We start from the raw sequence: 59268 nt of genomic DNA, 5'->3' as shown, positions 1-59268 counted from the left end.
GAAATGTGCAGATGCTGGAAATTCAAGCAACACACACACAAAAATGCTGGTGAACTCAGCGGGCCAGGCAGCATCTATAGGAAGAGGTACGGTCGGGACCCGTCCCGGCCCGAAATGTCGACTGTACCTCTTCCTATAGATGCTACCTGACCTGCTGCGTTCGCCAGAATTTTTTGAGTATGTCACCAAGATACTTGACCGTAATTTGATAATTTTTGCTTTTGCATAACATATTTTCAAAATTATATTAATGTTGTATAAAAGAACATTCCAGCTGCAGGGTAACAAAGGCTATGCGTGCATGAGCACTTCGGTTACAGCGCGGCTTACAGTCTATAGGCTCTGGCTGTCCACGCCAGCTATGACTCTCATCGAAAAATTCCAGCACATGCTCTTTCTTAAAGTTGACATGTTCCAGCATATCAGCCTGTTTTGCGCTGTCCTCGTCTTCGTCAAGTTCCCTTTCGCACTAAATAACTTAGCCTCTCCCTGGTGAATACTGAAGCAAAGTATTCATTAAGGGCCTTCACTGCATCCTGGGACTCCAAGCTCATGTTTCCTCTTTTATTCCTGATCAATCCAATCCTCACTCCTGTTCATCAGATACATGTAGAATGCATTGTGGCTTTTCTGAATCCGACTTGCCAAAGCCTTCTCGTGTCCTCTTCTAGCTCTCCTAAATCCGTTCTTAAGCATCTTCCTGGCTTTTTTGTAACTCTCCAGCGCCTTGTCCAATGCTGGAGGAACTCATCTGAGGAGAGGAATGAATATTTGACGTTTCGGGCCGTGGCTCTTCACCAGGACTGTTCAGTCTGGCGAACTGACCTCCACCTTCCTCAGTCGGTCAGTCAGTCAGTCAGGGGTGCCGTCCCGAATCCGGGGTTGGCGGCTATGCACCTCCACCTTGCTGAGACCAGGCACCTTTCAGACACCTCCTCTTACTTAATTCATTCAATGTCCACCCTGTCTAATCCTTGCTGAGTACTCTCAAGATTTTCTCTTTTTGATTTAGATTTCTAGCATCTGCTGTCTTTCACTTGCAGTTTGAAAAAAACACCCTCTTCCCCTTCTGGTGGCAACTTTGGAATCCCCCTCCTTCTTCTATCTTTTATCATCACCCATTCAGGATCCCCTCTTGCCTCTCCTCCTTCCCTTTGTCCCATGGTCCGCTCTCCTCCCCTATCAGATTCCTTCTTCTTCAGCCTCGTCCACATATTTAACCTCCCAGCTTCTCACTTCGCCACCCACCTACCTTACTCCCTACTTGGTCTCACTTCGTAATCCTTTACCACTCCCACTTTCTCAGTACGGCTTCTGCCCCCTTTCTTTCCAGTCCTGATGAAGGGTTTCAGCCTGAACCGTCAACTGCTTACTCCTCTCCATGGATAGTGCTTGACCTGCTGAGTTCAGCCAGCATTTTGTGTGTTAGTCAACATTTGCTTGCTATGTTTTCTGTCGGGTGACAGGGAATGCGGGCGACGCCCTCACCTTTAAGAGGCCGGTCGGAGGCGGGAGTTACCTGTGGAAAGGTGCGCAGGGAAGCAGGAAGTGGCTGCTGGGGATTTCAGCAACTCTCTAAGGCACGGGGGATGTCAGCCTCCGCGGTTTTTATCCTTGACCTTAAAGGCAAGGTAAGTTCTTTTATGGTCACTTCCCACTGGAATCTCCAAAAATTCTGGACAAGAGGGAAGGATTTACCTTCCCCGGGCCGGTTGACGAGGTACAGGTCATCCAGGTCCACGCCTTGCATTGTAAGTGATCGCTAGTCGATGCTGCATTTCCTGTTTCACTTAACTGGGTTTTAGTCCCGGTACTGGAATTTTCATAAGAATGGGAACTTTTCAACTTTCCAAAACTGTGCTTTGTTCTTTCAAGTACAAAGTCAAGACGCGTTGAAACCTATGCCAAGGCCTTCGATGTGGAGTTCCTTTTGTTTTAAGCGTGCTGCTAATTAAAGCTGAGTAGAAGAAATTAGTTCAATCTGATTTAATGCCAGCCTTGCATTTGAGGGTTAGTTGTGACCGTGGCGACGTGTCTGTCCTGGTAGCTAAATGGAGGCCCAAGATGCAGATGCTGGAATCTGGAGCAAATAAAACACAAAACTGACTTTCCATTTCCCTGACCTGCTGAGTTCCTCTAGTAGTTACACACAAAAGGCTGGAGCAACTCACCAGGTCCAGCAGCATCTCGGGTTGCAATCAGCAAACCAGAAGCAAAAACACTACTGGTGGAAAATGAGATTGTGCAGATGTCGGAAACCCACCCAGAGCTACACAAACAAACTGTTGAAGGAGCTCAACAGGTCAGGCAACTTCTGAGGGATAAACAGACGTTTTGGGCTGAGACCCTTCATCAGGATGGGAGAGGAAAGGGGAAGAAGTACGAACTGGTGGGTGAAGTGAGAAGCTGGGAGATGATAAGTGCTTCGAATAAGTAAAGGGCTAAAGAGGAAGGAATTTGATAGAGGACCATCAGAGAAAGGGAAGGAGGGGAGCACCAGTGAGAGATGAAGAGAAGGGGTAAGAGGGGAGCCAGAATGGGGATTGAAAAAGAGAGAGGAGTGGGAGTGGGCAGAAATCAATGATGAAGGGTCTCAGCCTGAATTGCTGATCATTTATTCACCTCCATAGATGCTTCCTGATCTGCGTTTCTCCAGCATTCTGTGTGAGATGCTCAAGATTTCAGCATCTGCAGAATATGTTGTATTCCTGCAAAGGTTTGATTTTCTTTTTTCTTCTGGCTTTTAGATTTCCACTGTAAATTGCTACAAGTATTGAAGGAGTTAGATTCATAGGACACCACAGTACAGAAGCAGGATCTTCAGCCCTTCTAGTTGGCCTGGTCCTCTGCCTAACTCTATCTACCTGCACCAGACCATATCCCACCAAAGGCCTCACGTACATGTAGCTAACCAAACTTCTCTTCAATGTTACAATTGAACTTAGATCTCCCAATTTCACCAGCAGCTCGTTCTATACTCATAGCACCCTCTGAGTGAAGAGATTGCTCTTCAGGTTCCCCTTAAATATTTCACCTTTCACCCTAAACCTATAGCCTCTACTAGTAGAACCGGAGGGGATAAAGCCTGCAAGTACTCACCTGAGCTATTCCCATCATAATTGTGTATAACACCATAAGATCCGCCCTCATTCTCCAGCACTCCAGGGGATGAAGTCCTAACCTATATATAACTCAGTCCTCAAGTCCCAGCGACATTCATGTAAATTTTCTCTGCACTCTTTCAATCTTATTGATATCTTTCCTGCAGGTAGATGACCAGAAATGCACACAATACTCCAAATTTGCCCTCACTATTGTCTTCTACAACTTCAACAAAACATCCCAATGCCTGTACTCATTGCCCTGATTTGTGAATTTCCTTATGCCGAAAGCTTTCTTTATGAATCTATCTATGTATGTCACCAAGTGGATGGAGTCGTAAAGAGAGGTGTTGGCACATTGACGGGAATGGAGGAGTTTGAATGGTCAGGTTGGATTCATTGGGCCAAAGACATGAGATTCTGCAGATCTGAAGTTTTGAACCCACATAAAACACTGGAGGATCTCAACAGATCGGGCAGCTTCTATGGAGGCAAGTGAACAGTCGATGGTTCAGGCCAAGGCACATCATCAGGATGGGAAAGGAAGATGACAAGAACCAGGATAATGTTGGAGAAGAAGGAACACAACCTGGCAGGTGATAGGTGAATTCAGGTGATGGAAAACGTAGGTGGGGTAGGGGGTATTATGAGAGAAGCTAAGAGGTGACAGATGGAATAGGGAAAGGGCTGAAGAAGGAATCTGTTAAGAGAAGACAGTAGGCAATGGATAAAGCAAAGGAGGTGGGGAACCAGAGGGAGGAGATGGGCAAGTTATGAGGCTGGCAGAATGAAAGAGAAAGGGTAAGAAGGCCTTCAGAGTGAGGGAAAACAAAGGGTGAGGGGAGTAGGACAAATGGGAGTGGTTGATGGATGTTGGAAAATCGATGTGCTGCCATTTGGTTTCAGACTCCCGGGACAATATTGAGGGTTTGCTCTTCCAACATATATCTGGCCTCATCGTGGCTGTAGAGGAGGCCATGGGCAGATGTGCAGGTGAGGGAATATGAATGGAATTGAAATGGGTAGCCAATGGGAGTTCCTGCATTTTGAAATGTTGAAATGTAAAGAAAGATTTCCTTTATTTGTTGCATGTACAGTACTTCGAAACATACCAATGAAAAGCCAATCAACACAGTCCAAGGATGTGCAGGGGGCAGTCTGCAAGTGTTGGCATGCTTCTGGTGCCAACATAGCGTGCCCGCACCTCACTAATCCTAACCATAAGTCTTTGGAATGGGGGAGGAAACCAGAGCACCTGGAGGAAAACCACACAGTCACGGGGAGAGTGTACATGCTCCTTATAGACAGCAACAGGAACTGAACGCAGATCGCTGCCCTTGTAAAGCATTGCACTAACTGCTACACAACCGTACCACTTATGTTCTATGTTCTGCTTGAAAATAAGGCAGAAAAGTGTTTGATAGATCAGGAGCTGAGGGCAAGTGGGAACTCAGAGAGGAGGGGTAGAGGACTGGGTAGATCGTCCACCATCATGTTGAGTTGTGGGGCAGATTTGAAGAGCTGGGAGATTGTTTCCTGCTCCTGTCTCTCTATGCTCTTTGAGCATTTGATTCACCAGAGTTTAGAAGAATGCGGGGGGTGGGGTGAATCTCATTGAAATCCCCCAAATATTGAAAAAGTAGACATGTAGAGGATGCTTCCAATAGTGGATGAGTTTAGGACCAGAGGACACAGCCTCAAAATTGAAGGACATCGCTTTAGAACAGAGATGAGGAGGAATTTCCTTAAGCAGAGGGTAGTGAATCTGTGGAAATCATTGCCACAAATGGCTGTGAAGACCAGGTCATGGGGTGTATTTAAAGCAGATTTATAGGCTTTTGATTAGTAAGGATATTTTAATTATTTGAGAGATACAGCACAGTAACAGGCCCTTCCAGCCCACAAGCCCATGTGATCCACCAACTTCCTAGCCCAAATGTCTTTGGAAAATGGAGGGAAACTGGAGATGAGGAGAGAGCAGGAGAATAGGGTTGAGACGGACAGTAAATCAGCCATGGTCAAATGGGCCGTTTGGCCTAATTCTGATCCTTTGACTTATTGTCTCTTGTTTATGTGTGACAACTGAAACCGCAGGTAAATTGTATAAGGGATTTGGATTCGTTGGACTGTAATAAGATTGCTCAAAGAAAGCTGACCTCTAATTTGTATATGTTGAAGCATTTCATAGAACGTGACAACACATAAAAGGCTGAAGGAAGAACTCCGTGGGTAAGGCAGCATCTGTGGAGGCAGAAGGGTGGTTGGCGTTTTGGGTTGAGACCTTGTGTCAGTGTAAGCAGTTTGCAATGAAACAGACTGAAGGACTTGCATCAAGTCCTAATGCAGGGTCTTGACCTGAATCCACAATCATCCCTCTGCCTCCACAGATGCTGCATGGCTTTCTGAGTGCCTTCAGTAGTTTGTTTTTTGCTCCAGATTTCAGTAATGACAGTAGGTTCCTCAGTTTCCACCAACATCGTAAAGACTTGCAGGTTGGTAGGTTAATTTGCAGCTGCAAATTTCACCTATTGTGTAGGCGAGTGCTAGAATCTGGTAGAAATGGATAAGTGGCTAGCGTAACACTTTTCAATCCCAGTGACTGGGGTTCAGTTCCCACCACTGTCTGTAGGGAATTTGTATGTTCCCTCCGTGACCATGTGGGTTTCCTCCGGGTGCTCTGGTTTCCTCCCACATTCCAAAAGATGTGTGTTAGGATTAGCGAGTTGTGGGCATGCTATGTTGGCACCAGAAGTGTGCCAACACTTGCGGGCTGCCCCCAGCACATGCTTGGACTGTGCTGGTTGTTGGGGCAGATGATGCATTTCACTGTACGTTTTGAAGAACGTGGGGAGAATGCTTTAATTTTGGAGGTTAAACTTCAAGGCAAAGTACAAGTTTAATGGCAGGATCCTTAGCGGTGTGGAGGAACAGAAGGATCTTGGGATCCCTGTTAATCACTCAAAGATGCAGTGCAAGTTAGTTAGGTGGCTAAGAATGCATATGGTGTGCTACTCTTCACTAGTCTGGGGATTGAATTCAAGAGCTGTGAGATAATGTTGCAGCTCTATAAAACTGATTAGACCACACTTGAACTATTGCATTCCGTTCTGGTCATCTCATTATAGGAAGGATGTGGAAGCTTTGGAGAGGGTGTGGAGCAGATTTACCAGAACTAGAAAGCATGTCTTATAAGCAGAGGGAGAGCGAGTTCAGGCTTTTCTCTTTGAAGCAAAGGAGGGTGAGAAGTGACTTGTTAGAGGTGTAAAAGAGTATGGGGAAGCAGAAATAGAGTGGACTTTTTCCCCAGAGCTGAAATGGCTAATGAAAGGGGCATCATTTTAAGATAATCAGAAGAAAGTATAGTGGGGATGTCACAAGCAAGTTTTTTACATAGAGTGGTAGGTGCGAGGGGTAATGGTAGAGGCATATACATTGGGGACATTTAAGAGAGTCTTGGATAGGCACATGGATGAAATAAAAATGGAGGACTATGCGGGTGGGAAGTGTTAAATTGATTATGGAGTAGAGCAGATTAAAAGTTCAGCACAACATTGTGTGGGGAAGAGCTATACTGTTCTATGTTATAATATAAACGAATTCATATAGGATTTCTGGAGGAGAATAACCAGTCAACATTTTGGTCTGAGACCTTTCATCAGAACTGGAAAGAAAGGGATAGAAGCTGCTTGAAGTGCTGAGTTCCACTGGCATTTTGTGTGCATCGCTCCAGTTTTCCAGCATCTGCAGGATCTATTGAAGTCGTGTAGGATTAGTGTAAGTGGTCGTTTGATCTTTGGTACAGTCTCAGTGGGCTAAAGGGCCTGTGGCTACACTGTATGTCCCTGTGACTCTGTGGAACATACATATGCCCTTTGAGCCTTGGAGAATTTATGCAGATGAAGAGTTTTAAGGTGAATAATCCAAGTTCCATTAGAACTTGAAAGGTCAAAAAGAACTGCTGCTAGTTTAATTTGCAACCAGGTAACAGTCAATGTCTTGCAGCAAAGATTAATCTCTGGGTTTAATTGAAGTTCCAGGACTCAGAAGTGAAGAGTTCAGGTTTTAAAGGAAATGTGTATTGTCACTAAAATCCAATTTTCTTTAGTTCTAAAAACACAACTGGTTTTATCTGAATGGCCGATTTGCATATCACAACCCCTCACAAACAGCAGTGATATTGCTGGTTATTGGTGTTTTTCATGTGTTCCTAATGTTGGATTAAATGACAAATAGTGGACAGGGCGCTGGGGAGAACTTCCACACTCTCCTCCAAAATAAGGCAAATGAGAAGGATGGCACCCTTCATTTCCCCCGCCCGCCCCCCCCATGCACTGTCACTTTATGCTTACACTCCACACCTCGTACCTACACTGACACAGTCACTGTGTTTCCATATTCCCTGCTGCTACCTGAAGAGTTGCTCTTGCCAAGAGTCACTTTATCATATTATCATTTCCTTATGTTCAGGTATCCCTGCGCCTAGTGTCACTTTCTACAATCAGTCTACGTACTGTCTAGAAGCTAATCTTGTGCATATTCTTAAGATTATGCCACAATCAACAGTTACTTCCACATTGTGTTTTATAGGATTGCTTTTATTTATATTTATTGTGTTCTTTATCTTGTGTGTGTTTTTTATATGCTGTATTGGATCTGGAGTAACAATCATTATGTTCTTCTTTACACTTGAGTGCTGAAGAATGACAATAAGCAATTTTGATTCTTGACACTACTATTTGTGTCTTTTAACCTCCTGTTACAGCTCCTAATATGTCGAAATTACAAAGGCGATGTGGACATGTCAGAGATCGAGCACTTCATCCCCATTCTAACACAGAGGGAAGATGAAGGAACTCTCTCCCCACTTGTATCTCACGGCAAAGTTCACTTCTTGTGGATTAAACACCGAAACCTGTACTGTATCCTTTCTGTGTGACAGATTACATTGCAGTGTCTCCACCCAGTGGGTAAAAATGATGATTCACAAAGCCTGGGTGTTGAAACCCACACCTTAACTGCTGACGGGTCTGGTATTGGGCATACTGAATGAGAGTTTTAAAAAAACTTTTGCCACTTACACTGCTCAGTTGACTGAGCGGTTGGTACCCTGAGCTCTTTCCATGATCTGCACCCAGGGCTGGGGACTCAAGAACCAGAGGGCATTGGTTTAAGATGAGAGCGGAGAGATTTAGTTGGAACCTGAGGAGCAACTTTTTCACCCAGACAGCAGTCGGTATATGCCTGAAGAAGGGGCTGAGGCAGGTATATGATCAACATTTAAAAGGAACTTGGACAGGTACATGGATAGGAAGGGTTTCGAGGGATATGGGCCAAATGCAGGCAAACGTAGTGACCTCACTCATTGGTGAGTCCTGGGGCCGATACCAAAAATCAAAGCCCAAAGGTTGATCGGGGGTCTGTAAAACCACCGGGGAAGTCGAAGCCCAGTGCCTGCGAATCCACAAGTCCGCGGGAGGCCAAGGACAGCCTGTCCTGGGGGTTGGAGGACTGTATGTGAGCTTGAGTGGGTGGATGGGAGGGAGGAAATAGACTTGTTTTGCTCCATGTTAACTCTTTGCTCTGTGAATCTAATTTATCCTTCAAGGACAACCAGTTCTCTCTCGACTGCTCAGTGGAAAAGCTTTCTGATGGCATTAAGAACATGGAACAGTTCAGCATAGTATGGTCCTTCAGGCCACAATGTCATGCCAGCCAACATAAAACCACTCCACAATCATTCTAGCCTTTCCTTCCGACAGAGAGAGAGATTTGTATTCATGTTGGTGGGACACAAGGTATTCAGCTAGACAGGCTCAACAGGTTGATATTTCGTTCATTAGGCTAAGGAGAATGGGAGGGGGCTATCTCCAGATTTTAGAATGACTCACACAAAATGCTGGAGAAACTCAGCAGGTCAGACTCTCTCTCTGCGATCTCTCCAGATTTTATCACAGGTTTTGATGATCTGCAGGGTCTGTTCCTCCATATCTTGTAGTTCCAATATGGGTGTTTACCCCACCACCCGCCCTCATTCAACTCTCTCTCTTACCTCACCCTCCAGGTAGATCAGCTCCGAATGAGGCCTCCACACTGTGTCTCAACCGACACTACTGAGGCTCGCTCTTTCAGATTAGAGGTTCATATATTTGCCAGATGTACATGGAAATGTATAGTGAAATGTGTCATTAATGTTAACCACAGCTGGGGGCATCCTGAGAGTTGTCACCACACATTCTGGCACCAACACAACATGCCCCCCATTTTCAGCCAAACAACACAAGCAGCAACAACAACACAAAAATAGCAACAAACAAATGACAATAGACAAACAAGCTCCTTTTCTCCATCCCACCCAACCACACACGTAGAACATAGAACAGTATATCAGCACAGTAGCGTAGTGGTTAGCACAACACTTTACAGTACAGGCAACCCAGATTCAATTCCTGCAGCAGCCTGTAAGGAGTTTGTACTTTCTCCCTGAGACCATGTTGGTTTCCTCTGGGTGCTCTGGTTTCCTCCTACAGTTTAAAGACATGCTAAAGGCATCCATTAGTCTTGCTAGACCATGGATCTGTGCCTGGGAAGTCTTCACTCTCCAGGGCGCGGGCCTGGGCAAGGTTGTATGGAAGACCAGCAGTTGCCCATGCTGCAAGTCTCCCCTCTCCACGACACCGATGTTGTCCAAGGGAAGGGCAGGGACCAATACAGCTTGGCACCAGACATACTAGTTAGTAGGCTAATTGGTCATTGTAAATGGTCCCGTGATTAGGCTAGGATTAAATTGGGCATTGCTGGGTGACACAAAGGGCGAGAAGGATCTACTCTGGACTTTACTCTTTAACTCAGGGGTCCCCAACCTTCTTTGTACTGCGGACCGGTTTAATATTGACAATATTCTTGCGGACTGGCCATGGAGGGGAGGGTTGCCAACGGATAAGAGTAGCAGTCAAATACGTTGTGTTTACCCCAAGAAAGACTACAATGACCATGAAGCCTTGTGCGGGCACCAGTGCGCATGCGTGTACGTGCCAATTTTTTCCTGAAAATCGTTTTTGGCGATTCTGTTTCGGGGGGGGGGGGGTTAATCACGACCGGAATATAGTTGATATGTGGCTAATACACTCAATTTCGTTTCTAAAAGGGCTTCTCTAACGAATTTAATATTAAACACACAGCGCATATTTTCCTCGCGTGAATATAGTGATAAGTCAATTATCAGGGGAGGACAGGGGAGCTTGAAGTAAGTGTTGAAAGAACTTCCAGTAGAAGTGCTAGAGGCGGGTTCGATATTATCATTTAAAGGAAAATTGGATAGGTATATGGACAGGAAAGGAATGGAGGGTTATGGGCTGAGTGCAGGTCGGTGGGACTAGGTGAGAGTAGCGTTCGGCATGGACTTGAAGGGCCGAGATGGCCTGTTTCCGTGCTGTAATTGTTATATGGTTATATAAGTCACTTATAAGTCAATAGCATCATAACATTTTAAGTAACGTTTGGATATTAAACACACAGCACATATTTTCCCCGTATGAACATATAAAATCATTGCAACACACCAATATCGCTGTATCAGTGGAAGCCCTGGGCTGAATACTTGTTCCCTGCAACATCGAGGGGTGATGGGAGACAGCGATACTCGAAGGAGGTTCCTTATGTCCAGTCTATTCTGCAATTTAGTTTTCGTTGCGTTCATTGCAGAAAACCCCGCTTTACAGAGATATGTTGGAAATGGAAGCAACGTTTTCAGTGCTTTCGTGGCTATCTCAGGATATTTAGACTTTGATCCAGGATGCCGGCAGAGATGTTATGTCAAGCATCTTTTCAGCCCACCGTCATTTGCAAGCTCGAGGAGTTGATCTCCTTCCCACGCTGACACGGATGACGCGCGGGTAATGACCTCGCATGTGTAATGGCTCAACAGTGGGCGTGACAGGGAATGAGGAAAGGTGCAGCTGACTCATCGCCAAATCATAACGTTTCCTCGCGGCCCGGTAGAACATGCTTTGCGGCCCTGTACCGGTCCGCATCCCGGTGGTTGGGGACCACTGCTTTAACTTACTCCAAGATTAATCTAACCCTTCCCTCCTACATAGGCCTCCGTTTTTCTATCATCCATGTGCTGATCTACGAGTTTCTTAAATGCCCCAATGTATCAGCATCTACTACCACCCCTGTCAGGGTATTCCCTGCATTTACCACTCCCTATGTAAAGAATTTACCTCTGACATACCCCTCTCTTACCTTCAATTACATTTTTTAAAAAAGATTAGCTCTGTTTGTCACATGTATGTCGAAACATACAGTGAAATACATAATTTGCGTCAAATAAGCAAAGATAGTGCCGGAGACAGCCCACAAGTGTCACCACATGTTCCGGCACCAGCACAGCATGCCCACAGTGATCAGCAGAGCAACACAGAACACAATGAGCAACAAGACACCAGAAGGAAAACAAGCTCCTTTCCTCCCTCACACATACACAGTCCTTGAATCCCAAGACAGGTTGTCTTCTTGGGCCTTCAGCTTCCAGTGGACTCAGAAACGCAGATAGTGTACCTTCGACGACCCCAGTGGACTTGGGATTTTGCAGACCCAGTGCTCTGGCCAACTCCAGTCTCCAGGCCTTGGTCATCGGGCTCCAACTTCTGGACTACTGATTGACCTTTGGGCTCCAATCTGCCCAATCACGACACCCACTCTATTGTCTCCTACCTTCCCACTTAACTTCATTTTAAAACGCATTTGATTTCCACTCGATCATGGATGCTCCTTGATGTGATGAGTATTTCAAAAACTTTCTGTTTCAGTAAGTTCCAGATGCCGACTCTGTCAGCAAGGAGTCTGATTATCGTGTGGTTGCCATTATAGTGGTATTAGAGTGGGGTTTCTGTGCAGTTGTATTTGATGGGAATGGAGCTGTGACCATGCCTCAGAAGACATGAGATGGCCGATGCTAGAGTCTGGGGCAACAAAGGTAGTGATGAAGGCACTCGGTGAAAGGGAGTGCTGTCCCTTTCCTTCCACTGATGCTGCTGACCTGCTGATGTTCCACCATTCTGATCAAGCCCACAACCACCAAAGCAAAAGTCCATCCTTTACACAAATCTAAAGAGTTGAGTGAGCTAGTGCTTTTCTCTCCGGAGTGAAGAAGGATGAGAGGTGACTTGATGAGGTGTTTAAGATGATGAGGTTTAGGTTGAATGGACAGCCAGTTCAAAACTGTCTAGTACGAGGGGGCATGGTGTTAAGGTGAATGGAGGAAAGTATGGCGGGGGGGGTGCGATGTCAGAGGTAGGTTTTGGTGGATGTGTGGAATGAATGAAGAGGTGGTGGTAGAGGTAGATACATTAGGGGCATTAAAGAGACCCTTAGATAGGCACACAGATGACAGAAAAACATGGAGGGCTACGTGGGCTGGAAGGGTTGGACCGATCTTTGCGTAGATTAAAGGTTTGGCACAACATTGTGGATTGAAGGGCCTGTGTTGTGCTGTACAATATCAAACTAGGCAACATGAACATCAATTAGTAATTCCTCTCCCTCCCTCCTCCCTTTACCCATTCTCCATTCTAGCTCTCCTCTTCTCACCTGCCCATCACCTCCCCCTGATGCTCCTCCTCCTCCCCTTTCTCCCATGGCCTACTCCGCTCTCCTATCAAGTTCCTCCTTCAGACCTTTACCTTTTCCACCTATCACCTCTCAGCTTCTTGCTTTTACTCTCTCCCCTACCCACCCAGCTTCCCCTCCACCTGGTCTCACCTATCACATGCCACCTGCTTCTCCTCCCCATCTTTCCAGTCCTGATGAAGGGTCTCAGCCCAAACTGTTGACTGTTTATTCATCTCCATTGATGCTGCTGAGTTCCTCTGGCAAGTTGTGTGTTGCACTGCTTTACTTTTATGTAATGGTGACCATTTCAGCACGGGCTCTGTTTCACTCGAGAGCATTAAACAGGTTAACAATTTCAACTGATTTTCAAATTGATGATCCAAGATAGTCAAACAAACAGCAGAAGCAAGAAGGTCGACAAGGAGTTAATGATGGAATTGACTTCATCGGTTTTGCCACTTTGGGAACTTACGTGATAAGTTGAAAACTGTTGAGTCATTTTCCTTTAACCTGGAGTTCAGTGGTTGCAATGACAAAGAAAAATGCAAATGCCTCTCTCGTGTATGCGTTCCTGTATAAAATCATCCAGGTAAGAGTTCCTATTCAGTTCCTGTTTAACTAGATGATTCCAGTTGATAATTTTTGCTTTGTGTCTGCTCCTTTAACAAGCAGGCAGCTCCCTCGGACCCTACCTGGGCCACCGTCCCTCCTGAACAGATTCAGATTCAAATTTATTTATCACATGTACATCAAACATACAGTGAAATGCATTGTTTGTGTTAACGACCTACACAACCTGGGCGTGCGCTGGGGGCAGCCCACAAGTCTTGGCACACATTCCGGCACCATAGTGCTCGCCAGATCAAAGCAGAACACAGCAAAACCAAACAACAATCCCCTTTCCTCCCTCCCGCCACACACACGGACAAGCCTTCAGCCTCCGGTCTCCAGGCCTTCGACACTCGGACTTGGTGCTCTGATCTTTGGTATCAGGTCTTGGACAGGGCAGTGATGGGACCCTGATCTCCAGGCTCAGACTCCGAGTTCACCAACTGACCAGCCTTTATGTCTCCTGCTTGCATGGGCATCTGGTCCTAGGGCCCACTGAGCTGGGAGAGCCTGACATCACCCATTCACATTGCTGGATTTCTAATGTGGAGGTCTGACCTCTAACTCCTCCACATCCCTGTCCCTGGACCGTAATCCAACCTCTAACTTCCCCACATCACTGTTCCTAAACCGTATCCTGATTTCTAACTCCCCGCTCTGTCCCTAAAATCCATTCTTACAAATTAAAAAAAAAGAATCAACCAAGTCAGAGCCACAAACTCGATGGAGACCTTAGCTTGGGGTCATTTTGAAACCCTGCGTATGGTCATAGACACAAACAGTTGTGGGCAGCTTAGGCCCTATTCAACCCAACCATAGCTACCTGGGATCTGACCCGTTGCATGACTTGTGGTGCGCACACACATGAAACACAACTCAGTTGGGCACCTCTAACAATTTACAAAACGCCAATCTGGTCTGAGGACCTGTAATTGGTTTTCAATCCCATCCAACACACAGACTGGGCTCCCCTGGTCTTGGGTTGGGTAGGCAAGTCCAGATCTAGATGCCCTAAATTGTAAATATTGGTATGACTTCAGTCGTGTACTCTCCACATCATACACTCATGAGATGGTGGATGAGTTAATCAGAGAGGCTGACCATCATGAGTGGCCATTGTCATTACTGTCACAGTAGTAGTCAAGGTCATTGTCATGTGCAATGAAAAACTTGCTTGTAGCAACTTCACAGGCGCAGGTTCAGACAACACACAGAATATAAATTGTGCAGAACAGTGAGAAGAAAAAAAACTGCCCAAGACATTAGTGCAAAGGAACACAATCATAGATGAGACAATGGTAGTGCAAGAGGTAGTGTTTCCTTTTGCTCTCTCTTTACACTACATATTTTTTAATACTTTTACTGTAATTTATGGTAATTTTTATGTTTCATTATAATGTCAACAGCTTTCATGTTATACAGTCCTGTGCAAAAGTCTTACGCACATATCTATAGCTAAGACTTTTACACAGGACTGTATTTGTCAACGTGGAGTGGAGGGCGAGTTTGTAAATCTGGCAGGAGCAAAGGATGTAGGGAATGGCGAGGGTGCGGCACAGTGGGAGGGGTGTGGGACAGATGGCAGAGGAGTTCCAGGGGCGGGGGTCACTCAGGTGCAGACACACCCAGCCTTGAGACACCAGGCAAGGTTACTTAATTCCAAACAATTGGTTTATTGATCATCTCAGAATGTCTCTTTGGCACTACCTGCTCCCTCTCCTCTCACTCCCACCTTTCCCAACCATGATTCCCTTCTCCCTGCTCCCTTCCCACTCTCAATCCACAACAAAGACCCACATCAGAATCAGGTTTATCATCACTCACACATGTCATGGAATTTGTTTTATTTTTTGTGACAGCAGTATAGTGCAATACATAAAATTACTATAGCACTGTGTACATGCCTTAGGCTAGCTATAGCTTTATATAGGTGCCTAAGGTTTTTACTCAGTACCGCATGTCAGTAATAATAATTCTGATTCTGGTAGTTCAACGTCACTTTCAGAAATTGGTGTTCCCCTGGAATCTCACACCTTGCTTCCTCCCCAGGTCTTCACAGAATACTTCAAGGAGCTGGAGGAGGAGAGTATCCGGGACAACTTTGTGATCATCTATGAGCTCCTGGACGAAGTGATGGACTTTGGGTTCCCCCAGACCACCGAAAGTAAAATTCTACAGGAGTGAGTATCAGCAGTCACATCATCCCCAGCTCCAGCTTAGCCAGAGGGTGGTGAATTTGTGGAATTTATTACCACAGGCAGCTGCAGAGGCCAGGTTGTTGGGTGCCTTGAGACTGAGACTGATAGGTTCTTGAGTGGACACGACATCAAAAGGAGAAGGACGGGGAGTTGGGCTGAGGAGGGGAGAAAAAAAACGATCAACCATGATTGAATGGCAGAACAGATTTGATAGGCCAAATAGCCTAATTCTGTCCCTATGTCTTATGGTCTCATGATCCCTCATTGATTAAACACCAGAGGTGGAGAAGTTGGACACTGGGCCACATGTCAGTTCAAAAAACTAAACCCTGATGACTCCTCTGTACCTAATTCCAAGCACCTTAAAACTGTGCCCTCTCACACAAGCCAATTCAGCCCTGGGAAAAAGCCTCTGACTATCCACACATTCAATGCCTCTCATCATCTTATACACCTCTATCAGGTCACCTCTCATCTCCATCGCTCCAAGGAGAAAAGGCTGAGTTCACTCAACCTATTCTCATAAGACATTCTCCCCTATCCAGACAACATCCTTGTAAATCTCCTCTGCACCCTTTCTATGGTTTCCACATCCTTCCTGTAGAGAGGTGACCAGAACTGAGCACAGCACTCCAAGTGGGGTCTGACCAGGGTCCTGTATAGCTGTAACGTTACCTCTCGGCTCTTGAGCTCAGTTTCACAGTTGATGAAGGCCAGTGCACCCTATGCTTTCCTAACCACAGAGTCAACCTGCACAGCAGCTTTGAGCGTCCTGTGGACTCGGCCCCAAGATCCCTCTGATCCTCCACACTGCCTAGAGTCTTACCATTAATACTATATTCTGCCATCATATTTGACCTACCAAAATGAACCACCTCACACTTATTTGGGTTGAACTCCATCTGCCACTTCTCAGCCAAGTTTTGCATCCTATCGGTGTCCCACTGTAAACACAAAATACTCTGCAGATGCTGGGGTCAAAGCAACACTCACAACACGCTGGAGGAACTCAGCAGGTCGGGCAGCATCCATGGAAACGATCAGTCAATGTTTCGGGCCAGAACCCTTCGTCAGGACTGAAGAGGGAAGGGGCATGTAGAGCCTTGGCTGAGGCAGCGTGTTGTATGCTTGAGCAAGGCACTTAACCACACATTGCTCTGCAGTCCATAGTCTCACTAGACTAATGGATGCCTATTCCAGAATCTAATTTATTGCTGCAGGTGACTGTGGAGGCTAAGTCATTGGGTATATTTCAAGTTGAGGTTGATAGGTTCTTGATTAGTAAGGGTGTGAAAGGTTATGGGGAGAAGGAAGGAGAATGGAACTGAGAGGGGTTATAATTCAACCATGATGGAATGGTGAAGCAGACCCAATTGGCTAAATGGCTTAATTCTGCTCCTGTGTCTTATTGTCTTATAATTCGTGTATCGTGTGCAATAGGTTGCAAGGAGCAAAGGATATTCTCCAAGTGTCGTTACGCTGTGAACGGAATATCAAAATGTCTTGTATTTTCTCTTTCTGAACTAAATCCCACTCCCAGCTCCCCCTCCACCAATCTTTGTGCCATCTGTAAACTTGGCCACAAAGCCATCAATTCAGTCATTGACATATGATGTGAAAAGAAGCAGTCCCAACACAGACCCTTGCAGAACACCACGAATCACTGGCAGCGAACCAGAAAAGGCCCCCTTTTTGCCCACTTTTTGCCTCCTGCCAGCCAGCCAATCTTCCATCCGTGCTAGTATCTTTCCTGCAATACCATGGGCTCTTATCTTGTTTCGATACCTCATGTGCAGCATCTTGTCAATGGCCTTCTGAGAACACAAGGAAACAACATCCATTGCCTTTCCTTTGTCTATCCTGCCTGTTATTTCCTCAAAGAATTCCAACAGATTTGTTAGGCAAGATTTGCCCTGAAGGAAACCACGATGACTGGCCTATTTTATCATGTGCCTCCAAGTACCCTGAACCGGAGGAAAGAGTGGGTTTATGAGGTGTGTGGAGAGAGCGAGAGAGTAGGTTTCTGGGGCGTGCGTGGGGGAGAGAGTAGGTTCCCAATGTATGTGGGGAGAGGGAGAAAGTGGGTTTCTGGGGTGTGTGGGGATGAGGAGAGGATTTCTGGAGATTGTGGGGAGGGAGTGTGTGTTTCTGGGGTATTTATTTACTTATTGCCCCAGATACAGCATGGAATAGGCCCCTTCCAGCCCTTCAAGCCACACTGCCCACCATCCCCCAGTCTAACCCGAGCCTAATCACAGGACAATTTACAACGACCAATTAAACTACTAAACATCTTAGGACTGTGGGAGAAACCCCATGCATTCCACAGGGAGGGCCTACAAGCTCTTTACAGAGGATGTCGAGATTGAACTCTGAACTCTGACACCCCGAGGTATAATAGTGTGAGCTAACCGCTCCGTTACTATGGAGCCCAAACAGGTTGCACCGAGATATGAACTCTGACCACTGGATTCAGAGTCCAGAGTGCTCGTCATCGCTCTGTAGAACCGTTTGGGGTGAGGGTGAATTTCTGAGGAATGTAGGAAGAATGAGTGGGTTTTTGAGGTGTGTGGGAAGAAGGAAGGAGGATATTGGGAGGGTACATGGGGGGGAGTGAGAGAGGCAGGGTTTTGTGGGAATGTATGGCAAGAAAGAGGTGAGTTTTAGATGTTGGAGGGGGAGGCAAAGGCATATGCCCATGGAGACCGATGAGGTACCTGCTTTGAACTCATGACGAGCCTGCCTCTGACTGAGGTGCTGCCCTCTGCTTCCTGGGTTTTGTTCTGACCGAGCACGAGCCAGGCCTGAGCACTCCCTGTTCCCTGGACAGGTACATCACTCAGCAGAGCCAAAAACTGGAACTGGCTGCCCCACGGCCACCGGCCACCGTCACCAATGCTGTGTCCTGGAGATCAGAAGGCATCAAGTACAAGAAGAACGAGGTCTTCATTGATGTCATCGAAGGTGTCAACGTGTTGGTGAGTGTAGAGCTTTGAGATCTCTGCCTAGTGGTACACCAATCATTCTCGGGTCCACACTATCCTTCAGATCAAGGTTGGGGCGTGGTTTCTGTTAAAATCAGTAGGACCTCAGGTCCATATTGGCTCTAACAAGGTCATAGGTACATCGACAGAGGATAACTTGCAGAACTTGGAGAATAGGAGTGACGGAATCAGAATTGGGTTTATTATCACTCAGTGGCACTTTATTAGGTACCTCCTGTTCATGGTCTTCTGCTGCTGTAGCTCATCCACTTCAACACGTGCGTTCAGAGATGCTCTTCTGCACTCTACTGTTGTAGCGTGCAATTATTTGGGCTCCTGTCGCTTTCCTGTCAGCTTGAACCAGTCTGGCCATTCTCCTTTAACCACTCGTACTATTCTCTGTAAACTCTAGAGACTGCTGTGCGTGAAAATCCCAGGAGGTCAGCAGTTTCTGAGATACTCAACAACAGCCATTGTCCAGCGTCAACCATCATTCCATTGTCAAAGTCACTTGGATCACATTTCCTCCCCATTCTGAAGTTTGGTCTGAACAAGAACTGAATCTCTTGACCATGTCTGCATGCTTTTATGCAGTGAGCTGCTGCAATGTGATTGGCTGATTAGATATTTGCATTAATAAGCAGATGTACTTAATCAAAGTTCAAAGTACATTTATTATTGAAGTATGATTCCTACATATAATCTTGAGATGTGTCTCCTTGCAGGCAGCCACAAAACAAAGAAACCCAATAGAACCCATTTTAAAAAAGTGACTGTCAAAACACCCAATGTGCAGAAAAGAAAACAAGTCGTGCAAACAATAAAAGTAAGCAAATCACATTCAGAACTGAAGTTCCTGTAGGTCAGTCTACAGCCATGAAGCCAATCTAGGAGCCCGTTAGTTGCAGGCCACAGTCTCAGGTCAGCACAGAGATGAGTAAACTTGGCGGGACAGCGAGCTGACCACCAGCCCGGCCCTCTTCTTTTCAATTCCTTAAAATTAAAATCTTTTTAAAATAAAGTGGCCACTGAGTGTATGTCATGGAACTTGTTGTTTTGCAAGCAGCATTACAGCGAAAGAAAGACTATAAATGACAATAAGACCACGCTGTATATAAATAAATATATACAATAAATCGTGCAAAAAGAGAGCAAAATAATGAAGTAATTTTCATGGGCTGTTCAGAAATCTGATGGCAAAGGGGAAGAACCTGTTCATCAGTGTGCATCTTCAGATTCCTATATCTCCCCCTGATGGTAGCAATGAGAAGAAGGTATCGATGGCAAAGGTCCTTCATGGTGGATGCCACCATCTTGAGGCATTGCGTATTGAAGTTATCCTCTGGTGGAGAGACCAGTGCCCATGATGGAACTGTTTGGGTTTACAACCCTCTGCAGCTTTTTCTGATCCTGTGCATTGGCCCCTCCACACCAGGGTGGTGATGCAACCAGACAGGATAGTTCTTCTAGGAGATCACAGGGGCCTGATGGACTCTTATACTGTAGGAACATTTGTGAAAATTGATAATTGGTTTATTTTTGCCACAGTGAATAGCTTTGTGTGCCATCAAGACAGATTACTTCATACATACGTACACTGAGGGAGGTTCTTTAAGGTTGTTATAGCCAGGGGGTTGTTGTGGGAATAAACATTAATTGCTCCCCATAGTGCACATCTCAAATAGCCTTTGACAACCAAATCCAGCTCCTGGCCTTCACGCGTGGGTTACCTACTGAGTCCAGCGGAACCATTTCTACTGACAGGAGAAGGGGCAAAGGTGGGCTAGTGACACCTTAAAACCAGTTGCTTCAAGCAAATGGGTTTTGTCAGCTCATCTCGGAGAGGGAAAACTCTGATCTCAAACCTCTGCTGCCTTGCAGCTACTGTATACTCACTCTTGAGGAAGGCTTCGGGAATAAACCCTGAGAAAAAATCTGGAGCTGCAGTGCCGAAGGCCTACGTTGTGTTCATCACTGATTGATAACTCCTACAATACCACTGGTGTCATACTGTATTGGTCTGTATCGTTTCTTTGGATTCATCAGCTGCTTGGAGAGGGGGAGCCTGCTGCACGGGCAACAGCTTGGTCTCCATATCGTACTGCCCCGGCTTGTGTACTGCCTTGCATATTATGTAGACAGCTGAGATGCAACACCCATGGGTGACCCTGAACAATGGCGGTCCTCAAATATTGAGGGAGTACAAAAAGAAAACAGTAACAGAATCCAGATTATAGTGTTACAGTTAAAGTTGGAAGCGCAGAACAGACAAATAACATACAAGAGGTCCATTCAAGCATCTTTTAGCAGTGGGATAGAAGTTGTTCTTGAGCCTGATGGTATGTTCTTGAACTTTTGTATCCCCTGCCTGATGGGAGAGGGTAGAAGAGAGAAGGAACAGCATGGGAGAGGTACCTCAAGAAGGTGGTATCCTCATTAAGGATCCTAACCATTTGGGACATACCCTCTTCTCGTTACTACTGTCAGGAAGGAGGTACAGGAGCCTGAAGACCCAATTCAACATTTCAGGAACAGCTTCCCCTCCGCCATCATATTTCTGAACAGTCTACGAATAGTACCTTGTTGTTCCTTTTATTTTTCAAAGGTTTCAAAGATACAATTTAATGTCAGAGAAATGTATACAATAATACATCCTTTTTCTTCGCAAACATCCACAAAAACAGAAGAGTGCTCCAAAGAATGAATGACAGTTAAATGTTAGAACCCCAAAGTCCGCTCCAGCTGCCCTCCCTCCCACAGATAAGCAGCAGCAAGCAACAATCCCTCCCCCCCACCGACAAAAAAAAAGGCATTGACACCCACCACTGAGCACCCAAGGGTGAGCAAAGCAACAGCAAGGACACACACTTGCAGTACTTCAAAGACTACTTGTTCTCCTGGTATTCAACTTACCACAGGCTCTCTCTCTCCCTAATGAAAGAGAAAAAGGTGTCTCCGTTTCACAGCAAGAGGGGAGACATAACAAACAACTCACTGGTTTACGATGTTAAAAGTCCATTGCGTCACTTTTTCCGAGCTCTGAGCCCAAAGATCTCAGGTCTCTGGGCATACAGCCTTAGACCTTCCATCTCCCACGAGACACCAATCTGCCCTGAAACCGACCATCGATCCGCCCGTCTCCAGAGCCATGAGATCTCGAACCTTCAAAGGCGAGCTGAGCTCTTAGGCCAAGCCCTTGGCGTGCTGAATAACGGCCAGTTGTGAAACCCTGAGAGCTGGACCCCTTCCCACAAAGAACCGTAGTCAGCATGTTTCTCCATGTCAGGGTCTTCAAAAGAACCCTGAAGGGGAAAAATAGAGATATTAAAGATGGAAATCGAGCTGTTTCTGAAGAAGCAAGCAAAGGAGTTGCTGTTAGGCACCATTAATCCTCCTAAGCTAATTTTTGCACTATCTTGTATTATTTTATGTTTGGACTATACTGCTGCTGCAAAACAACAATTTTTACATCATACAAGACAGAGATCATAAACCTGATTCTGATTTCCAGGTGAATCTGATCTCAAACATCGCTGCCATGCAATTACTGTATAGCCACTCATGGGGAAGTCTTTGGGAGTAAACCCCGAGGGGGGAAATCTGGAGCTGAAGTCCCTAAAGCAGCCCTATGTTGCGTTCAACGTGACGGGCAACTCCTGTAACGCCGCTGCTGCCAACCTGTATCAGTCTCTGCCTTTCCTTTGGATTCTGCTGCCCACGTGAGCTCCCCTGTGTGGAGAGAGGGAGCCCGCGTGGGCAGCAGCTTGCCCACCATGTCGTACTGCTCGCAGATAAACAGAGGGCATCAAATGTGATCTGGGTATCGGAGGCAGGACCAGTATTTATTGATCATCCTGAATTGCCCTTTGGAAGATGGGTTAATGGGTTACCTTGAACCACAGCTGTCCTTCGTGGAAGGCACGCCCACCGTTTGTAGGCCAGAACTCCGGCCACTGATGCTGTAGAAGTTTTAATGTAAGATGCTGAGTCTGGTGGGGAACCTGCAGGTGCCAGTGGTTCGAATAGTGGTGTCCTTTTCCACTGGGGTGGCAGAGATTGAGATTTTGGGAGATGCTCTTGAAGAAATGGAGAGAGAATGCCAGGTGTAGGTGACAATCCCAGAGGCCTGTAGCAGCGGGTACCTAGGCAAAGAGTGAGTGAACTGGTTTTGATCTTATTGTTGATGTGAAGAGGGATCTTGCGTTCCAATTCCCATGAAAGTGGCCACCCACGTAAATCAAGAGGGTGTTAAGGAAGTTGTATAGCATCCTCATCTTTATTAGTCAAGGCCCTAAGCTCAAGACTCAGGAAGTTATGTTACAACTTCATAAAACTCTGATGAGGTTGCATTTGGAGTATTGCGTTCAGTTCCAATTGCCTCGTTAAGGAAGGATGTGGATACTTTGGAGAGGAGGCAGAAGGTGTTCAGCAGATTGCTGCCTGGATTAGAGGTCAGATGCTAAAAGGAGAGGTCAGGCAAATTGGATTGTTTTCTCTGGAGGAGCAGGGGCTAAGGGAAGATCTGACAGAGGTTTATTAAACTGCAGGAGGCATAGAGAAAATAGTCACCTGGTATCTTTCTCCCTGGGTAGAGATTTTGAATTGTAGAGGGCATAGCTCTCAAGCGAGAGGAGGAAAGTTTAAAGGAGATGTGTTTTTTTTTTTTACACAGACAGTGGGGTGTGTCTACAATGCACTATCAGGGGTGGTGGTGGAGGCAGATTCGACAGAGGTGTTTAAGAGACTCTTGGGTACATGAATGTGCGGGGAATGGAAGACATGGACATTGTGTAGGGAGAAATGATGAATGTAATTGGCCATCATTAGCCTAATTAGTTCAGGACAACATGGTAGGCCAAAGTCCTTTTTCCTGCACTGTACATTCTCTGTTCTAGTCATTTCGTCTGTCCTGGCGATAGTCCCCCGTGGGTTCAGTTCATTGCTCCTTGTTCTTGGACAGGTCAGTGCGAACGGGAATGTTCTACAGAGCGAGATAGTCGGCAGCGTGAAACTGAGGGTCTTCCTCTCGGGAATGCCAGAACTCCGGCTGGGCCTGAACGACAAGGTCCTCTTCGAACTAACTGGGCGTGAGTAGTACAGCAGTTTCCAGACACCGACGTTGTCAGGGCTGAGTGCTTGCTAAGCTGAATTGTCCATTGTTTTTCCTACTTCAACACATTAATAGTCAGCATCAGAAACAACCGTTTCACGAATGATATATTTGAAATATTCAAAATCAAAATGGGTCTCAAAAATAATTGTTTATGGTCTATTACCTAAAGTAGATTTTTGCAAACATCACTGAAAACTTTTTATACTCATGGACTGAGTTTCAGTTGTGGTGACATTGTTAATGGAACTTAGAACAGTACAGCACAGGAACAGACCTTTGGCCCGAGATACTGTGCCAAACTTACTAAACTAGTAATTAAATACCAAACTACATTAATCCCATCTACAAACACAATGTCCTTATCCCTCCATTCTCTGCTTATTCAGGTGCCTATTTAAGAGCCTCTTAAATGCTACTATTGTATCTACCTCCACCAGCATCCTTCGTAATTTATTCCAGACACCCAACTTAAACAAAATCTTGCCCCATACGTTTTACTCCCTCTCACCTTAAATGCTTGCCCTGTGGTATTAAACATTTCTACCCTGGGGAAAAAAGAAACTGGCTGTCTATCTGTGCCCCTTGTAAGTTTGTAGACCTGTATTAGGTCTCCCCTTAGTACTTGTTTATTATTGCCACATGTACCAAGCAGATAGATACTTTATTGATCCCAAAGGAAATTACAGTGTCACAGTAGCATTATAAGTTCACAGATATACAAATATTAGAGTAGAAGTAAGAAAGAATAAAAAATAAGCTAGCCCAAACAGTCTAACGGGGGTGGGGGGGGGGTCATCACTTCCCCTGCTATAGGTTGACTCATTATAGAACCTAGTGGCCAAGGGTAAGAGTGACCTCATATAGCGCTCTTCGGAGCAGCACAGTTGTCTTAGTCCGTTACTAAAAGTGCTCCTCTGTTCAGCCAAGGTGGCATGCGGAGGGTGGGAAGCATTGTCCCGAATTGCCAGGATTTTCCACAGGGTCCCTTGTTCTATCACAGCTTCCAGTGTTTGTTCAGGTCAACTGCTAAAACAGAGCCAGCCTTTCTAATCAGTTTATTGAGCCTGTTGGCATCGCCCGTGTTGATGCCAATACCCCAGCACACCACCACATAGAAGATGGTACTGGGAGAACACGTGAAGGAGAGACTTGTGTACTCCAGAGGACTTCAGTCTCCTCGGGAAGTAGAGGCGACTCTGGTCCTTCCTGTGTTGGAGCCTGTCATCGGATACACCCCCAGGCAAGATTAGCTTTATTTGTCACACGTACATTAGGATGTACAGTGAAATGTGTCATTTGCATCAAATTAAATTAAATCAGCAAGGATAGTGGTGGGCAGCTGCAAGTGTTGCCATAGTTCCAACGCCAACATAACAAGCAGACAATTTACTGATCCTAACCTGTACGTGCTTGGATTGTGAGAGTAAGCCAGAAACCCGCACTTTGCTGGGCCTGGCTCTGACCAGTGGCTCTCACTCAAGGCAAAGGTGCATTGGTACTAACTGTGGGATAGGGGAGCCACAAATACACTCTGATCTCAGCAGCTGAGTGCCCACCTTTTTTCCTCCGTAACCTTTAACCCTCCCCTTACCAATCAAGAACCTCTCAATCTTTGCCTGAAGTACATCCAATGACTTGGCCTCCAACAGATTTCACAGAGTTTCCACCAACTGGCTGAAGGAATTCCTCCTGGTCTCAGTTCTCTGTATTCTGCGGCTGTGCCCTCTAGTCCTAGGTGCTCCTGCAGATGGTAATGTTCTCTGCATGTCCAGTCTATCCAGGCCTTCCAGTATCCAGTAAGCTTCCAGGAGATCCCCACCACCATCCTACAGGCTCAGAGACATCAAACTTAATATTCATCCTTCGGTTAACATAATCAAAGGAACATTGAGCTGATGATAATAATTGATTCTAAAGCTTGCTGTACTCTCCATTGTATTTCCCACTCTATACAAATTGGTTGTTTTGTTCTACACTTTGAAAGAATCTGATTTGCCCCAAGTCGTTCTGGGACATCTTGTGAAAAGTACAATAATAATCTCAGATTTGCTTTAATTTAGGAGGCAAAAATAAATCGGTGGAACTGGAGGATGTGAAGTTTCATCAATGTGTGAGGCTCTCTCGCTTTGAAAATGACCGAACAATCTCCTTCGTCCCACCGGACGGCGATTTTGAACTAATGTCTTATCGACTGAACATTCAAGTGAGTAAAGGAACTTAGAATTTAGAACACTACTGGCCCATGATGTTGTGCCAACCTTTTAGCCTCCTCCAATATCAATGATTAGCAATCAAATCTAAAATCTGGGAGGACTTTACCCTGTTTTGTTTTCATGAACTCTTCCAGGTTAAAGACCCAGATGTCCTTGGGTCAATGGAGTGACTTTGTGCCCAACTGTAGTCTCCTGCTGTCAGCCAAGATTGAAGGGCAGATATCAGGATGCATTAAAAGTCGGTCATGTTTGCTGCTGTATGCACAAGTACAAGGTGCAATGAAAACCTTGTTTACAGCAGCATCACATAAGCACCATATTAGTAGCTGTCACAAGCTAAAGGTATCAATGGAACGTAAATTATACACAATTATTACAAGAAAGAACACAATTAGAACAAAATAAAAGTAGATTTTGGTGCAAAATGATCAAAGTGGTCATAGAGTTGCTAATCTCTAGTTATTAGAGTTTTGCCTGTTGGTTCAGAACTGAATGGTTGAAGGGAAGAGGCTGTTCTTGAACCTGGTGGTGTGGGACTTCAGGTTGCTGTACCTCCTGCCTGATTTGAGCTGTGTGAAGATGGCGTGGCCTGGTGGTGAGGAAGGTGTGTCGGGTAGGTTTTACTTACACGGAGTAATGGGTACCTAGGGTGTGCTGCCAGAGGTTGCAATAGAAAAGGAAAGTAATAAAAATTGTGTGTTATAGTTACAGAGAAAGATTGGAATTGGTTTATTAATGTCATTCACCGAGGTACAGTGAAAAGCTAGCTGTGCATACTGCTCAAACAAATTAATTCATTACAGCAGTGCATTGAGATAGAAAAGGTAAAATAAAACAACAACAGAGTCTAGAACAGGGTGTAACAGCTACAGAGAAGGTGCAGTGCAGGTAGACAGTAATGTGCAAGGTCATAATGAGGCAGATCGTGAGGTCAAGAGGGGTCATGGTTGAGTTGCGATTTGACTTTCTTCTCCAGCAAGTCTTTAGTCCATGGAAACCCTGTTGCCCATAGGATTCACTCTCATCTTAAAAAATAAGGAGCTGATCTTCACAGAAAATGGCGCCCAATCGTTACATAGCCACACTCTCCAGACCGAGTGACTCTCACCCCTTCACAGTCTGATGGAAGCTGTTCATTCTCCAGACCGAGTGGCCCTCACACCCCTTCACAGTCTGACGGAAGCTGTTCACTCTCCAGACCGAGTGACTCTCACTCCTTCACAGTCTGATGGAAGCTGTTCATTCTCCAGACTGAGTGACTCTCACCCCTTCACAGTCTGATGGAAGCTGTTCATTCTCCAGACCGAGTGGCCCTCACACCCCTTCACAGTCTGATGGAAGCTGTTCACTCTCCAGACTGAGTGACCCTCACCCCTTCACAGTCTGATGGAAGCTGTTCATTCTCCAGACCGAGTGACTCTCATTCCTTCACAGTCTGATGGAAGCTGTTCATTCTCCAGACTGAGTGACTCTCCACTCCTCTTCACAGTCCGATGGAAGCTGTTCACTCTCCAGACTGAGTGACCCTCACCTCTTCACAGTCTGATGGAAGCTGTTCATTCTTCTCAACGTAATGTCCACAGAAGAAGGAAATTCTGATTCAGATTCGCTTACGTCATCAACTAACACACACGATGGCGCCAATGTAGCGTACCCAAAATGCTCAACAGAACAACACAGAACACAGCAAGCAACAAAACAACAAAACCAGCCCCATTCCACTGTCCCACCCACCCACATCCATGTCGTTGATTTTTGAACATGGAGTGGAGGCCTGACCACTAACGCCCCACGTTGCTGTCTCCAAAACCATCTGTACAAACCTTAATTAAAAAAAAAGCCATGTCTGAGTCACAACCTTGTTGGAGACCACAGCTTAAAATCAAAGTCAAAAAGTAAATTTATTATCAGAAAACACACATGTTGCCATTTACCACGCAGAGATGCTTTTTCTTGCAGGCATTTACAGGAAAATAAACATATTTGGAATTTATGAAAAAGTAAACATAAATAAAGGCTGACAAACAACCAATGTGGAAAAGATGACAAATCATGCAAATAAGTTATTGTCAATAACTAAATAAAAAATACTGAGAACATGAATTCTGAGTCTGTAGTGTGTAGATTTAGTTTAACATTGAGGTGAGTGAAGTTATCCACTGTGGTTCAAGAGCCCAGTGGTTGATGGGTAATAACTGTTCCTGAACCTGGTGGTTTGGATCTAAGGCTCCCGCACCTCATGCTCAATGGGTGAGGTGGGAAAATAGCACGGCCTAGATGGTGGTTTGTGGGGCGTCCTTGGTGATGGACTGGGCTGTGCCCACCACTTTCAGTAGATCCTTCCATGGACATTGGTGTTCCCATGCCAGATCATAATGCAACCAGTCAGGATACTCTCCACTGTGCACTTATAAAGGAGAGAAGCTGTGATGTTCAGCACCATCTTCACCAGAGATGTTAACAAGGCAATGGACATCACATGGTGGTGTGATGGATTGAGACTGAGTCTCCCAAGATCATGAAAGAGGTGTTCGCAGCTCCACTTGGGATAACCCGACAATCCTGCCGGCCTTCCCAGAATCTAAACAGTCATTCAGACACTGTAGAGAAGAAACTTACTGAAGGACTTTGTGTTTGATTTTAGGTGAAGCCTCTGATTTGGATTGAATCGGTTATCGAGAAATTTTCACATAGTCGGGTTGAATACATGATCAAGGTAAATTCCATTTTGTGCATGATCAAGAAACAGAATTAAATCTCATCTCTTTGTTTTTTGAAGGTAGAGGAGTTATTTCAGCAATTAATTTCCCCTTAAGACTAAAACATAGGAGCAGAATTAGGCCATTTGGTTCATTGTGTCTGCTCCGCCATTCAATCATGACTGATTTAATATCCCTCTCAACCCCATTCTCCTACCTTTTCCCCATAACCTTTGACACCCTTACTAATCAAGATCCTATTAGCCTTTGCTTTCCTATAGTGGGTGACTCTAGGACCAGATAGAAAGATGTCCTTTTAGAACGAAGATGAGGAATTCCTTGAGCCAGAGGTTGGTGTATCTGTGGAATTCATTGCTACAGACGGCTGTGGAGGCCAGATCATTGGGTATATTTAAAGTGGAGATTGATAGGTTGAATAGTAAGGGCGTCAAAGATTCATTTTGAGTTAACGCATGGCCCATGGCCTCTCCAGTGGTTCTAGCACTTAAAAATTTTTTAATTACTGTATTTCCCTCAAAACCAAGGAAGGTCACATGGGCTGGACAAGATTGGAAAGACCAACCTCACTCCTTTATTTTAACATAGAACAGTACAGTGTAGGAACAGGCCACTCAGCCTACGATACTCTTGCCGAACACCATGTCAAATTAAACTAAATCTCTCTATCTGCACATAAAATACATCCCTCCATTCCCTGTATATCTGTGTGATCTGCTCCCTCCATCCTCTGTATATCCGTGTCACCTACTCCCTCCATTCCCTGCATACGTGTGATCTACTACCCCCATTCCCTCCATATCCATGTGATCTACTACCTATATCCATGTGATCTACTCCCTCCATATCCATGTGATTGACATCCCTCCTTTCCCTGCATATCCTTGTGATCTTCTCCCTCCATGTCCGTGTGATCTGCTCCCTTCGTTCCCTGCATATCTGTGTGATCTGTTCCCTTCATTCCCTGCATATCCGTGTGAGCTGCTCCCTCCATTCCGTGCATATCTGTGCGATCTGCTCTCTCCATTCCCTGCGTATCCTTATGATCTGCTCCCTCCATTCCCTGCATATCTGTGTGATCTGCTCTCTCCATTCCGTGTATATCCGTGTGATCTGCTCCCTCCATTCCCTGCATATCCGTGTGATCTGCTCCCTCCATTCTGTGCATATCCATGTGATCTGCTCCCTCCATATCCACGTGATCTTCTCCCTCCATATCCTTGTAATTTGCTCCCTCCATATCCTTGTGATGTGCTCCCTCCATTCCCTACATATCCATGTGATCTTCTCCCTCCATTCCCTGCATATCCTTGTAATCTTCTCCCTCCATTCCCTGCATATCCTTGTAATCTGCTCCCTCCATTCCCTGCATATCTGTGCGATCTGCTCCCTCCGTTCCCTGCGTATCCGTGTGATCTGCTCTCTCCATTCCGTGCATATCCGTGTGATCTGCTCCCTCCATTCCGTGTGATCTGCTCCCTCCATTCCGTGCATATCCGTGTGATCTGCTCCCTCCATTCCCTGCATATCCGTGTGATCTGCTCCCTCCATTCCCTGCATATCCGTGTGATCTGCTCTCTCCATTCCCTGCATATCCGTGTGTCTAACAGCTTCTTAGATGCCACTATCATTCAGCATCAGCCACCATCCCCAATTTGAACTTTCCAATGCGTAGTTGTATTTATTACATAATTGCTGACATACATGTAATTGGTGATTACAGTACAGTTGCTTCTGTATTTTTGTAGTTTTCAGTAGCAGGTGTCACGGCACTTTACTCAGGCTATTTTGTAGGTTAATTGTTATCACTGCAATTGTGTTATCTCTACTCTGAGTATGAGACAACTACGGCTGCTCTGTCCTTTGTCTTTTCTTCATTCTCTCAGCTCCTCTTTTGCTTGTTCTTTGTTCTTGTAGCACTTAATAAAATTGCTTAGCAGTAAGTTTTTTTTTGACTCATTCTTGACTTCCAAAAATCCTTTGGATTGCTGAAGTATCAGGATCCGACACAGTCTTCTTCCCAGGGGTGGGGAATCAAGAACTAGGTGGTATGTGTTTAAGGTTTGGGGGGAGAGTTTTAATAGAAACCGAGGGGCAACTTTTTACACAAAGTGAGGTATGTATGTGGATTAATGCACAACTTTTAAAAGACATTGGAACCGGTACATTGGATTGGAAATGTTTAGAGGATATGGGCCAAATGGGACTAGCTTGGATCTTGGTTGGCATGGACCATTTGGACTGAGGGCCTGTTTCTATACTGAATGATACTATGTACTGGAAAAGTCAGAAGCTCCACACTTTCCAGGCTGATCATGATGAGGTCGCTTCAGTGAGATATTGAAGCAGTCACTGTAAGGCTCATGAAGTTCAGGACAGGCAGGATGGTTCAGAATCAGGTTTATTATCACTGACATTTGAGGTGATTTTTTTTGCTTTATGCAGGACATAAAACTACTGTAAGTTATAAGAAATATAGCTTTAAAAATGGTACAAAAAGGAGGAGGTCTGTGGTAGGAGGGCAAATGTTAATATTTTTTCCTCCCAACAGGCCAAAAGTCAGTTCAAGAAGCAGTCTGTCGCCAACAATGTGGAAATCATTATCCCTGTGCCAAGTGATGCTGACACGCCCAAGTTCAAGACCAGCGTGGGGAGCGCCAAGTGGGTTCCCGAAAATAACACAGTGGTGTGGACCATCAAATGCTTGCCCGTGAGTGAGAGCTGTTTTATTCCTTGCACCAGCTGGAACGAGGTTAGGTGGGTCAGCAGCGGGTGAGATCCAAATCTCAGTCAGAAAGTCATCTGTTAGAATCCCACTCCTGCTCACCTAGTGTACGGCATTCAATCCTGGTCATCATGTTACAGAGAAGATGTATAGGCTTTGGAGAGGGTGTAGAAGAGGCTAGACAAACTACAGCTGTTCTCTTTTGAGTGGTAGAGGCTGAGGGGAGATGTGAAGTTCATAAGTTTATGAGAGGCAGAGGGTTTCCTTTCCTCAGGGTCAAAATGTTTCACAGTAACAGCCATACAACTTAAGATGAGGGGGTAAGTTCCACGGTGATTTACAGGGCAAGTTTATTTACAGAGTGGTGGGTATCCTTTGGTGCTACATAAATGCAAGTGGAATATCAATGAGCCTAGACAGAAAGACTGAAAAGAGGCCAAAGAAGGGAGGGCAAGGAAAAATGTACTGATTTGTGGAGCCAATCCTGAAAATCGAAGCTTGAAGGTTGACAGGAGGTCTGGAAGCCAAAGCCCAACTGAAGGCCCAGAGTCCTGTTCTGGAGAAGGTGTATGCGTGTGCGTGCGTATATATGTGTATAATAATGAGTTTACTTTGAACCAGCCAGCATCCAAATGTGTGGCTACTCTCGTGGGCTCTCTCCAGCGCACCCCTAGCTTGTGTTGTTTATTAATGCAAGATGCATTTCACTATATGGTTTGATGGACAGATGATAAATAAATTAATCTGAGCTTGTTAACCATTACATTTTATAAATTGACTTTTGTTTTAACTTCTCTATCTGTATCTCCCCCTGGATAGGGAGGAAAAGAATACCTGATGCGGGCCCACTTTGGCCTGCCGAGCGTGGAGAATGAGAACAATGAAGGCAGGCCACCGATCACCGTGAAATTCGAGATCCCTTACTTCACCGTCTCAGGGGTACAGGTCAGTGCTGGTGTATCTGTGGTGTCCAGTGTGGAGGTCGAAACTTGTCCCTCCAAACCATCAGCTAATTTGGATTGCTAGATGTTCACCAGGACAAAAATAGGCAGGTAGCTCAAAACTGAAAAGTTAGTTTTGGCAGAAACACAGTGCAAGAGAGACACAAGTGAATATTAAAATGAACATGAATTATACTAGGAGTATTGTGTTAATTTCTGGTCAATTCATTATAAGAAAAATATGGAAGCTGTAGAGAGGATGCAGAGGAGATTTACCAGGATGCTGCCTGAAGTAGTGACCATGTCTTATGAGGGTAGTTTGAGCAAAGGAGGATGAGAGGTGACTTGATAGAGGTTTATGAGATATAGGAGGCATTCTGTAGTCGATGGGCAGAAATGGCTAACACAAGGGGGCATAATTTTAAGATTGATTGGTGGAAAGTATGGGGGGATATCAAATGATCACACTCAAAATGTGGAGGAACACAGTAGATCATACAGCGTCTAAAAATGACATTCATTCTAAGCAAGATGTTCAAAGGCAGCTTTTTTCAGAGAGTAGTGGTAGGTACAGAGAATGCACTGCCAGGGGTGGTGATAGAGGCTAATTCATAAGGGGCACTTAAACTCTCAGATAGGCATGTGGATGAAAGAAAACTAGAGGGCTATGCGGGAGTGAAGGGTTAGGTTGAACTTGCCGTAGGTTATTGTGCTGTACTGTCCTATGTTCTATCAACTCAAGGCTGACCAGGTTAAACAGAGCAGGACAGAAGCCAATCAATACTGGTCCAAGTGAGGTTTGGATTTGGAGACAGTTGTGTGCAGGTTTTAGTCACGCTGTTGACGGAAAGATGTCACTAAACTGGAACGAGTGCAAAGAAGGTTTATTGGAAGGTTGCCAGGACTTGAGGGTCTGAGTTGTATGGAAGGGTTGGGCAGTCTAGGAATTTATAGGGGGGATGTCAGAGCTAAATTTTTTTTTATACACAGTGGAGGATGTGTCAGGGTTGGTGGTAGAGGCAGATCCATTAGTAGCTCTCCATTTCTCAATATCCATGTGCCTATCTATATGGAAGGGAAGGTTAAGATTGATATTAGAATAGGTTAAAAGGCCAGCACGATGTTGTGGGCTGAAGGGCCTGAAATGTACTGTAATGTTTTGTCTTTTATGTTCAACGTCTTGTATTCTGATGCCTCTCTGACAGGTCCGGTGAGTAACACTTGGTTTGTTTCCCCATGTTGTAGGTGAGGTACATGAAGATTATTGAGAAGAGTGGCTACCAGGCACTCCCCTGGGTCAGATACATCACCCAGAGTGGAGGTTAGTGCAGCCGTGGCAGGGGTGGGGAAGGATAAAATGTGACAATGTGTTGCTTGTCAAAGAGGGGTCTTTGTACTGTCCAAATGTGTGGGAATTGGTCTGAATTTTGATTCTCCAGCAGGAACACCCTCTCCCACAGAGGAGCTCCACCCTCCCCCAGCCCTTCTCCCCACCTCCACTCATCTGGTCCAAGCCAGCCCAGAACCTGGTGGCATCAAATGGACAAGTGCCTGGCGAGGTGGCTCTCTCCCTAACAGCTGGAAAAGCCCATCTCCAACCTGGCCAGCTGTGGAAGTTGTAATAGTGTTTAAATATCTCTGTTATTAAGAATGTTTTCAAATCTCTTTCACATTCACATATAAAAAAAACCCTAGTTTTAAATGAACTGAAAAGATCTGAAAACACACATAAATTATTGATGTTAAACAATTTTTAAGAGGAAGATATGTGTCGGTCAGCCACCCTATGACCACCACCAATAGAGATTCTTTGTACTGCATTTCCTGTCATTTGCTGTTCCTTGATCTGTGATGGAACCTCCACAGTGTGAGAGAAAAGGAACTTTTGAAGTAATTCAGCCGACATCTGGTTATACATCTCCCCTTCTGATGTCAATGGAGTCGGAATCCCAAAGGTGCTTGGGTGTGTTTCCCAAAGGGGCTTCTTGGCTGCAAATGCCTATTGTTGAGTGAATAAATTGGCTTATTACTGTCACATGTATCAAGTCACATTGAAAATCTTTGTTTTGCATACCGTCCATGCAGGTCATTTAGTTGCAACAGTGCATTGACGCAGCACAAGGGAAGATCATAAGAGTGTTACAGTTGCAGAGAAAGTTCAACACATTTCACTGTATATTGCGTTGTACATGTGACAAATAAAACTAATCTTCCTCTTTATGAGTGTAGGTAGACAATGAGGTGAAAGGTCATAATGAGGTAGACTGTGAGGTCAAAAGTCCATCTTAACGTACTAGGGGACTGCTCAATAGTTTTATAACAGCTAGTAGAAGTTGTCTTTGAATAATGCTTCATGAATTGATGCTCGGCTATTTAACAATAGTGGACAACATTAAACTGGCTCCTCTCAATGCACAAGCAAGCACAAGGGGCATTGAATTATAGTGGGTTTTGTTTAAAAATCACACCACACCAACAATTGCTAAGCCCATATCAGAATCGCAACATTGATAGCTGTCTACTATGGAGAACTTGCTCCTCCAATGTCCATAATGATAATTCTTCACCAAAAAACATGCTTAATGCAACTCACTGAAACTATGAAATTGAAGCATAAACTGCTGTTCCACAGTGAAAAATTTCAAACATAAATCATCCTACCACATAACATAGTTTGCTAAACTTTTAACCCTTCACCTCACTGGTTTCAATCACCTCCATCACCTAATATTGACCGCCTGGGTTCTGTACTCAGTTGTGAAACAAGACAATTAACAAATTGGTAAACTCATTGATTATTATCACAGGTACCAAGGTTCAGTGAAAACTTTGCTTTATTTATTTATTTCGGAATTCTTCCCTTCTTCCCTTTCAGCCACACCGCCCAGCAATCCCACCACCTCGATTAACCCCAACCTAATCACAGGACAATTGCCAATGACCGATTAACCTACTCAGTATGTCTTTGGACTGTGGGAGGAAACCAGGACACTGGGGAAGAACTGATGCATTCCATGGGGAGTACGTACAGTCTCCTTACAGAACGGCGCCAGAATTGAACCTCACACTCTGGAACGCCCTGAGCTGTAAAAGCAGCTTTTGCATGCTGTCCAGACCCATCGTTTTATCTCATCAGTGCATCGAGGTGGTACAAGGGAAAACAACAGAATACAAAGTGCTACAGTTAAGAGAGAAAGTACATTGCAGGCAGATAATAAGGTGCAGAGTCATAAGAAGTTAGACTTTTGACCTCAGAGTCTATCTGAACATACCAGGAGTGTTCAGTAGTTTTGTAACAGCAAGGTAGAAGCTGTCTTTGAATAATTCTTCATGTGTTGACTCTGGGCTATTTAACAATGGTGGACAATATCAAGGTGGCTTTCCTCTACACCCAAGTAAGCAGAAGGGGCATTGAATACCAGGCTGAAGATTCAGGTTCCATCAAAGCAGATCTTTAACACCACCCTGGCTGTCCACAGGGATCAAACTTGTAGTGCAGCAGCCTGAAATGTCCAGTGCTTTGCCTCACAGTGAGATCGGTGTGAAAGAGGGTTGGTGGTTCACAAGGGGTTAAACCTCCCTTGTAAAACTGAGATTGTTTGGATTATTTTGTAAATACAGTTGCTCTCTAAACTTAGTGATTATTTTAAAAAAAGTCAAAGACTGATCTCAAATTTTACAAACTGTTTGAATGGATTCCTCTCTGAAAACAGATACTAGTTTAACTCCGTGTCTTATTTTACAGATTACCAACTGCGGACACACTAAAAGTTTTGATGGATTCAGGAAACTTCTAATTTTCCTCTCTCATTGGTTTGAATTGGGCTACGTATTACAGTACTGTTGTGACGAATGCCTTAAACATCTTGTTAACTTTTGTTCTGTTCAGCTAACTGTGCAATAATTAAGGACAGACACCTACAGTTTCAGAAGTCTATCAGCACACGGTCCTCCAAAATAAACCCCAGGAGAGAATATATCCTTGGAAGACCATGATTCAGCATCATTTGAGCAATCTTTTAGTTCTGCACCTGAGAGGGACCCTTAAGCCCTTAAGTTCAAAGTAAATTTATTATCAAAGTACACATAGGTCGCCAAATACTTACAGGCATTCATTGTAGAACAAAAAAATACAATAGTATGAATGACAAAAAGATACACAAAGACTGAAAAACAACCAATGTGCAAAATAAGACAAAAAAAGAATAAATAAAAAGTAAATAAATAATACTGAGAACATGAGTTGTAGAGTGCTTGAAAGTGAGTCTGGAGGTTGTGCAATGAGTTTAGTGTTGAGGTGAGTGAAGTTATCCACACCATTTAAGAATAGTTGGAGGGCAAATGAGTTAAGAGTATCTACTACAGAATTATCACCTGCCTGATTTATACTCTCGTTGTACACCTTCACTCCATATCTTCTCACCCCTGCCTAATGCTATCTGGAAAGTGACAAAGGATTCCAAGAATCCACAGTCTTTCTAAGTGGGAATTGCAGATTTCCACCATTTTACTCCTGTGTTAACTCTAACCCAAAAATGATGGGTTCAATAACCCAGAGCTGGTGGTCAAGTCCCAGCCTAGTCTGAGAATTGGACTTCACTTTGATGGTTTCAGGAAGAGCGGCCATATATCGCATTACTCACCGGCCTCCCCCAAAGTCCTTACCTACATCTGGCTATAAACCGTCAATGATCACTGCCACTGCGGGGTCTAGCATGTTGAATGACCTTCTCATCTGGAAATCCAAAATCATTGTTACAAATTCTCAGCAGAGGAGGAGGGGAGAAACAGAGTTAAAGTCAGGACATTGCATCAGAACAAAACTCAGACACTTGGTGGTGGAGGCAGGCACTATGTGGAGGGATTGCCAGCAACGACAGTGTTTCTAAATCCACAGACTAGCCATGCAGGCTCAGGGACACAGGACAGCTGCTTCATCTCACAGTTGTAATAGGAACAAGTGCCTTTCAGATTTATATATTAATCAGATAAACATCGAAACATACAGTGAAATGCATAGTTTGCAGTAACAACCGACACAATTTGAGATGTGGCAGGGGCAGCCCACAAGTGTCACCACACACTCTGCCGTCAACATAGTGCACCCACTGTGCTCAGAAGAACAGAGAACACAACAAAACAGAACATACCAAGTGCCGAAGCAACAACAGCAAAACAAGCCGATTTCCTTCCTCCCTTCCTCCCTTCCTCCCACCCACCCAGACACACGGGTCTGCAGTTTTCAGCCATTGGGTTATGACTTCCAGACGCCCAGTCAACCTCCAGGCCTTGATCCTTGACATGACCCTTGGTGTAGCCGACAGCAGTGCACCAAACTCTAGAATTGAACTCCAAGTTCATTGCCAGCCTCACAGTCCAATTACTTTGCCATGCTGCAGAATGTTCAGTTGATCTTGGTGGTAAGTTCATGAGCTTGAACTCTGTTGAATCTCTGTCTGTTCATCGAGAGAGAGATTTTTAGTGCAGGATCCTTTCAACAACCTTGCATCCCCCCATTCACTCCAAGCAAAAAAAGCTGCCAATGAAATTAATCAAGGGAATGGAAAGTAGGGATAGGATGAACAGAATGGCTTATTTTCAATGGTTCTGTGAAGTTTTGGGGCCCAGTACATCTATGAATAAGAAACTTCCCTCTGGTGCTCTTATTTCTTCCCTTTCTCCCATGGTCCACTCTACTTTACCTATTCCATCATTCCCCTCCCTGCTTCTCACTTCATCTCCCTGACTGACCCACCTTCCCCCTCACCTATCACCTGTCAGCTTCTTACTCCTGCCCCTCCCCACACCTTATTCTCATTTTGCCCCCTTCCTTTCCAATCCTGATGAAGGGCCTCTGCCTGAAACGTCTATCATTTATCCCCTCCATAGATGCAGCTTGATCTGCTGAAGTTGTTCGGTAAATTGGAATTTCAAGTTTATATAATAGACAATCAAAGCATCAAATTATCTGTGGGAAGATGAATTTTTGCATTCTCTCCTGTCAGATCTCAGTCAGGTACCCTCTCAGTGAAAGAGGCAAGCTCTTGTTTCTACATGACAATGTTGTTGATGAGAGACAAAGCTAGGATTTAGATGAAGGAGGAACAGAGAGAGAAGAGGGTGCGAAATAATTCAAGAAGAAAATAATGCTGCAATGTTCAGTGCAAATATTGTGGGCTGAAACGCCTGGTTCTGTGAACATGGATACCAGCAGCAGTTGGTCATGGTCCCTTGAATATTTTGGTGAAATCATGGTTGATACCCTCTTGATCTAGAGTCAAACATGGAGAAAGGAGTAATATCCATAATATACTTTGTCCATAAGTGGATATTTCTTGCCTCGCAATTCCCATCCCAACACTGATACAGCTTGGTCAGTGCGCTCTTGATGGTGCTCGGGTAGAATGGGGGCAGGGATCTCAGCTCAATCTCCTCGGGAAGCGGAGACGATGATGTTCTTTGTTGACAAAAGAGGTGGTGTTGATTCACCAGATGAGATCGTCGGTGATGTGTGCCCCAAGAAACTTGGTGCTCCTGATTCCTTCCGCAATTGCTGAGCAGTCGGGAGTGGTGGACCTGCCCCTTCCTCTCAACCATCCACATAATCCAGAGATCGCTACTATTAACGTTGTGCATTTTAATTTCTGACCCAACTCCCTCTACTCAGTCTGCGGATCCTTAGCGTTTGTTCTGCCTCCGTCGTTTGCACCGACATGGACCGAAATCCACATCAACAATTTGCTGAAACCACTCTGGGAATCCCATGACCCCGGCACCCACAGAAACACGTCACACTCGACTCGAGTGATCCGGCTCCTCCTCCCGCTCGCAGTTTCTTCGGCTCCGGTCAGGTCAGCGGCCATGAGCCTGCAGGCACTGCGCTACCGGCGGGGCAGCCTGAGCGTCCTGGACCAGCTGCTGCTACCGCAGCGCAGCGAGTACCGGCCGATCGGCGGTGTCCGCGCCGGCTGGGAGGCCATCCGGGAGATGAGGGTACGGACTCGGGGAGGGCAGGGCAGGGGAGGTACAAGGCGAGGGGAAGAGGGTGCGTGTGTGAGGGGGGAGGTACTGTGTGAGTGGAGGGAGAGGCAGAGGAGGGGGGGAGGAAGGAAGTGGGGAGAGAGAGGGAAGAGTGAAATGGAGAAGAAAGGGGACATGGCGGGAAGGGGAAACTAGAAACTTGGGGTCTCGGAGGTGGAGGAGAGGGCATTAAGAAGAGGGGAAAGCAGCCCTCACAACACGCTGGAGGAACTCAGCAGGTCGGGCAGCGTCCGTGGAAACGATCAGTCAACGTTTCGGGCCGGAACCCTTCATCAGGACTGTAGAGGGAGGGGCCAGAGGCCCTATAAAGAAGGTGGGGGGAGGGTGGGAAGGAGAAGGCTGGTAGGTTCCAGGTGAAAAACCAGTAAGGGGAAAGATAAAGGGGTGGGGGAGGGGAACAGGGAGGGGATAGGCAGGAAAGGTGAAGAAGGAATAGGGGAAAACACAATGGGTAGTAGAAGGAGGTGGAACCATGAGGGAGGTGATAGGCAGCTGGAGGAGGGGGCAGAGTGAAATAGGGATAGAGGAAGGGAGGGGGAGGGAATTACTGGAAGTTGGAGAATTCTATGTTCATACCAAGGGGCTGGAGACTACCTAGACGGTATATGAGATGTTGCTCCTCCAACCTGAGTTTAGCCTCATCATGGCAGTAGAGGAGGCCATGTATGGACATATCTGAATGGGGGTGTGAGGCAGAGTTGAAGTGGGTGGCTACTGGGAGATCCTGTCTGTTTTGGCGGACGGAGTGGAGGTGCTTGACGAAGTGGTCCCCCAATCTGCGTCGGGTTTCACCGATGTAGAGGAGGCCGCACCGGATGCAAAAGATGACCCCAACAGACTCACAAGTGAATATACCTCATATACCATCTAGGTAGTCTCCAGCCCCTTGGTATGAACATGGAATTCTCCAACTTTCAGTAATTCCCTCCCCCTCCCTTCCCCTATCCCTATTTCACTCTGCTCCCTCTCCCAGCTACCTATCACCTCCCTCATGGTTCTGCCTCCTTCTACTATCCATTGTGTTTTCCCCTATTCCTTCTTCACCTTTCCTGCCTATCACCTCCCTGCCTCCCCTCCCCCCCCCTTTATCTTGCCCCTTACTGGTTTTTCACCTGGAACCTACCAGCCTTCTCCTTCCCACCTTCTTTATAGGGCCTCTGCCCCTTCCCTCTACAGTCCTGACAAAGGGTTCCGGCCTGAAACGTTGACTGATCGTTTCCACGGATGCTGCCCGACCTGCTGAGTTCCTCCAGCGTGTTGTGAGTGTTGCTTTGACCCCAGCATCTGCAGAGTATTTTGTGTTTAAGAAGAGGGGAAAGATGGAGAGGAGAACTGGAAGGGGAGAAGTAGGGTGGAAAGGAGGGAAAACGTGGAAGGTTAGAGTAGGAAGGGTAAGGGATAATGTTCTACGAGCTACAGACTGGCTTTCAAAGACTCTTTACAACTCGTTCTCAGTATTTTTTTTGCAGAGTTTGTCTTCTTTTGAACATTGATTGTCAGTCTTTATCTATTTATGTACAGTTCTTCATAAAATTCGGTTGTATTTTTTCTTCCCATAAATTCCTGCAAGAACATATTCTACTTTGAAGTTTGAAAATCTCCCACTCAGTGCTTGCAGTTTTTTGGTGTTGGGGTTTCACATCTTCAGGACACCACTGTGTGATTCATTAGAGAGGGGCCATCTTGTAACCACCGATGACCTTGCTCTCCTAGGCAACTCCCTGTTCACTCCCTCTGTGTTGTACTCTGTGTAACCTTTGAACTCTTTGCAGGTACGGGGTGCTCCAGCAATTGCCATCGTTGGGTGTTTGAGTCTGGCCGTAGAGCTTCATGGGAGAAAGGACCTCGACAAGGAATCCATCGCAACCTTTGCTCTGGAGTCGCTGGACTATCTTGTAACTGCCAGGCCCACGGCTGTCAATATGGCAAGGGCAGCCCAGCACCTAGCTGAATTTATATCACAAGAGGTCAAGCGGACAGACTCCACTCTGGAGAACTTCAAAGAAAAGTGAGCTCCAGCCAGTGGCTAACTCCTCCCTTGTGTGTACTGTAGGCACAACTTCATCGAAGGATTATGGAGATGTCGAGGTTAAATAACTGGATTAGCTACTAAAAGCACTGGAATAGTAACTGTTTTTCTTTTCACAGACACTGCGCAGTAGTGTAGACAACACAGCGCTTTACAGTGCAGGCGATCCGGGTTCGTTCCCCGCCACTGCTTGTAAGGAGTTTGTGCGTTCTCCCCATGACCGCATGGGTTTCCTCTGGGTGCTCCGGTTTCCTCCCACAGCCCATTGTCCTACCTGTTGTTAGGTTAATTGGTCATTGTAAATTGTCCCGTGATTAGGCTAGGATTAAATCGAGTGATTGCTGGGCAGCGTAGCTTGAAGGGCTGGAAGGGCCTTTTCCATACTGTATCTCAATAAATAAATAAAATACATGCCAAATGTTGGAATTCAATTATTATTTCCAGCTGTATCCTTGCCCAAATTCCTGATCTCAGAAATAATCTCTGTAAGACCAATCTAACTGTTCCCTCCAACCTAACCCTTCATTTTTCTATCAATCATGTGCCTATCTAAGAATTTCTTAAGTGTCCCCATTGTATCTGCCTCTACTACTCCTGAAAGCGCATTCAACTCTCTGTCAAAGAATTAACTTCTCACATCCTCCCAATACTTCCCTCCAATCACCTTAAAATTATGCCCCTCGTATTAGCCATTTCCACCCTGGAGAAAAGTCTCTGGTTGTCCACTTGATCTATCCCTTTTATCATCTTGTACACCTCTATCAAGTTGCATGATTTGTCCTTTTTAGCACATTTGTTGTTTGTCAGTCGTTGTTTAGGTTTTCCATAAATTCTGCTGTATTTCTCTGTTTTCCTGTAAATGTTTGCAAGAAAATGAATCTCGATGTATAATGACCTATATGTATTTTGATAATGAATTTACTTTGAATTTTGTGGGCAAAGAGCCTTTTTCTGTGCTGTACTGTTCTATGTTCTGAAGCATCTTTTTTCCAATCAAACAGTCTGATTTGCAGAATCGAGTCCATGATGGAGAAGGACATTCGTGATAACCACAGTATTGGATCCCACGGTGCTGAACACATCTTGTCCAAGGTGGAAACGGACAAGGTGACGATCCTCACGCACTGTAACACCGGCTCCCTGGCAACTGCAGGATATGGCACCGCACTGGGTAGGATCCCATGAAATCACAGCACTGATTGGCTCCTCTGCCATTCGCTCCTCTGATTAACTTCAACTTCACCCCTTACTTTCTCCTTTAATAGATTCAAAGATTCTGCAGATGGTGGAAATCCAGAGAAACAAGTACAAAATGCTAGAAGAACTCAGCAGGTCAGGCAACATCTATGGGGGGGCGGGGGAAGTGAATAAACAATTGATGTTTCTGGAATATTAGCTTTATTAATATTATTAGGGCGAATGTCAGCTTTATTTCAAAGATAAAGATTAGCCTTATTTCTCACATGTACATCAAAACACAGAGTGAAATGGGATGTTTGCATCAACGACCAACAGAATCCAAGGATGTGCTGGGTGAAGCCCATGTGTCACTGTGATTCTGGTGCCAACATAGTATGCCCACGACTTACTAATCCTTTCTTCCGTTCTTTTCAAATCTTTTTATTGTTATATTATACAGGAAAAATAACATGAGTACATAGAAGTAACAACACTTACAATGCCTCAAAAAAAAATTATCTTAAAGATTGAAAAAAAATTTTGTGATATCAAAAAAAAACCTACTAAGCAGAAAAGTGAGAGAAAAAGAAAGAACCCATTAGGTTTACAACCCCGGAGTCAGGCGTCACACAAAAAGCTTCTAAAAATAAACATCAAACAGCCAGCAAGAAAAGAAAATATACTAAAAAAATTTACAGTTAGATCGTGGAAAAATTATATCAATTAACTCAAATGATAATAACGAGCAAATGAGCCCCATCTTTTCTCAAAATCAAATAAAGGTTCCAAGGTTCGACTTCTAATTTTCTCCAAACTAAGACATAACATCACTTGAGAGAAGCATTGTGACAAAGTGGGAGCTGATGTATCCTTCCACTTCAACAAAATGGCCCTCCTAGCTATCAATGTAACAAATCTAATAACATGTTGGTCAGACACAGAAATACCATGAATATTTTGAGGAATTATTCCAAAAAGCACAGTTAATTTATTAGGTTGTAAATTAATTTTAAGTGCTTTAGAAATTGTTGAAAAAACCGACTTCCAGAACTGTTCCAATATAGAACAAGACCAAAACATATGTGTCAGTGTAGCTATCTCAGTTTTACGTCTATCACAATGACTATCAACATTAGAAAAGATTTTAGAAAGCCTCTTTGTCAAATGATAACCATGTACAATTTTAAATTGAATCAATTAATGGCTAGCACAAATTGAAGGAGAGTTAACCAACTTCAATATCCGCATCCAATCCTCCGTCATAAAAGTCAAATTAAGTTCCTTTTCCGAATCCTGTTTAATCTTAGATAAAGGATGCTTATCCCATTGTAATAATAAATTATAAATTCTTCCAGCAGAACCCTTAATCAAAGGATTCATACTCATAATAGTATCTAACAGGTCAGCCTCCAATATGTAAGGAAAATTACTTAAATATTTTTACTAATCCTAATTCAAGCATTTTTGAAATGTGGGAAGAAACTGGAACACCCAGAGGAAACCTATGTGGTCATAGGGAGAACTGTGGAATTGAACCAGGATTCCTGGCAGTGTAATAGCATTGTCATAAAACCATGAGACATAAAGGCATAATTGGGCCGTTGAGTCTGCTCTGCCACTCCATCATGGCTGATTCATTATCCCTCTCAACCCCATTCTTCTGCCTTCTCCCCATAACCATTGACACCCTTACTTATCAAGAAACTTCCAGCCTGCTCTTTAAATATACCCAATGACTTGGCCTCCACGTCTATGGCAATGAATTCTGCAGATTCACCACCACCAGCTAAAGAAGTTCCTCCTCATCTCTGTGCTAAAGGATATCCTTGCATTCTGAGGCGGTGTCCCTGGTCCTAGACTCCTCCACTACTGGAAACATCCACTACACACCTACTCTATTTGGACCTTTCAATAATCAATAGGTTTCAATGAGAGAGCTCCTCTCCCCTCTCATTCTTCTAAGTTCCAGTGAGTACAGGCCTGGAGCCAACAAACATTCCTCATATATTAACCCTTTCATTCCCAAGATCTGTCTGCACTACCGTGTTGCCTCAAACATCTCGACTCGGAACATTATCTGTCCTTTTCCCTCCACAGATGGTACCCAGCCTGCTGAGTTCCTCCAGCATCTCCAAATTCCAGCGTCTGCAGTCTGTCTCTTGTGTCTCCATCTTGGACGTTTTACTGTATCAAGGGTGTATTGTAAATGCAGCTTGTCATCCTCTCTCTTGACAGGTGTGATCAGATCTCTCTGGGCTTTGGGTCACCTGAAACACGTTTATTGCACAGAGACCCGGCCCTACAATCAGGGGGCGAGACTGACTGCGTATGAGCTAACCTACGAAAAGATCCCTGCCACACTCATTGTCGACAGCATGGTTTCCATGGCGATGAAGGAAAAGCACATTTCAGGTAGTTTTCTGATTTGGAATATTTGGTCCAAACCTCGATCCTGATGTGGAGACTGTGGTAGTGGGTGGACCAGTCACTGGCAGTAGAGTTGTGGTCACCCCAGTACAGGAAGGAAGTGGAGACCTTGGAGAGGGTACAGAGTGAGTTCAGCAGGATGGTGCCTGGATTAGAGAGTATATGCTTGTTTTCTCTGGAACATCAGAGGCGGAAGTTTATAAAATTATGAGAGGCATAGATAGACCGTCTTTTGCCCAGCATTAAAATATCTAGTACTAGGGGGCATGCATTTCAGGTGAGCGGGGTAAGTTCAAAGGAGATTTTATACACCCCTCATTTTCCTACACTCCTATGAAATAAGGTCCCAATCTGCTCACCCTCTCACTATAACTTGATCCCTTGAGCCCTGGCAACATCCTTGTAAATCTTTTCTGAACTCTTTCCAATTTAATAGCATTCTTCTGATAATAGGGTGAGCAAAACTGAACTCAATGTTCCAAGTGCAGTCTCACCAATTTCTCATATAGCTGCAATGTAACATTCCAACTCCTGTGGAACCTCCTTCAATTCAACTTCCCAGTCTATTTCCATGGCCAGCTTACTGCCACAATGAGACCACACTCAGGTTGGAGGAGCAACACCTCATATTCCATCTGTTAGCTTCCAATCTGATGATATGACCATTGATTTCTGCCCCCCCCTTCCTTTCCTCTTTCACTCCTTCTCATCTGCCCATTACCTCCCTCTGCCTCTCATCTTCCCTTTTCTTCCTCTGTCCAGTTGCAGAACCTGGGCCTCTGTACCTCCCTCTGCAATTGGATCCTTGACTTCCTAACCAGAAGACCACAATCTGTGCGGATTGGTGACAATATATCCTCCTCGCTGATGATCAACACTGGCGCACGTCGGGTATGTGCTTAGCCCACTGCTCTACTCTCTATGTACCCATGACTGTGTGGGTAAGCATAGCTCAAATACCATCTATAAATTTGTTGATGATACAACCATTGTTAGTAGAATCTCAGGTGGTGACGAGGGGGCGTACAGGAATGAGATATGCCAACTAGTGGAGTGGTGCCGCAGCAACAACCTGGCACTCGACGTCAGTAAGACGAAAGAGCTGATTGTGGACTTCAGGAAGGGTAAGACGAAGGAACACATACCAATCCTCATAGAGGGATCAGAAGAGGAGAGAGTGAGCAGCTTCAAGTTCCTGGGTGTCAAGATCTCTGAGGATCTAACCTGGTCCCAACATATCGATGTAGTTATAAAGAAGGCAAGACAGCGGCTATACTTTATTAGGAGTTTGAAGAGATTTGGCATGTCAACAAATACACTCAAAAACTTCTATAGTTGTTTTATATAGAGAGCATTCTGACAGGCTGCATCACTGTCTGGTATGGAGGGGCTACTGCACAGGACTGAAAGAAGCTGCAGGGGGTTGTAAATCTAGTCAGCTCCATCTTGGGTACTAGACTACAAAGTACCCAGGACATCTTGAGGGAGCGGTGTCTCAGAAAGGCAGCGTCCATTATTAAGGACCTCCAGCACCCAGGACATGCCCTTTTCTCACTGTTACCATCAGGTAGGAGATACAGAAGCCTGAAGGCACATACTCAGCGATTCAGGAACAGCTTCTTCCCCTCTGCCATCCGATTCCTAAATGGACATTGAATCTTTGGACATTATCTCACTATTTTTTAATATACAGTGTTTCTGTTTTTACATTTTTTTTATATCTATTCAATATACGTAATTGATTTACTTGTTTATTTTTTCTCTCTGCTAGATTATGTATTGCATTGAACTGCTGCTGCTAAGTTAACAAATTTCACGTCACATGCTGGTGATAATAAACCTGATTCTGATTCTGATTCCTGTCAGTTTCCTTCCTCGGCCCTTTACCTCTTCCACCTAACCCCTGCACCTCGTCTACCTACCTTCCCCCTTATCTGGTCTCACCTGTCAGCTACCAGCTTGTACTCCCAAATTTTATTCTGGCTTCTGCCCCTTTCCTTTCCAGCATTGATGAAGGGTCTCGTCTTCCTCTCCATAAATGCTGCCTGACCTGTTGAGTTCCTCCAGCATTTTGTGTGTGTTTCCCAGCTCTTATACCCAGTGCCCTGAGCTGTAACAGGCAACGTGCCGAACGCCTCCTTCACCATCTGAGAACTGTGAATAGAACCTGGAATGGCACAGGCCCTTCGGCCCACAATGTGGTGCTGACCTTTTGTTTTTGATTGATTAGCACCGGTGCTACACAAGCAGAACTGATTTTGATCTGCAGTGCGTGGTGTTGGTCATATCAGACCAGGTTGTGGGGGTGGGGTGGTGGTGGTGGTGGGAATGAGAGCAAGCAGACCTAACGTCTTCACATATACCCCCCCCCCCCCCCGGCTCTAGCGGTCGTAGTGGGAGCGGACCGGATCGTGGCCAATGGCGACACGGCCAATAAAATTGGCACCTACCAGCTGGCTATCGCAGCCCACCATCACCACATCCCCTTCTACGTGGCAGCTCCCAGTTCATCATGCGACCTCAGCCTGGAGAGGGGTGATCAGATCACGGTGGAGGAACGGCCTGCGGAGGAGCTCACGGATGTTAACGGAGTCCGCATTGCGGCACCAGGTGAGGGGCCACTGTTCAATGTGAGGGTGGTTCTGGCGGGTGATTCTTATTGGTCCCTTCCACGTCTTGAGCTGCTGCCCCTCGCTCCCTCCTGTTTAATTTTACAGCTGTCCAAGCTTTACTCTGCTTCAGTAAAGCAGCCAGAATATTCAAAGATCCCAGCCACCCCAGACATTCTCTCCCCCCCCGCCCCGCCCCATTGGGCAGAAGATATAGAAGCCAAAAGGCACATAATATAAGACTCAAGGACAACTTCTATCCTGCTGTTTTAGGAATATTGAACAACCCCCTTGTGTTATAGCATGGACTCTTGACCTTACAATTTATCTCGTTATGACCTTCTGCCTTTTTCTCATGCCTGCACTGCACTTTCCCTGAAACTTTTAACACTTCATTCTGGGTTCTGTTATTGTTTCCCGTGCCTGTGTCAAGTGTCCGGACCTGCTCCCAGCACATCGCTGTTAATGCAAATGATGTGTCATTCTATATTTTCATATACATGTGACTGATAAATCTAATCTTGAAAACTTTTTCTACCACCTATGTAATGGGGAGTCTAGGATCAGAGGGCACAGTCTCAGAATGCAAGGACTGCCCTTTAGGACAGAGATGAGGAGGAATTTCTTTAGCCAGAGGGTGGTGAATTTGTGGAATTCATTGCCACAGACGGCTGTGGAGGCCAAGTCATTGAGTATACTTAAAGTGGAGTTTGATCGGTTCTCAATTAGTAAGGTGTCAAAGGTCACAGGGAGAAGGCAGGAGAATGGGGAGGAGAGGGGTAATAAATCAGCCTCGATGGAATGGTGGAGCAGACCTGTCATAATTCTGCTCCTATGTCTGATGCTCTTGTGAATTGATCTGTATGAACAGTGTACAAGACAAGCTTTTCACAGTCCCTCGCTATCTGTGACGATAGTAAACCAATTCCAGTCCAGAGGGAGTGACACACCATTAGTGGTTGCTCTGTCGTATCGGAAAGGAGCTCAGGAACAGCTTGTTAATAACTGGTTTATTGTTACCATCTGTGTAAAGATGTGGTGAAAAGCATGTGATCCAGATAGATTATTCCATACATGGGTGTATATGTTCTTTATTTATTCATTACGGGATGTGGGCGTCACCAGCTAAACCAGCATTTATTGCCCATCCCTAGTTGCCATTGAGAAGGTGGTGATGAGCTGCCTTCTTGAACTGCTGCAGTACAAAAGGAAAGTTATGAGAGGTGTACACGAGGTGGACAGTAATAATCTTTTCTGGAGAGATGAAAACTTGATTTATGCCAAGAGGGGAAAGATTTAATAGGGACCAAAGGGTCAACATTTTTGTACAGGGGGTGGTGAGTTTATGGAATGAGCTGCTAGAGGAAGTGTAAAGTCAGGTGCAATAGTATCTCTTGAGAAACAATTGGATAGATATTTGGCAGGATGGAATTTGGAGGGGTATGAGCTGAACACAAGAAATTGGGACAGCGTGGGCGCTGTGGTGGGTATGGTCTGGTTTTGCCAAAGGGCCTGTATCTGTTGTAGAGCTTTATGACTATCAGAGCATGCAGAATATAGTGTTACTGTTTCAGAGAGTGCATTGCAGGTAGACAAATTGCAAGGGCCACGATGAGGTAGATTGAGGAACTGACTGAGACAAGAACAATGTTTAAAACACACTTGGAAAGGTACACGAACAGGATCATGGGCCAAACACAGGCAAGTGAGACTGGTTTAGTTCGGCATCTAGGTTGGCATGGGCCAGATGGGCTGAAGATGCTATTTTTTTTTTGTGTTGTATGACTCTTCCATTACAACCACTTGGGAACTTAAAGAGATTAGCTTTATTTGTAACGTTTGTGTCTAATCAAATTAATGAGGGTTGTACTGGGGGGCAGCCCACAAGTGTTACCACACTTCCGGCGCCAACGTAGCACGCCCACAACTTCCTGACCCTAACCATACATCTTTGGAATGTGTGAGAAAGTAGTGGAGAATGTACAAGCTCCTTACAGTCAGTAGTAGGAATTGATCCCTAATCTTACTGGCTGTTGTAAAGCTTTACGCTAGTGGCTACGCCACTGCGCTGCCCCGGAAATGGGAAGATCAACTGGGGGAAGGTAGAGGCTGTACCAGTAGTAGGAGTAGCGCGATCACTCGATATGAGTATGATGTTCTCCTCAGGGACTGGCTATTGGTGAGTCCTCGGTGGCTATAGTGGGTTGATCCATGATCCATAGATTACAACAGGAAGTAGAAAAGGCGTGTCAAAAGGGCAATGTTATGGTAGTCATGGAGATTTAAACGTGCAGGTCGCTTGGGAAAATCATGTGGGTAATGGATCTCAAGAGAGTGAGTTTGTTGAATGCCAAAGAGATGGCTTTTTGGAGCAGTTTGTCGTTGAACCTACTAGGGGATCAACTATACTGGATTGGGAGTTATGTAATGAACTGGAGGCGATTAGGGAGCTTAAGATAAAAGAACCCTTGGGAACCAGTGATCACAATATGATTGAATTCAACTGGAAATCTGATAGGGAGAAAGTAAAGTTTGATGTAGCAGTATTTCAGTGGAGTAAGGAAAATTAGTGGTATGAGAGAGGAGTTGGCCAAAGTACACTGTAAGGAGCTGCTGGCAGGGATGTCAGCAGAGCATCAATGGCATGTGTTTCTGGGAAAAATGAGGAAGGTGCAGTACATGTGTATTCTAAAAATGAAGAAATACTCAAATGGTAAAATAGTAAAACCATGGCTGACAAGGGAAGTCAAAGCTTTTGTAAAAGCAAAAGAAAGGGCATACAACAAAGCAAAAATTAGTGGGAAGATAGAGGACTGGGAGGTTTTTAAAAACTCGGAGAGAGCAATTAAAAATTCATTAGAAGGGAAAAGATGAAATATGAAAGCAAGCTAGCAAATCATATCAAAGTGGATAGTAAAAGTTTTTTTCAAGTATGTTAAAAATAAAAGAGAAATTAGACTGGATATAGGACCACTAGAAAATGAGGCAGGAGAAATAGTAAAGGGGGACAAAGAGATGGCTGATGAACTAAATGAGTATTTAGCGTCAGTCTTCACTGTGGAAGACACTAGCAGTATGCCTGATGTTGTAGTGTGTGAAGGAAGAGAACTGGGTGCAGTTACTGTTACAAGACAGAAGGTGCTCAAAAAGCTGAAAGTCCTAAAGGTACATAAATCACCTGGACTAGATGAACTGCACCCTAGGGTTCTGAAAGAGGCAGTGTTAGAGATTGTGGTGGCATTAGAAACCATCTTTCAAAAATCATTGGACTCTGGCATGGTGCCAAAGGACTGGAAAATTGCAAATGTTACTCCACTCTTTAAGAAAAGAGGAAGGCAGCAGAAAGGAAATTATAGACCAGTTAGCCTGACCTCTGGTTTGGAAGATGTTAGAGTAAATTGTTAAGGATGACGTGATGGAGTACTTGGTGACACAGGACAAGATAGGACAAAGTCAGCATGGTTTCCTTCAAGGAAAATCCTGCCTGACGAACCTGCTGGAATTCTTTGAGGAGATTACAAGTAGGATAGATAAAGGGGATGTAGTGGATGTTGTATATTTGGACTTTTAGAAGGCCTTTGACAAGATCCAACACATGAGGCTGTTTACCAAGTTAACAGCCCATGGTACAGGTTTCCCCCGCCATCCGAAGGTAGAGCGTTCCTATGAAACGGTTCGTAAGCCAAAATGTCGTAAAGCGAAGAAGCAATTACCATTTACTTATATGGGAAAATTTTGTGAGCGTTCGCAGACCCAAAAATAACCTACCAAATCATGCCAAATAACACATAAAACCTAAAATAACAGTAACATATAGTAAAAGCAGGAAGGATATGATAAATACACAGCCTATATAAAGTAGAAATACTTCTCTACAACGATTGCCTGCACAGATCTCCGTAGAGAAAACCTCACGCAAGCGCTCTTGGCAGAAAATCTCACGCAAGCGCTGTTGGCAAAAACACGGCGCAAGCGCTCTCCAGTAATCTTTAAACTGTGAAGCTGCCAAATCTACCAAATAACATGTAAAAATACACAGCCTATATAAAGTAGAAATAATGTATGTACGGTGTAGTATCACTTACCGGAATTGGGAAAACAGCGCCAAGCACACTGATGATGGTATGTTAGACTGAGTCAGCTCAGGCTGGGTGGTGCAGTGGCCCCCACCCTCCAGGCCGCTGACCCGATACATTGCCACAAAGAACGCAGCGGTAGCCGGGAGGCACCCAGCACATCTTTAAGAAAAAAGCCGAAATAAACAGGCTAATTAATTAGGTGCTGCCCAGCACGTAAATGTCGGTGCAGATCAGAGGCGATTGCCGATTGCATCGTCATCTGCTGTGGCTGATGTGGAAGGCTTGCTTGACTGCTGAGCCTCGCGCATTTTTCTATCATACAGTTGTTTGTAAGCACTCAAACCATCCTGCAAATATTCCCTAAACCTACGTACCCTTTCAAAATTAAAGTCGTACTTTATCATTGCAGTGAAAATCTCACGCAGTTGCTTCACTTTCTGCATTCAGTTGCATTCGGTTTCGATTGTTACCCTTTCCTCTTCCAATTGCATCAGCTCTTCATCTATCAGTTCTTGGTCATGGGATGCCAAACCTCTTCAACATCATCTTCGTCAACTTCCACAAGCCAAACTCACTTTGTCCTTACTTCGTTCACCACGATCGAAACGCTTAACTATGTCTAGTTTTACGCTAAGTGTAACACCCTTTCAGGCTTTTCCGACACCTTAGAACTCATCTTGCTAACGGCTGCTCAATGCAACGTGTTAAAGCAATGCCTTTTATTGCGCACTGATTTTATCGCGAGCTGCCTTTCTTCGTAACAGTGAAAACACCTTCTGAAAGCAAAAACAGGGTACTAATATAGGTCTTTCGTAACAGTGAGGTTTCGTAAAGCGAACATTCGAAAAGCGGAGGACAGCTGTATTCCAGGAACGTTACTAACATGGTTAGAGTATTGGCTGATTGGTAGGAGGCAGTGAGTGGGAATAAAAGGATCCTTTTCTGGTTGGCTGCCAGTGACTAGTGGTGTTCATCAGCCTGGTATTGGGACCTGTTCTTTTTATGCTGTATATAAATGATTTAGATGATGGAATAGATGGTTTTGTTGCCAGGTTTGCAGATGATACGAAGATTGGTGGAGGGCAGATAGTGTTGAGGAAAGAGGTAGGATGTAGAAAGACTTAGATAGATTAGGCAGATGGGCAAGAAAGTTGCAAATGAAATACAAAGTACAATGTTGGAAAATGCATGGTCGTGCACTTTGGTAGTAGAAATAAATGTGCAAACTATTTTCCAAACTGGGAGAAAATCCAAAAATCTGAGATACAAAGGGACGTGGGAGTTCTTGGGCAGAACACCCTAAAGGTTAACCTGAGGAAGGCAAATACCATGTTAGCATTCATTTCAAGAGGTCTAGAATACAAGAGCAAGGATGTGATGCTGAAGCTTTATAAGGCACTGGTGAGGCCTCACCTTGAACATTGTGAACAGTTTTGGGCCCCTCATCTTAGAAAAGATGTCCCAGCATTGGAGAGGGTCCAGAGGAGGTTCACAAGGATGATTTCAGGAATGAAAGGGTTATCAGACGAGGAACGTTTGATGGCTCTGGGTCTGTACTCGCTGGAATTCAGAAGGATGAGGGGTGATTTCAATGAAACATTTAAAATGTTGAAAGACCTAGACAGAGTAGATGTGGAAAGGATGTTTCCCATGGTGGGAGAGTGTAGGACAAGAGGGCACAGCCTCGGGATAGAGGGGCACCCTTTCAAAACAGATGCAGAGAAATTTCTTTGGCCGAATGGTGGTGTATTTGTGGAATTTGTTGCCATATGCAGCTGTGGAGGCCCGGTCGTTGGATGTATTTAAGGCAGAGATGGATAGGTTCTTGATTGGACATGGTATCACATCACAGGGAGAAGAAAAAAGGATCAGCCATGATTGAATGGTAGAGCAGACTCACTGGGCCAGATGGCCTAATTCTGTTCCTAAGTCTTAAGGTCTTATATCATCATGGGATTTATTCTGGGATATTAGGATAGATTGTTTCAATGGAAAATGCCTGTGCGTGACTTTGTTTAATGTGGGAGACTGATGCATGGGCAACCACCACACAATCCTTGATAGATTGGGGTCAGGGTCCAGTGGATGGAATGCAAGTCGACTGGGGCCCCTTCACTACTGCAGCCTTCCTCCACGTTCACTGCCACTGTGATGTGGCATCATCTTCTGCCAGAGGATGTATAAACTTCTATCTGAAAAGGAGGTTTGGTGTTGTTCTCTCTCTGCAGGGATCAGGGTCTGGAATCCAGCGTTTGACATCACTCCCCATAGTCTGATCACAGGGATCATCACAGAGTTTGGGGTTCACACCCCTCAGGATCTGCGAAAGGCACTGGCTGAGAGGACACCTCAGGTCTCCTGAACATCCGAATGACTCTTTCCTGTGCTATCCATTGGCTTAGGAGTCCATTCGTGCTGTTCAGGTTTCCTGAATGTGAGTATGGCAGCGGCTCCTCTTTCTGGCTGGTTTTCTAATGGGAATGTATGTCAGAAGAAATAAAATCTTGATGGGGTCTGTTGAGCTTGTCCTTCATTCAGTACAATCACAGCCATTTATCTGTCTTCTTTGGTTAGTACGGAAACAGGCCGTTCGGCCCAACTCATCCATGCCAACTGTGTCCAGGGATTTAATCCCATCTGCTTGCATTTGGCCCATACCCTCCAAACATCTCCTATCCATGTACTGTCTAGATGGCTTTTCAAAGTTACTGATTGCCCACCTCAACTACTATTTCTGGTAGTTCATTCCAAATACACCACCATTTGTATGAAGAAGCTGCCCCTGATGTCCCTTTTAAATCTGATCTTAACCATGCCCTTTGTTTTTAGCATCCCCTCGCTGGTAAAAAAAACTTTCACATTGTCAATGACCCTCATAATATGATATACCTCTATCAGGTCACCTTCCAATCTTTTGTGTTACAAGGAATAAAGTTCTAGTCTACACAACCGCTCCTTGTAACTCAGGCCCCCAGGTCCAGATAACATCCTGGTCAATCTTTTCTATATAACAATTACAGCACAGAAACAGGCCATCTCGGCCCTCCTAGTCCGTGCCAAACTCTTACTCTCACCTAGTCTCACCGACCTGCACTCAGCCCATAACCCTCCATTCCTTTCCTGTCCATATAGCTATCCAATTTAACTTTAAATGAGAACATCAAACCTGCCTCAACCACTTCTGCTGGAAGCTCATTCCACACAGCTACCACTCTCTGAGTAAAGTTCCCCCTCATGTTACCCCTAAACTTTTGCCCTTTAACTCTCAACTCATATCCTCTTGTTTGAATCTCCCCCACTCTCAATGGAAAAAGCCTATCCACGTCAACTCTATCTATCCCTCTCATAATTTTAAATACCTCTATCAAGTCCCCCCTCAACCTTCTACGTTCCAAAGAATTGTAACGCTCAGTTATATTGGCTCGTATATATCTGGGGGAAATCCTACCCAGCACCTGCCTCAACGCTTCCCACGGAGTCGGTTGCCGCACGAATCAATCCCAAACATCAATCATCAGCCAGCACACCCAGTACGTTTTACCAAGTACACTTTATAGATATTACTAATTCTATGACACTAATATAAATTCGATACAGAAAAGGAAGTAATGAGAAAAAGGCGTCAAGACTTATCAAAGTCCAAGTTCTTCGCGCGCAACCGTTGGAGCTCAATCGATTTTTGATGACCACCCGGATCCTGTCGACTCACAGCTCGGGACCACTCGGAGTGATCGACCGGAGCCTCTCCGCATGTCCGCCGTCCTCCCCGTCTCTCCTCCGACTCCCCGTCTCTCCTCCGACTCCCCGTCTCGCCGCCGTCCTCCCCGTCTCTCCTCCGACTCCCCGTCTCTCCACCGTCCTCCCGGTCTTTCCTCCGACTCCCCGTCTCTCCGCCGTCCTCCCGGTCTCTCCTCCGACTCCCCGTCTCTCCACCGTCCTCCCCGTCTCTCCACCGTCCTCCCCGTCTCTCCTCCGTCCTCCCCGTCTCTCCCCCGACTCCCCGTCTCTCCCCTGTCCTCCCCGTCTCTCCTCCGACTCCCCGCCAAAAACCCCGTCCGCCGTCCTCCCCGTCTCTTCTCTGACTCCCCGTCCGCCGTCCTCCCCGTCTCTCCTCCAACTCCCCGCCAAAAACCCCGTCCACCGTCCTCCCCGTCTCTCCACCCTCCCCGTCCACCGTCCTCCCCGTCTCTCCTCTGACTCCCCGCAAAAACCCGTCCACCGTCCTCCTCGTCTCTCCACCGTCCTCCTCATCTCTCCTCCGACTCCCCACCAAAAACCCCGTTCCCAGTCATATGATACAGCATTATCACCCCAAGAAATGATAACATGACCACCCACTGGCTAATAGCACCCTGTTATCTGTATTAACCCAAGCAAGTGTCTAGTTAGAGACGTTCTCAGCATTTAAAATAACAAAGAAGCATTCCCCAGTATAACATAACAAAGAAGCCATTTTAAATTTAACATACGAAAAAGAAAAACCCCGTACACTCTCCCCCCACCAAATAAAAGTCATGCCCTCATGACGTTAACATAGTTCACCGGTGTTCCTTGTAAAACTCAAAACCCAACCCAGGTGCATAAAGCAGTGACATAACTTCCCAGGGCAGCAGAGATCACACCCTATTCTCCCGGCACTGTATAAGTCGACCTCTCCGCGGGGTGCCTACTCCTCTTAATCCTCTGTACTTCCTCTGCTGACTCTTCCTGTTCAGACGCCCCAGATGACACCCCGGGCCTACCTGTCGGACCCTCACCCTCACGGGGACCCCTCGGCACCTGTGAGCCCTCTGCGTCAGGTTCTGGCTCCACCCTCTCCCCCCCCCCAATCCCGGCTGTAATACAGGCGGCTCTGCAACACCCTCCCTCGTTTCCCCTAACTCAGTGAGGGAAGGGCCAGGAGCCTCTTCTCCCGGCACCAGGGAATCAGCGAACGGAAACAGGTACCACACTTCGAATCATCGTCTTCCCATGACGTATCCCCTTCCGAGGTGGGGAGCGGCCCCGTCTCCTTCGCAGCGGGCTCTGCCCTCGCAGAGTCCTCGTACTAGCCATAAACGCCCATTCGGGCTCTGGGTCTACCTTCACCTCTCGACCCAGTGGCAACAGGTGGTTCCCATGGAGTACCTTGACAGGCCTCTTCCCGTCCTCGGGTCTCACCCGGTAAACAGGGAGATTCGGCATCTTCCCAACGGTCCGCCAACTTGTGCTTACCCGGTAGTCCTAAATTCCGGTTAAGGACTCGGTCTCCCGGCAATAGCTGGACAAACTTTACTTTCTGATCATATCTCCTCTTATTCTGCTAATTCTGCTTGGTGGCTGCCGCCTCAGCCAACTCGTACGCCCTTTTCAACTCTCTCCTCATATCGGGTAATTCAGACATGGCTTCGAAGGTATTTCACCTGCTTCAGTCCCAAAACACAGATCAATGGGCAACACACATAGAAGTTGCTGGTGAACGCAGCAGGCCAGGCAGCATCTGTAGGAAGAGGTGCAGTCGCCGTTTCAGGCCGAGACCCTTCGTCAGGACTAACTGAAGGAAGAGTGAGTAAGGGATTTGAAAGTTGGAGGGGGAGGGGGAGATCCAAAATGATAGGAGAAGACAGGAGGGGGAGGGATGGAGCCAAGAGCTGGACAGGTGATAGGCAAAAGGGATGTGAGAGGATCATGGGACAGGAGGTCCGGGAAGAAAGACAAGGGGGGGGGGACAGGACCCAGAGGACGGGCAAGAGATATATTCAGAGGGACAGAGGGAGAAAAAGGAGAGTGAGAGAAAGAATGTGTGCATAAAAATAAGTAACAGATGGGGTACAAGGGGGAGGTGGGGCCTTAGCGGAAGTTAGAGAAGTCAATGTTCATGCCATCAGGTTGGAGGCTACCCAGACGGAATATAAGATGTTGTTCCTCTAACCTGAGTGTGGCTTCATCTTTACAGTAGAGGAGGCCGTGAATAGACATGTCAGAATGGGAATGGGATGTGGAATTAAAATGTGTGGCCACTGGGAGATCCTGCTTTCTCTGGCGGACAGAGCGTAGATGTTCAGCAAAGCAGTCTCCCAGTCTGCGTCGGGTCTCGCCAATATATAAAAGGCCACATCGGGAGCACCGGACGCAGTATATCACCCCAGTCGACTCACAGGTGAAGTGTTGCCTCACCTGAAAGGATTGTTTGGGGCCCTGAATGGTGGTAAGGGAGGAAGTGTAAGGGCATGTGTAGCACTTGTTCCGCTTACACGGATAAGTGCCAGGAGGGAGATCAGTGGGGAGGGATGGGGGGGACGAATGGACAAGGGAGTTGTGTAGGGAGCGATCCCTGCGGAATGCAGAGAGAGGGGGGGAGGGAAAGATGTGCTTAGTGGTGGGATCCCGTTGGAGGTGGCGGAAGTTACGGAGAATAATATGTTGGACCCGGAGGCTGGTGGGGTGGTAGGTGAGGACCAGGGGAACCCTATTCCTAGTGGGGTGGCGGGAGGATGGAGTGAGAGCAGATGTACGTGAAATGGGGGAGATGCGTTTAAGAGCAGAGTTGATAGTGGAGGAAGGGAAGCCCCTTTCTTTAAAAAAGGAAGACATCTCCCTCGTCCTAGAATGAAAAGCCTCATCCTGAGAGCAGATGCGGCGGAGACGGAGGAATTGCGAGAAGGGGATGGTGTTTTTGCAAGAGACAGGGTGAGAAGAGGAATAGTCCAGATAGCTGTTTGAGTCAGTAGGCTTATAGTAGACATCAGTGGATAAGCTGTCTCCAGAGACGGAGACAGAAAGATCTAGAAAGGGGAGGGAGGTGTCGGAAATGGACCAGGTAAACTTGAGGGCAGGGTGAAAGTTGGAGGCAAAGTTAATAAAGTCAACGAGTTCTGCATGCGTGCAGGAAGCAGCGAAGGAAAAGTGGGGGACAGATACCAGAATAGGCACGGAACATAGATTGTTCCACAAACCCAACAAAAAGGCAGGCATAGCTAGGACCCATACGGGTGCCCACAGCTACACCTTTAGTTTGGAGGAAGTGGGAGGAGCCAAAGGAGAAATTATTCAGAGTAAGGACTAATTCCACTAGACGGAGCAGAGTGGTGGTAGAGGGGAACTGATTAGGTCTGGAATTCAAAAAGAAGCGTAGAGCTTTGAGACCATCCTGATGGGGGATGGAAGTATATAAGGACTGGACATCCATGGTTAAAATAAAGCGTTGGGGGCCAGGGAACTTAAAATCATCGAAAAGTTTAAGAGCGTGAGAAGTGTCACGAACATCGGTCGGAAGGGATTGAACAAGGGGTGATAAAACCGTGTCGAGGTATGCAGAAACGAGTTCGGTGGGGCAGGAGCAAGCTGAGACAGTAGGTCGGCCAGGACAGGCAGGTCTGTGGATCTTGGGTAGGAGGTAGAAACGGGAAGTGCGGGGTGTGGGAACTATAAGGTTGGTAGCAGTGGATGGGAGATCCCCTGAGCGGATAAAGTTGGTGATGGTGTGGGAGACAATGGCCTGGTAATCCTTCGTGGGGTCACGATCGAGGGGTAAATAAGAGGTATCCACGAGTTGTCGCTGTGCCTCGGCAAGGTAGAGGTCAGTACGCCAGACTACAACAGCACCCGCCTTATCGGCGGGTTTAATAATAAGGTTAGGATTAGTGCGGAGGGAGTGGAGAGCAGAGCGTTCGGAAGGAGTGAGGTTGGAATGGGAACAAGGTGCGGTGAAG

General features: G+C 45.6%; 2 protein-coding genes across 2 annotated transcripts; both read left to right on the top strand.

Annotated features, from left to right (window-relative positions):
- Window positions 1-1507: 1507 nt before the first annotated feature.
- On the top strand, window positions 1508-36453 carry LOC140191250 (AP-1 complex subunit mu-2). Its single transcript, XM_072248485.1, has 12 exons — window positions 1508-1631; window positions 7864-8020; window positions 13235-13302; window positions 15372-15502; window positions 18351-18498; window positions 23465-23591; window positions 25678-25820; window positions 28475-28546; window positions 31099-31257; window positions 32092-32217; window positions 33459-33534; window positions 35959-36453. The coding sequence occupies exons 1-12, from the start codon at window positions 1590-1592 to the stop codon at window positions 35979-35981; spliced, it is 1272 nt and encodes a 423-aa protein (XP_072104586.1). The 5' UTR covers window positions 1508-1589; the 3' UTR covers window positions 35982-36453.
- A 2581-nt stretch (window positions 36454-39034) lies between these two features.
- Window positions 39035-54096, top strand: mri1 (methylthioribose-1-phosphate isomerase 1). Its single transcript, XM_072248486.1, has 6 exons — window positions 39035-39206; window positions 41027-41262; window positions 42285-42454; window positions 44698-44874; window positions 47275-47499; window positions 53806-54096. Exons 1-6 carry the CDS (start codon window positions 39075-39077, stop codon window positions 53937-53939), a joined length of 1074 nt encoding a protein of 357 aa, XP_072104587.1. The 5' UTR covers window positions 39035-39074; the 3' UTR covers window positions 53940-54096.
- The last annotated feature ends 5172 nt before the right edge of the window (window positions 54097-59268 follow it).

Source organism: Mobula birostris, chromosome 32 (assembly GCF_030028105.1).
Source record: "Mobula birostris isolate sMobBir1 chromosome 32, sMobBir1.hap1, whole genome shotgun sequence".
Taxonomy (NCBI): Eukaryota; Metazoa; Chordata; class Chondrichthyes; order Myliobatiformes; family Myliobatidae; genus Mobula; species Mobula birostris.
This window is presented reverse-complemented; position numbering and strand designations above follow the sequence as displayed.

Bases quoted from the DNA above. Each gene is read 5' to 3' on its own strand.
- LOC140191250 (XM_072248485.1), top strand. From the start codon at position 1,590: ATGTCAGCCTCCGCGGTTTTTATCCTTGACCTTAAAGGCAAG. The intron at 13,303-15,371 runs GTAAGAGTTCCT...CTTCCTCCCCAG, and splicing joins TCCTGTATAAAATCATCCAG to GTCTTCACAGAATACTTCAA. The intron at 28,547-31,098 runs GTAAATTCCATT...TCCTCCCAACAG, and splicing joins GGGTTGAATACATGATCAAG to GCCAAAAGTCAGTTCAAGAA.
- mri1 (XM_072248486.1), top strand. From the start codon at position 39,075: ATGAGCCTGCAGGCACTGCGCTACCGGCGGGGCAGCCTGAGCGTCCTG. The intron at 44,875-47,274 runs GTAGTTTTCTGA...CCCCGGCTCTAG, and splicing joins GAAGGAAAAGCACATTTCAG to CGGTCGTAGTGGGAGCGGAC. The intron at 47,500-53,805 runs GTGAGGGGCCAC...CTCTCTCTGCAG, and splicing joins AGTCCGCATTGCGGCACCAG to GGATCAGGGTCTGGAATCCA.